At 48.3% G+C, this 60,948-nt stretch overlaps 1 protein-coding gene across 1 annotated transcript; it reads right to left on the bottom strand.

The window, feature by feature from the left end:
- Window positions 1-2,673: 2,673 nt before the first annotated feature.
- Window positions 2,674-51,636, bottom strand: SETD7 (SET domain containing 7, histone lysine methyltransferase). The gene is made up of 9 exons (XM_017347335.4): window positions 51,527-51,636; window positions 50,798-50,929; window positions 42,191-42,320; window positions 29,864-30,065; window positions 24,829-25,018; window positions 20,277-20,358; window positions 16,770-16,887; window positions 13,048-13,205; window positions 2,674-8,392 (listed from the first exon to the last, which is right to left on the bottom strand). Exons 2-9 carry the CDS (start codon window positions 50,835-50,837, stop codon window positions 8,212-8,214), a joined length of 1,101 nt encoding a protein of 366 aa, XP_017202824.2. The 5' UTR covers window positions 50,838-50,929; window positions 51,527-51,636; the 3' UTR covers window positions 2,674-8,211.
- Window positions 51,637-60,948: the final 9,312 nt, after the last annotated feature.

Genomic DNA, 60,948 nt, shown 5'->3' with positions numbered 1-60,948 from the left:
GGGACAGCGCAAAGCTTTCCATGGCCACTCAGCCCACCTGGGTCCCCACGGAGAGCCAAGAACGAGGCTCCATCATTAAGGAGGTTGTGTGTGCTGCAGTCCGGGCAGGAGAAACAGCCAGGGTGAAGCAGCCATGGCTGACACCAGGCAGCAGGTGGATAGGGACTGGACTGGGACAGAAGTAGCTGAACAGTAACATGCTGGGCAGCTGGTCTGCGTGTCACAGCGACAGGCACAAGAATGGACGGCAGTTAGGGGATCCACAGACCGCCTGGCTGCGAGACTGAACGAGGCAAAGGAAACCTGAGAGAGTAAAGGAGGCCTGAGCTCCATGAAGGGGTGAGGGCACCCGTGAGAATGGCAAGGCGAGCAGCCTGGAGCCCCCTGGGCTGCACACCCTGCCTCTACACTCTCCAGCTCTGTGGCCCTGCTGCTGAATGGCAAGCTACTCTGTAGGTCTGTGCCTCTGTTTTCCTTTCTGTAAAATGGGTGTGAGTTAGTGTGCATTCTGTTGCTATCCAGTACTGGAGACTGGGTCATTTACAAGGAGAGAGGTTTCCTTTGGCTGCCAGCTCTGGAGGCTGGGAAGGCCAGGGCAGCGGCTGGTGCTGACTTCACGCTGCTTCAGCTCAGGGCCTGCAGGTGTGCTGGGAGACAGAGTGTGAGGACAGCCTGGCTTTATAACAACCCACCCGAGGTGTGGGCACTAGGGTACAGCAGGCTCGACAGCTACGTGGGACTCCCACATTCCTTATCGGAATGCTTGGGATCTAGTGCCTCCACTTCTGATCCAGCATCTTGCTAATGTGCCTGGGTGGCAGCAGGTGATGGCTCAAATACCCGGGCCCTGCCACCCTGTGAGAGATGCAGATGGGGTTCTAGGCTCCTGAGTTTGGCCTGGCCCAGCGCTGGCCATTCCAAGCATTTGAGGAGTGGACCAGTAGATGCAAGATCTCCCTCTGTCTCTCCCTCTCTCTCTGTCACTCTGCCTTTCAAATAAATAAAAATGAATAAATAAAATTTAAAAAAGAACTAAACAGGGGCTGATGTGGTAGCACAGTGGGTTCAGCTGCCGCTTGCTTTGCCAACATCTCATACTGGGGCACCAATTCAAGTTCTAGCTTCTCCATTTCCAATCCAGCTCCCTGCTAATGTGCCTGGGATGGCAGCCACAGAAGGCTGGAATACTTGGGCACCCACGTGAGAGACCTGGGTGGAGTTCTAGGCTCCTGGCTTCAGCCTGGCCCAGCCCAGGGCATTGCAGCCATTTAAGGGAGTGAACCAGCAGTCTCTCCTTGCTCTCTGTCGCTCCTACTTTTCAACGAAGTAATTAACAAAATTGTCTCTTTAAAATTAAAGAACCTAAACAATGTGCTCTATTCATAAGGGAGAGGCAGTGCTGGGAGGATCAGTATGGAATTCTGCCAGAAAGGCCGGTGTCCCTCACAACCGAAATCACCTCTTCACCGCCCCTCCCAACAAGAATGCAGTGACAAGCACACGGCCACAGGAGTATGGAGACAAACCAAACTCCCACTGTCGCACGGTGCTAGCAGTGCCCGGACCCTGGAGCGGCTGAGGAGATGACACGGATATTCTAAATCACTTCAAGTTGCCTGGGGAACCCCAGGTAATTGTGTCTTTGAAGAATGCCCTTCACAAATCACTCTGGGAATTTCTGTAAATTGGTTTTTGAATTTTAAAAATCATTAATTTATTTGAAGACACTAAACTTCCTTCTTCTGTGAAGAAAATAAGCAAAACAAAATCCTTGGCCTGGTGCAGCACAGTGCGGCAAGACTCGGCCTGTGGTGCTGGCATCCCCTGAGGGTACCAGCTCGAGCGAGTCCCGGTTGCTCCACTTCTGATCCAGATCCCTGCTAATGTGCCCGGGAAAAGCAGAACAAGATGGCCCAGGTGCTTGGACTCCCGCACCCACGTGGGAGACCCGGATGGAGTTCCAGGCTCTTGGCTTTGGCCTGGTCTAGCCCCTGGCCATTGCAAACAGAAAGAAAAATCTCTTTTTCTCTGTAGACATTTGGGGAGTAAACCAGTGGATGGAAGATATCCTTCTGTCACTTCTTCTCTCTCTGTAATCTGTAACTCAAATAAATAAATCATATTTTGTTTGTTTGTTTTTAAATAAAGGAGTGAACAGCTTGGGGCCTTTAGCAGAAGGTCCCTGTGACAGGGAAGCATTGTTGGCCTCCCTTTGACTTGGGCTTTTATGCCTTGGGAATGTGGCAGAGTGGGCTTTGGGAACACTGACGGTGATTTGGGCAGAAATGGGAGGCTCCTGGCCCCTGAGCCCAGTTTCATCGCAGGGTGCCTCACAAGCTGCCTCTATCTCCTCCAAGCCCAGGGAGTGTCCCTGACCATCCCCTTCACACGCAACACCCTTAACGTGTGTATGAATTCTATCAGACACCTAGGGTGGCCAATCGCTCTGGATAGATGGCTGTATGCGGAGTCACGCCAAATATACAGCAAGCTCCAAACAGTCCTCTCTCCTCCTCACTCTTACTAGACTGCACTGAATGTGGTAGATGGCCAATATTTTTAAATTATTGCAATGTGAAGTTTGCTTAATAATTTAAATGTATGAGGGGACATATGACCAGAAAACTATTACTGCTTTTCTGCCCTAGATGACCAAAGGAAGACAACGACAGATGATTGTATATTTTGTTTAATACTTGCATTGTTTCTATAGCGCAATTATAGCAATCTTTAAATTTACTTTTCATTACAAATATTTGTCAAGTTTTGTTTCAGAAACATTTTTCCTACTCTCTTGCACATGCACCCAGACACACTACAAAAAACTCATTCATAACACAGTAAGGGCAAACAGTATTCATGTAAACATCTTCCATTAATTTCCCATAATTTAAAAAAATCATAAAATTATAGATATTGAATAAGGCTCATAGATTTAGTTCAAATTCCACAAAAGACCAAAAATGCTCCTTAACTGTCGTGGGGTTAACTTTGGGTTGCAATAATGCTGAAAGCATCCCCTGGCTGCCACTCCTTAACCACACCTCACAACCTTGTAAGTGCATTTCCAGATAGAAAGAGAACATAGAAAACCCAGGAGGAGAAACTTCTGAAGTAGGGAGCTCAGAATCACAGACATGACATTCTCCTGTAAGCAGGCATGACGGGGTCCCTGTGGTTTCCCAAAACAGGAATCAAGGTGAAGTACAGTGACCCAAAATGTAACCCAGTCGATATGTTAAGATACACTGGTGTGTGTGTTCATATTGCTAGTATACACAGTGAAAATTTGTCATAATATTTATCATTTCATTATATCTAGGACCAAAGTGGGAAAAAAAAAAAAAAAAAACAACCACGCAAGTTGACATCCTTGAAAGGAGTTTTTTTTTTTTTTTTTTTTTCCCCTGTAACCTAAGAGTTAGGAGAGTCGGGAGGTATGTCCTAGGGATGTGAATGGTTTTGCTCCTGAAACGACTTCTAAGAGCTGTGTGTGAAGTCACAGAGGAAGCGAGGGTGCGCAGGACCAAGGCCGTCTCTCTGTCTGGTTGGAAGTCGGGTGCTCAGGTGCATAGTCTTCCAGAGCCCAGACAGGGAGTGAGTGGGCTGTGCTGAGAAACCGGCCCCCAGCCGGCGCCTGCCGCTGCCTCGCCTCTCGGGCAGGCAGCCAGCGCTGGCAAAGCCGCGAAGTCCCACCCTGGGGTCTGAGCCCCAGCTCCACTGAGGGCAGCCTCCCTGACGTGTGTGGCTAGGCAGTGAGGGTGGCCGCCGGGAACCCCAGCTCCAAGGCTCCCACGGCCGAGTCTGGCTTCTGATTCTGCTGCCCTGAAAAGAAATTGTGCTCCGGGGAACTGCACCAGCGTCTCTAATGCCTCTGACTCACTCTGGGGCCCCTCGGGGGCCCGCAGGGATGTCACTAAAAGGTGAACACACCTCCGTTAGCACCTAACTTACCACCAGGAAGCGGCGGAGGCACTGGGGAAGCCCACGAGCTCGCTCCACACCTCGGGGCAACCGCCTGGGGGCGCTGCCTCGGGTCGGAGTGATTTGTAGGCTTTTGATTTCTAAAAGTCAAAATTGATCTGCATTGTATCTCAATAGACTCCTAGAATTCTCACCAAAATTTGTGTAATCTGTTTAAATAGCACTGGAGTAATTCAGCTTCATTTAAATATAGTCATTCTACCAAGAAAATATTTCATACAAACATCTATTTACATACAAACACATTAAAATTTGCGAAAAGGGCTTCCACCCCTGTGGTCATATGGCTTGAGAGAGTTTCATTGCTTTGAGTATGTATGCACACATTTGGCAAAAGGAAATTATTGAAATTTAGTATTTTTAAAGTAAAAAAGCCTCCAAATTCCTGAAACTTCAAAGAAAAAAACAAACAAACAAAAAACTATCGAGGTACCTCAAGTGGTTGCAATTTTAATAGATTTTGTGAACCTTTGATCTGTGGCAAATAAACATTACAACTATCAGTCTTGCAACGTAGTTTTGCTTGTTTTTCTAAAACAAAAGATGTCACGAGTCTATTAAATCACTACTCTTAAGACAGAAACTCGAGGCAACTGTTTTAAACCCAAAAAATGGAAAACTGTACCTCTACCCTCTTGGAAGATTTTAAATGCATTTCGAGATGAGCGATTGAAATTTCTGTATATTCCATGAAAGTTACTAAAAGCGTCAGTACTGTCTCCCCAAGATAACCCTGTAGCTCGCTGTTCACAATGAAGGAGATTTGGATCGTCACTTTTCCACGCTGTGCATGGCGACGTGTGGTCTTCTTGGTCTTTTTGGGTTGTTGGAGAGAAGGAAATCGATTTTCAAGAATGAAGAACCCCAGGGCCAATAGCTTTAACTACAGTCCCAGGCAGGTTCAGAGAGGTCGTGAAAACAAATTTCCTTCCTGGTCGCTCAGGTTGGGCTGTGGGGGTGAAGCGGATTGAAACAAGAGTAGGTCCTACAAAACCCAAGTCCTCCTCCTCTGTGGCCTTTGCATCTCGTCCTTCCTGTGAGTTGGACATTCAGTCCTCCTGTGGCGTTTGTGAGTCCATTCAATGTCCAGCTGGGACATGCTCCTCCAGGCTACGTCCTAGTCCTAACTCTACCATGAGATAGTAGTTCGTTCTAGAAAAGATGCTACGGGAAGATCTAGTCATGCAGGATTGGACTGAGACAGCTCTGAGTGAATCTCCAGGACAATGCTGTTGTTTAGGAGTGCATAGACTCACGTCTCCACTCCCCGCCACGTGGGCTCCTGCACATCCCTGCGGTGACCCGGATGCAGAGTCAGCTGCTTCCTGACACAGCTCCTGCTACAGTGGGTGAAAAGCACGTCATTCTGAGGCTGTTCCACTCACACTTTGGTTCAAACAAGGACTACACTGGTCTTTCCCCAGCAGTCAACTCCTTCTGAAACCCTGGCCCTCTCCACTTCTTTCCCTACTTGCACAACACAGCGGATCTCAGGGCCCCTCAATTCCCACCTGTGCAAAGCGGAGTGTGTGTGCATGAAGGGAGGTGTGGTGGGGGACAGCAGGTGTGACAGCATCACTCAGGGGTAGAGAGCAACTGGAGGAAGGTTCGCACAGAAGGGTCTGGAAGAGAGAGGAAGAGAGAGAGAGAACGAGCGAGTGCTGGAGACACAGACCACAAGAGAGGAGAGCAACTTGCCTGGAGAGTTGGGAATGGGGGAGTCTGGCTGGGCTGGGGTTCCACCTAGAAACTTAGGCTTCCTTGTGTGGGAGGAGAGAGAAGAAGAAAGAGCCGGGGCTGGGAAAAGGCGAGCAGGAAGTGTGGAGAATCAGGCAGAAAGTCAGAGAGAGGCTCAGCGTGGGTGTCCTCTTGCCTCCAAATTACCTGGAGGTCATAGACACATGGCCTGGTTGTAAGCTGAGTGTTTTCACTCAATATGTAATTGGAAGAATTGATCAGTTTACTTCGGGACTCCTAACCATCTTCAATCCCTTTGATCCAAAAATTTTGTTCTAATTGCATTTCAAGGGGATCACTAGAGTACCCTTCTGGGACAGAAATTATATCCCAGCATGGCCGTGACCATGGGAGACCACAGACAGCTGTGTCACAGGTCTAACCTGCACCCCGCTCTCTCCGACCTCTCTCCCTGGCCTGGCTCTGAGGCCCCCCTGACTGGGCCTACTTCCCTCCTGTCACTCACTTTGGGATACCTTTAAATAAAAACACCTATCAGAATCCAAGTCCAGAGACTCCGTCCGTCTGCCACAGATTACAGAACAATCTCTTTCTACAGAATAGAAGCGATCCTACCCTGCTGCCTTTGAGCTAAAAACCCCATGCAGTTCCTTTTGCAGGAGCCCTTCCTGGAAGCCATGAAGACTCCCTCTTGTACTGTGAACCATCAGCTTAAGCATCCAAACAGGAATCCAGCTGGATCTCCCCGAATCCCCCACCACCTAGCTCCAAAGCACACAGCCGGGCGTCCAGGAAGCCTGGCCTTGAAAAGACCAGATGGACCGCTCGGTCACTGCCTTGAGGGGTGAACCCTGCAGGCCGCAACCCTTTTCCCCACCCCTGGGATACCTGAACTCCAAGTTGCCGGCTGCCCTGGATCACGCTCTTCTATTAAAGGCTTCCTAAGAGCACTGTCTTACCGACAAGAGCTAGCAAACTCTTTTCCCTGTCTCCTGATTCCTCCACTGCTCCCAGCCATATTTCTCCCATCAGCAGGAGCTCACTGTGGGCTACAGCTTGGAAGGCTTCTGCTTTCAAGGCCAAACCGACTGGGGGCGACAGATGGCCACTGCTGACGGCTGCAGGTCAGAGCAAGCCCTTCCTGCGACCTCATCGCAGCATCTAAAGAAGACGCAGTTCCAAATCGGTGGCATGTGGTGCACTGCTTATTGAAAACCAAGTGTTCCGGATTCATTCAGAGCCATCCCAGCTATGTTATCAATCTAATGTGCTAAACTAAAAAACAAGGGTTTTCTCCTTATTTCTGCAGTTGTGATTACACATGGCTTGCAAAGATGGCTGAAAGGCTATTGATACTGCTGCTGTCAACTACACAGGTGCTAACTCTCAGTTTATAATGCTTTGAAGCAAGTCAGTTTTGAAATTACAATGAGCAAGAGTAAGGTTTGATTTGTACCTAGAGATCAGTATGTCTGCCTTAACAGTATTGATTTAAAACTTGTTGTTTGAATTCTGTGTTAGAACTCAAGTTTGCTATTTGACTTTTGAGTTCAATGCACTGTGCCACAAGCCAGACTGCGCTATGTTATGTACATTTAATGTGTCCCCAAGGAGAAAAAAAATGACTAACACTATTGAAGATATTGCAAAATTGCCACAGTTACTGCTTAGAAATACTAATAGTCCTCTCTTCTTTCTTAAAGTATATATTACAACTCTCCCATAACTTAATGCAAACAAAGTAAATTCATTTCTTCCCACATCTTAAAGCAAAGATATCTTTGTTTACATGCGAGAATAATAATTCTATAATAACAACTCCCGGCTCTATGAGCCAGTACTTTATATTAGGGTGTAATAATGAAACAAAGAGCCAGAAAGACCTACGCACTCCCAGTGACACAAAATCTGTTTGGAAGGTTTCTCTCATCATCCATCCGGGAGGATAGCTAAGACAGGGAACAGGACTGAGAATTGAAATGACCCAAAAAGAGGGCTTCTGTGTACTAGGAAAAAAACAAAGCCAGTCTATTGCAAGATACAGATCAAAGGTTAGAAGGCAAATTATACTACATTTAGAGAATACAGATGTAATCATTCTCTATTTCCCACACGGCGCAGATGCAAGTGTGAGAATGCAATCTGCATTGGCCGGAGGGAAAAAAAAAAAAAAAACCACTGATGACACATGACCGAAAAGCCCCATCTCCCGTTTTCAGTCTGATCATTTGGCATCTCTGAATTTGGGACAGATTTAGACCCGAACCACCACCGAACGTCACGCCGTCGTAGGTCGAGTGCTCCACGAAACCTCTCAGTAGGATGTTGCTGCAAGGCTAGCTAATTTTAAATCTGGTATGAGTAATGCAGTCAGACCTAGTTAGTGTGCGAGAGCGTCGCTGCTAACGCAGCCCGAGAGGATGTGATGGTGCAGCACGAGCAGTCCCTGGCTGTCCCATTGTCGGAGAATCGTAGTGCATAGATCCAAGTTTCTTGTGCCAGGTCTCTGGACCCCCGGGACCAGGCCTTTCACTTTTGCTGGGTGGCCTGGAAGGCTTTTAGCTCCACCTGGTACCACTCGGGGGCTTCAGGCCCACTCTTGCCAGGGGGACTGTGGTCATAGCCGTAGGCGACCGTGAGCTCCTCGTCAGCCTCCACCGCTCGCAGGGTGCGGATGCATTTGATGGGCCCAAAGCGGGGGTGGACAAACCTGAGCAGGAAGAGGCACATGATCATTCCTGGGGCCAGGCTGGGGCAGAAGGCAATCACCTACGTGCTCCTCCCTGGCCGCCACAGGTGTGGATGCAAAGTGCGGTCCGCAGGGCAGCTAGCTTCCGCTCCCCCGGGACCTGGTGGGACGCAGAGCCCCCCAGCCCTACTCTAGGCCCACGGGGTTGCAGCCTGCATTGTAACCACACTCCCAGGTGATGCACTGGCATGTTCAAGTTTGAAAAGCACTGCTCTATGTTTTTGAGCACACACGGCACTCTGTATTTTGTAAAACCAGCAACCAGGGTCAACCACAAACATCTCTCCTTAATTAGAAAATCAGAGCCAGTGATCCCATCAACATTTCAGCTCTTCTGGCTGGCAGCAGATGCTAACATGGCTGGTAGCATCAGCTTACCTGGCTGTACCTTGGGGTGAAGGCTTTGCTGGTGTCTTAGGACTGAAACAACCCTGCTTCTTCCTAAAATCCCAGCTTTTGGATCTTCAAAACAAAAAATCCCATCTTTCCCCCCATCTACATAGAGGATGCATAAAAGCAGATGATTTCTTTCCAAGAGGCAGGTCTGCACTTCTCTGCCAATCTGCTTTTTTAGCATTTCCCCGGGAAGCACCCTGCAAAGGGAGCAGTGTCTCATCCCTGTAACAAACCCTCTCGCAGAAACAGAAGTGGGGTCAAGGCCATGACCAATGTCAGCTGCTGCCAAAGGCTCCCAGCCAGCCCCAGTCCCCAGCACAGCCCCCCACAGGAGAGGCTGGTAAAAATAGACTGAGCTCACCCGCAGATGCTGAGATGGAAAGGAACCAGCTTGGCTTTGTATGCATCTGGTCAAATACATCTCTTTCATTTCCAATCACCTTTTGAACCAGAAGGTCAGTTCCGGGCCCTGACGTGGAGCGGCAGGGAGTGTGTCTGTGGCTCCCAGACACGTTTTACCATACAGTATGCAAAGGAACAGCCTCTACTCAGTGCCACACGGGGTGCTCTGTCCATCTTACTTTGGTTTCATGTTTCCTGGAAAGTCACTTAACTTGGGGTCAGATGACTGTGGGGTGAGTGCTGGTTCTACACATGAGAACTGTGTGCTCTTGGGCAGCCTGCCTTGTATCTGAATCACACTGTTGTCACCTGCAAGATCCTGGTAATACTTACTGTACAGCATCTCTGGGGTGAAAGATGGGGTCACAAATGGCAAGCACTTCATATGGCGCCCAGTACAAAGTGAGGACTTAGCTAGCGCTCATCACTATGTGTGTGAGCATGTGTATGAGTGTGAGTGTGCATGTGTGTAAGCTTACATGCGTGTGAGCATGCATGTGTCAACATGTTTGCATGAGTATGTGAATATGCACATATGTGAGCATGTCTGTGTGTAGACGTCTGTGAGAGTGTGAGCATGCAAGTGTGTGAACACATACATGTGTCAGAATGTGTGCGTATGCATGAGTGTGTGAACATGCATGTGTGTGAGCACACAAGTGTGTGTGTGAGAGTGTGCAAGTGTACAGAATGACCAGGCTGTGCTCCATTGCAAAGGAGATGCCTGACCCAGGGACTCAGGAATTCCTCATTAAAATTACAACTCTTTGTCTTTAAATTAAAATATCTCATCACAATTTACACCATATTTTTAGTGCAGTATAAAAAATAGCACTCCTGAAACAGAGCTCTGGGTAGCCTTCCAAAACATTGAAAATAGTCCTGTGTTGAATTTCTGGGCCTAAGTCTTCTCTGAGGATTCCCTCATATTTTCATTTTCTTGCTCATTGTCATTATTTTCGGAGGGTAGATAATGGGCAGGCTGAAAAGAGCGAACTCAGTTTCAAGTGCTGGTTCTTGAAGAAGGCACCAAGGCACAGCAATGGCTAAGAGCACTTAGGCAGAGTGCTTAGGAGGCCAGTGTTTTCTCGCCTGGGATCTGGGAAGATGGGGCAGTGGCCTCAGGAGGGGTAGGGAGGAGTGAATGAGGCAACGCAGGACTCACAGTGGGCAGGGCACCTGCTAGCGGTGCTCAGTGAATGCGAGCTGCACGGTCAGCCGCAGAGTCAAACCTCCGTGCCAAGGGGCTTGGCTCCTTGCCAGCCCCTCACCCACACGCACAGCTGGGAAATTAGCTCCCGGATGTCCCATGTGACATTTTGCACAAGACCACAGTTTTGAGGGTATTTCAAAAAGTTCATGGAAAATAGAATTGAAGATATGTTTATTTTGGTGCAAAATATTTTGAAACTCATGAATACGAAGTGGTCTGGAAGAGCGCATAGAAAATGTATATTGGGGGCTGGTGCTGTGGCATAGCAGGTTAAAGCTCCAGCCTGCAGTGCCGGCATCCCATGTGGGTGCCAGTTTGAGTCCCGGCTGCTCCACTCCCAATCTAGCTCCCTGCTAATGTGCCTGGCAAAGCAGTAGAAGATGGCCCAATCTCCCTGGCACCTATGTGGGAGATATGGGGGAAGCTACTGGCTTCAGATGAGCTCAGCTCTGGCTGTTGTGGCCACATGGAGAGTGAACCAGCGGATGGAAGACCTCTCTCTCTCTGTCTCTACCTCTCTCATAACCCTGTCTTTCAAATAAATAAAATAAATCTTTTAAAAAAAATTTAAAAAATGTATATTAGGAAAAAAACTACACATAGATTTCAAAATTGTTTGGACAAAACAAGCTTATCTTTTAATCCTGTGAACATTTTGAAGTAGCCTCATAAAACAGCTTACAGAGTATTGCTTTAGGTTAAAGCACATATAACAATGCCAATGATTTCAGAAGCGAATGTCATGAATTGGTATTTGGCTGTTGTTCATGTAGTCTTTCCATGATCTCAAATGACTAATATTTGGTCACACTGAACTTGCAAACAAAGAAAGCAACAAAATCAAGACCTCCTGAGTACAGGGATGTAATTTTGCATAATGGGACCTTCTCTTGGGTCCCATGGTCTTTTTCTTTTGGTGAGAAAGATCGTGTCCTTGCAATGAAATCACAGAACTGGCTGGAGCAGCGTAAGCAGCAATAATGCTGTTTAGTTACTACTGCTTTAAAAAGGTTGCTGTTAAGCTGAGCACAGCTTGGAATGATGCTCTGGCCTTATCCACATTGGCCATGGGCGCCTTGGGGTTAGTAACCGTGTCAGTTTCACTCCACATGACACATGTCCTTTGCCCTTTAAACAGAAGATGCAGCTCCAGTGCTCGTTACTGGCTGCCAAGCAGAGCAAGGCGCTGCCAGATGATTTTTTCAGCCATCTCAGAGACGCGAGAAGCAACATTCTTGAGGAACCTCCAAATCCTGGCAATTTTCCTCCAGATGAGGTGCACACGATCTGCTCTTGCCTATGCTAACAAGTGGGATGACTGAGGGCCGCAAGCTATAGCTGCACAGAGAGGGTTGCGCACAGCTCATCAGCTCCCAGGCATTATTGGCATCCTCCGGCCAAGCTAAGGAGAAAGATGGCGATGGTACAAAGTCCCAGCTGTATGCTTTCGAGAACAGCCAGAGATGCTTGGCTTTGGAATGAGAACATCCAGGGAGCACATGAAAACTACTCAACTACTTGGAGGGCTACCTTGTAGAAGACAGGTTGACACAGGGGACAGGAGAGAAAGGGACACAATCAGTGTTGAGAGCTGGATGTCATTTGGGCTTACTATAAAGAACTTGCTAGTCCTCTGAGCCAACGCTAATTTCATATCTGTTTCATTTGCTGGGACAGCTGCCTCTGCAGATAATAACAATCCCCCCTAACCTGTGGAGGTTTCCAAGCAGAGATTCAATGAGCAGATGGAAGAGAAGGCTCAAACTCCAACAGAGGGTAGGAGTCAGATTATTAATATTTTTAACGACCACCTTAAGACATAAGTCACACATCATACATTCACCTTTGTGAAATGGACAAGAGTATGGTGCTTAAATATTCAACAGTTGTGCCACCATCCCCATGATCTAATCTTACAACAGTCTAATCCCCCCAAAGTGAAACCCTCTACCCATCAACAGACACCTCTCATCGCCCCCCTTCCAGTGCTAGGAAAGCACGAATCTACACTCTCTTTAGATGTCCTATGTGGACATTTCCTGTAAACGGAGTCACACAACAAGTCCCCTCTGCAGCTGGATCCTTTTGCCATGTGTAATGTTTTCAGGTCTCATCTATACTGCGGCATGTGCCATTCTGTTTGGTTACCAACTATAGGGACTCGGATTTGACCAGTCTCTTCCAACACTGAGACCTCATGCCCTGGGCTTAGGTTTGATTTTCCTCCCTGCTTTCACATCATGAAAGAGTTCTGTAATTGTCTCCAGGAGCAGAATAACTTTGAGCTTTACCATTATTCCCAATAACACTATGCTTAATTTTCCAGAATGAGAAAGTTGATGGACAAAGAAGGCAGCCAAAAAGACAGCAGCCACTCAGTATGGAATTTCCATAGCATTTCTCCCCTTTGAAGCCCTTTGCATTTCTTAGCTTGCCAAGGCTGCGAAATGGGGCTGTTTGGGTTCTGAGCTTCGAGTCAGCACCCTGTGGCATGAGGCGGAGGACGCTCAGTGGTTCTGATGGGGCAGGAGACATCTTTTCCACACCCCCCACCCCTCAGGGCCCTGTGGCCCCAGAGCTACCCTAGCACTGGTGTCATACTTACATATCATAGACGCAGTTTGGAGTGAAGGAGTGATTCGCCTTGTGTCCCAAGGAGGCACAGTACTTGGATACGTGGTTATAGGGCTCAGGCACATCAATGACCGTTTCTTCATCGAGGGAGAGGGTGTTCCCATTAAGGGCCCAGTCCCTGCTGTCAACCTGCAGAGAAGAAGACAGCAAGTGTCCGAGAGGTCCCTCCTCCCAGGGGCTCAAAAACATTGGAGACACTAACTCGTATGTCCTTCAACTTCATAATCTTAGTGTCAAAGACATGGAAAACTTAATATGGGCTGGCATTGTGGAGCAGCAGGTAAAGCCTCCGCCTGTGGTGCCCGCATCCCACATGGGCTCCGGTTCAAATCCTAGCTGCTCCACTTCTGATCCAGCTCCCTGCTACTGCACATGGGAAAGCAGTGGAAGATGGCCTAACTGCTTGAGCTCATGCCACCTACACGGGAGACCTGGACAGAGTTTGGCTCCCGGCTTCCGTTTGGCCCAGCCTGGACAATTGCATCCATTTGGGGAATGAGCCAGTGGATGGAAGATCCCTCTTTTTCTGTCTCTCCCTCTCTTTTTCTAACTCTGCCTTTCAAATAAATAAATAAAATAAATTTAAAAAAATTAATGTGGTTCTCCACATACTGATGGTGCAAATGACATATATGGGCAGTTCAGTTTACTATTGATTGACGTTTTATGTCCCTTATAAAGACAGACAAAAGTATTACCAGATAAGCTGACTTAAAAGTAGACAAGGGACCGACCAGTGCTATGGCATAACGGGTAAAGCCACCACCTGCAGTGCCAGCATCCCCATATGAGTGCCAGTTTGAGTCCCAGCTGTTCCACTTTTGATCCAGCTCTCTGCTATGGCCTGGAAAAGCAGTAAAAGATGGTTCAAGTCCTTGGGTGGGCCTCTGCACCCATGTGGGAGACCGCAAAGAAGCTCCTGGCTCCTGGCTTCAGATCTGCACAGCTCCAGTCGTTGCAGCCAATGGGGAGTGAACCAATGGATGGAAGACCCCCCTCCCCCCACCTCTCTGTAACTCTGCCTTTCAAATAAATAAATAAATAAATAAAATCTTAAAAAGCAGACAAAGGCCACTTGTTCTTTTCCTGAATGCCTGGCCGAGGAGCCATTGTGGTGATGTCCCTCACCAGCAGGGACCTTGCTACAACTCTGCCCCCCTCCAGCCCTGACACTGAATTTGCCTTCGTGATCAACCAGGCTGCATCCTGCAGCTCTCCAGGGCCCCTCTGGCGTGCTGGGAGCATCTATGCTGTGCCCAGCCATGCCCAGGAATGCCCCAGGCCCCAGGTTGGAGTGGCTGAAGAAGCTATGAGCAACTCCATGGATATAGAGGAGGCCCCTCCCTGCGGGGGGGGGGGGAGGCAGCAAAAATGTGCAAACAAAAAAGCGGGAAAAGAAAATGAGGCAAAAGAAGAGGCAAAGAGCGAGCATCCGGTGGAACCAGGAACAAAGGGGCTGCAAGACGTCCTGCATCTGTGCCCCAGGTGGGCCATCAGCATGACTATCAGACAGTCCCCGATGAGGACCAGTGTACTCTCCTACCTACAACAGGATTCGCCACCCGCAGGGCAACCATGAGGCTTTCTCTCTCCAAAGTACTCCCAGCCAGCACCCCCAGGACCTGGGCATGCCGGCCCAACAGCCTCCTGGTGCCAACAGGACTGCATGTTCGTACAGAACTGCTCACTCTTGGAGGTGGACCATCCCTCCTGCCTCTCCATCACAACCATGCCTTTATCTGTATGTGACAGTTACTCAGTGGGCACTCACTGAGTGATGATCACGTGTCAGATGTTGTTCTAGGTACCAGGGTCCAACCCAGCAGTTGTCAAGAGTGAACAGAATCCTCACGGATCTTACGATTCCAGCCCGGCCACGTCATGTCAGGATGGGACCCTTGGTCTCATGCACCTTACACTGTTAATGGCTGTTGCTTTGGTCTGGATGTGTTGGTTCCCCGGAGGGTTCAGGGTGGCGGTGCTGAGGTGTTGGGAACTTTAAGAGGTAAGGCCTAAACGGGCCCTGCGGTGGTTTGCTCTTGGAGGACACGCAGGCCCAGGCTAGTTCTGGAGAGAACGGTTGTTAAAGGGAGACTCCTTTTGTATGTGGCTGGTTCTCTTTCCATTTCTCTGTCATGAGTGGTGCAGCCCACAGTCTATCACCAGGATGTAGGTACCACGTTGTTCAGCCCCCTATAGCCACCAGAGTCATAAGCCTCTTTGCTTTGTAAATTACTGAGCCTCAGTGGTTTTTTATTTGTTGTTGTTGTTGCTAGCAATGCAAAATGGCTCAAGACAGTTAATGAATTTTTCCTATCTCCTCAATAGAATCTAAATTTCATGAGGGCCAGGAGGGAGTTTCATTCATCTTTATAATACCACACAGGGAGCGCCTGCACTGTTTGTTACTGGATTTGTGACCTTGGCCAAGTTGCTTAACCTCTTTAAGCTTCTGTTTCCTTTCTGTAAAATATTTAAATAAATAAACTCAGGCTAAGCATCCCTAACCTGAAATCTGAAATGCTCCCAAATGCTAAACTGTTTAGTGCTAACACAATGCCACAAATGGAAAATTCCACACCTCACCGCATGTGACAGGTTGCAGAGTGGGTGCACTGAAGATGTTCTATAAAACACCTTCAGGCAAGTGTGTAAGGTGTATATGAAGCATACATGAATTTGCTGTTTGGACCTGGGCCCTACCCCAAGACACCTCATATGTATATGGGAATATTCTGAAACCCAGAACACTTCTGGTCCCAGGCATTTCAGGTAAGGGACACTAATCCTGTAACATAGCATTATCTCAGAGTTACTCACTTTGTTTTTTGTTTTCCCAGCCAAAAGCAAATTTATTCAAAGGGAATAAGTGTGCAGAGGTGGCTGATTGCCAGCATGCACACAGAACTCCCAGAACTACTTTCAAAGGTTGAACTTCCGGGACTTTCTGGACTGTTCTATAGGGACCCCAGCTACCTGGCCACAGCCCAGTTTGAGCAAAGCACCATCTTTTGCTGTGCAATTGCTCTGAATGTAGAATAATGTGACTATCTCAGGGCATTTCCCCTGCTGGTGCAAAAGCGGGGGCATCAATGTGGGTGCCAGACACAAGCTTAAGTCCCAAACTCCTCCAAGTGAGATAAGGGTGAGGCTCCCCAGCTGAACTTTGCCTTTAAGCAGACTCTTAGGAGGCGAAGAAACAAAACCAAAACACATATATGTTGGACATAGTATCAAGGCTTGTGTCACTTTAATTTTCTGATTTTAGTCTTTTTTTTTTTTTTTTTTTTTGCACTAGAACCCCTTACTCCTGACAAGATGTAGGCTAGTGGATGGACTCACACAATCAGAAGCAGGGGCTTCCCCTACACAGCACCCTGCCCGAGCTCATAGATTAATTATCACACAGTCTGACTGGAGCTTGATTCTTTTCGGACACTGGGTATGGTCCAGCACAAAGCAATTATTGCCTGATTTATGGCATCATCACACTTTCTATAAAACAGCAATGGAACTTGTAAAAAAATATTAAGCCTCAAAAAGAAAAAAATAAAAGAGGAAACTATCCAATCAATTTTATAGAAATGCCAACCCATTTGTTCCTTAATATTTCTGGTGAATATGAAAGTAAAGGGTGCTATCTGGCACAAAGCCCTCAGCCAATCTCGTCAGCTTCCTCTCCCACCCTCTCACCTCTTGGTGTGTAATTCGGACTCCATTATAAAAAGACATGGCGGTATTGGGGCCCACTGCCACTTTCGAAAACAGTCCTTCTCCGGCGCTGGAAATGAGAGATTCTGCAACATAAACCCTACAGAGAAAAAGAGGGTTGAATAATGACTTTCTTGTCTGATAAGTCACTTTTTACATCAACCAACAAAGGGCGTTGTGGCTACCAAAGCCAAAATCTCAGCTTATAATAATCCAACAAAGAAGGAAGGAAAGTAAAATTATAAAGTTTTAGCACTGGGAATGGAAGAAGTGGCAGTTATGTCTCTTTTAAGAGTGGTGTTCAACATTTGCCAATAAGATTATTGCATATTCATAAAGCTGCCTGGCGCTTGACACGAGGGGGTCTCTTTTTTCTTGGTTGAATTTTATCTTTTTAGTTACTGACAATTTTCATGGTCTTACTGGACAAGTAAAAGAACGTTCCAATATTCATTAAAACTATATTCAAGTTTGTCAGTGCCAGCTAGCAGGGAAAGATTGTTCTAATTAAACCTCAAGATGAATCTTTGACATGAAAGAATGACAGTTATTAAGATAAATGAAAATTTGCATCGAATTGAGAAGTTTCTGTACTGCAAAAGACACAGGAAAGTAAAGAGGCAACTGACAGAATGGGAAAAAATATTTGCAAACTTTGCAACAGATAAAGGTTAATAACAAGAATCTACAAAGAGATCAAGAAACTCCACAACATCAAAACAAACAACCCACTTAAGAGATGGGCCAAGGACTCAATAGACATTTTTCAAGAGGAAATCCAAATGGCCAACAGACACATGAAAAAATGTTCAAGATCACTAGCAATCAGGGAAATGCAAATCAAAACCACAATGAGGTTTCACCTCACCCCAGTTAGAATGGCTCACATTCAGAAATCTACCAACAACAGATGCTGGTGAGGATGTGGGGAAAAAGGGACCAAAAAAAAAAAAAAAAAGATAAATGAAACGAATACTTCCCAATAAAAGGCTATATAATGGGCCTCAGCTATTTATAACCCGAGGTCAAATGCAGCTGTTGCTTCTTTTTGTAAATAAAGTTTTATTAGAACACAGCCACACCATTTTGTTTAGCATTGTATACGACTACTTTAGCGCTACAAAGGCAGAGTGGAGTAATTACAACAGAAATCAGATGGCCTAAAACACCCAAAATATTTAGTGTGTGGCCTTGTCCAGGAAAACCACTGATTTCTAACAGAAAACAGCATTCATGATTATGGAACTGAATTTATTAAGACAGTAGATGTCCCGGCACCTGGCAGGAACTGGACATATAATTTTTGTTACATGGACCTTAGGCTTATTTTGTGAAATGAAAGACTGAATTATTGCTTCCAGCGCTCTACTTTCCCTGTGACAGAAGTACAGGAAGGAACTTCAAAACATTAGTGGAAAAATAGCATTAAAAGATAAGTTTATTTTGGTGGAAAACATTTTTGAGCCCCATGCATAGCTTTTTCACAATACGAATTCTTCATGAACTTTTGGGAGATCCTAGGACATCCTGCCCCTGCACCATGCAATCTTGGTGGTGGTGGTGGGGCGGGGGTTGCATCCCTGCCCTTCTGACTTCCTGCCTGCTCCCCAGTGGAGCCCAGCGGAAGTCACTGCATGCTGTGTGTCTGGTGTTGAGAGGCGAGGCAGGTCTCTGCCAGCCCCACTACGCCCACCCCCAGAGTTCCCACTGTTTCCAGGAGGAGAACATGCCCAAGGGGACAGCGGCTCCTGTAGCCGGAATCTTGGAATGAAGACATGTGAAACAGACCTGAACCCGACTTGAAGCCTGGAGTCCAGCCCAATCCAGCTGAGCCTAGTTGGTCCCAGTCAAAAGAGGCTGAACTCCAGCCAACCCATAGGACCAGGAGCATAAAAGAAAATGTTTGCTTTTGTAAAGCAGCAGTGGTTAGCAAGATACCGTTAGGCAGCGTCATCACAACAATGCTAACAGGAAAGACGGACACATGCAACTATGGACTGTGTTGTTTGAGGCTAACAAAGAGACCAGACATCCCTCTGTAACTGGGCCAGAGTCTCATGTCCAGAAAAGAGGCCACTTATTCATTGTGACATTGTAGAGTCAGCCCTGTTAGTCAAACAAGGGAAGAGCCCTATTTCTGAGATGGTAATAGAAATAGAAATGGAATGGGAGGCAATACATGCTTATTACAAAGAGCAAAGTCGACAGAAAACCCACCTTGGAGAGTTCTTTACTATAAACAGACCCAGTGCTACCCAGGCAGGGTAGCAGAAAAAAGCCATGGGGAGCGGGACCTCAGCTGTGCCGTAGGCACGAGAGGAAATGGCACAGGCTGGACACTCTGGGAGTGAGCTTCCAGAATCGGAAACGTGTCCCTTACAAGCTGGAATCTTTATGTGTCTCACACCTCCTTTGTTTCACTCCTGTCCTTTCTTAAGTGGATAAAGAAATTATCTTGGGTTCCAGACCCCTCTGCTGGGCATGGAAGATAAGGAGGGCTCTGGATGTGTAGGGGACAGCTTTAGCGAGTGTGACGTGCTCCCCAGGGGACAGAGGGACTGCTGCATAAACTGCAGCCCTGGAGCCCTAAGAAGGGTGACGCAGGGTAGGCAGGAAGTTCATTTAGGTCTGCTGAGCTGGAAGTCACAAGCCCCCATTTGTAATACTATCCTCCAACTTGTGAAACAAAATGCCCCCTTTCCAGGGTTGCATCTGCTTCATCCGGGCCCTAAAGGGAGGATACCATAAAAATATGGACATCAAGCTCCCAGGTGGAACTTGGGGAGGAGGTGCCATATAATTCCTAAGTGGCTTCATGCCTGTAGAGGCACCATCCCCTCCCTCTTAAAAGAGGCCGTCAACTGACAGGGTCTGTCTCTGTCTCTGTCTCTGTCTCTGTCTCTCTCTCTCTTTCCACAGACCAGGGCTGGAGGTGCTGCCAGATGTCCTCTGTCTCCCCTCCCTCCACCCTACCTCCCTTCTGGCAATCCTCTGGCCCAGCACCCAGTCACGATGGGTCTATCTCTATGGGCGGTAACCCACGCTTACATGTGTGTTCACTTTCTCACCTTTGGAATACATTTTGCTCCTATTTTTTGTATCTTATACGTGTCTGTACTTGCAATGCTTGTCTCTGGGAAGCAAGGACCTGGAGGGAAAAATTAAAGCACCCTAACCCACATCAAAGGCGCACGTGGACAGGGCGTGGCAGGCCCATGTTTCTTCCCAGCCAGACTTCCATCCCGGGACTGCCACTGGGCTGGGCTGTGCTGGACAGGTGGAGAAATCCTGCTACAGGGACAGATTCTGCATGGAAGCAAAACGGCTCTGCTCAGACTATGTGCGTATTTACTTGGAGGACTTGCAGAGGAAAAAGGCACATTTGCAAGGAGCTTGGTCTGGGCAGGAGAGCCCCAGAGGTAGGCTAGTTCCCCCGACTGGGGCGGTTTCGCCTCACACAAATGGTGAAAACCACAAGGAGGAAAGTACCTCTCTGATTCATAAGGGTCTGGAAGCAGAGCGTTGCTGGAGATGCAGGAAGAAGTCGACTTGTCGAAGTGGTACACGGAGCCTGAAAACAAACAACAATGTCAGTCCAAGTGCACGGGGCAGTGAAAGCGTTTTCTCTATCCCTGAGAGAAAAAAGAGCTAAGTAGCGAAAAATGCCATTCAAGTTACACCAAGCAGAATGAAATTCTTCAACTTAAGCGACTAGCTTTCAGAGTCACTCTTGGGTTTTATTTTTAGGTCTTAACCAATAGCCATCAGCCATATCTCTTAAAATCTCCATTTGCTTTTGGGTTTTCTTGAGTCAACTGATTTGAAAGATGCTTGGGTACTTAACATTTTTAATCAAGAAAAGGCTTTATCATGAAATTTTGAGATCTCTTTGGTCAGATCAAATTGGGTAATGCATTTAATTTTTTTTTTTTTTATGGTCTGCAGAATTCAACAACTGAGCCCAGGCAGGAGTCCCTAGCGCTCAGAACAGATGTTCAGCCTTGCTAGAACTAAGGGCAGCACTGCCTTTGCTAACGCATTAACGAAGTCGTCACACTCCTCTGAAAGTAGTGCCGGAGCCAGTGAGTAATTTATTCCCGAAACTGAGGTACACAACTGTCTTAGAATAACCATTGGCTCTCCTCAAAGAATCAGCCCTAGAGAATCCTCACCGAGCACCACCAAGACATCCAGTGCTCTGAAGGCTAACAAAGAGGGAGCTGAGATCGGCAATTAGAGGGCTCGCTCCTGCAAAGTCAAGCATTGGGAGCGCTAAGGCATCACTGATAACTCTACTAATCAATCCCTCAGGGGTCTCCAGTTCCTGTTTCTGGGTTTTTTGTTTGTTTGTTTGTTTGTTTTTTTACAACCCAAACCCAAATTAATGCTTCAAATTGAAAGTTAGAAAACAACCCTAGGGTCTAACTAGGTAACAGTCCATGCATTTCAAAAGACAGGATTTGATGGGGTTGTACAGGGAATGGAAGAACCGAGGAGTTGGACGGAAACAGGCAGGAACTCAAAGGTGCCACCTAAGCCAAAGACCAAAGGAGGAAGCATGTGCCCACGCCTCCAGAGCTGGCGCGGTTGGAGCTACGGTGCACCTTCCTGGTGGGAGATGGAACCAGGAGGCGACAAGGCTACTGTGGAAGGCACTACCCGACACAATGAGGGCTTCACGCTACTCCCTTCCCTCTCTTTGTGCGAGACCACAGGACTCTTTGTGGTCCAATCCAGACAGAAGCCTGCAGGGGGCAGACACCGCTGCACTAAAGGCAGGGCAGAGACTAGAGGAGGCACAATTCTAAGAGCAAATTGGTGACAGACATGCACACAGTCCAGGTATGGAATTTCGTGTGAATGTGTGTGCTTTAAGATTTACTTATTTATTATTTGAAAGGCAGAGTTACAGAGAGGTAGAGAGGTAGAGAGGTAGAGAGGTAGAGAGAGAGAGAGAGAGAGAGAGAAAGAGAAAGGTCTTCCATCCACTGATTCACTACCCAAATGGCCACAATGGCCAAAGCTGGGCTGATTGGAAGCCAGGAACCAGGAGCTCCCTCCGGGTTTCCCATGTGGGTGCAGGGGTTCAAGGACTTGGGCCATCTTCTACTGCTTTCCCAGACCATAGCAGAGAGCTGGATTGGAAGAGGAGCAGCCGGGACTCAAACCAGTGCCCATATGGGATGCTGGCTCCACAGGCCATGGCTTTAACCTGCTATGCCACAGTGCCAGTCCTGTGAATTTGTTTCTAAAAACCTTTTTAACAACTCAACTGTTGTGTGGACTCTCTGTTCCACCATGTGGAAACTCTCCTAGGAACCCCATGTACTTCCTGAGATGAACACTCTCATCAGAGCCGGGCTGCGTGCCCCAGGGCTGTCAGGGACCAAGCAAGGACGCACAGGAGCCGTGGATGGGTACCCTCTTTCCAGTGTGTGCTGACCCCCACTCTACCCCCTGGCACGTGCACAGGGCACATCCTTTGCTTCTGCTCCTTTCCTGTGTCCAGGACTTTATCCTGGGCTTTTGACTAGATCCATTCCTTCTCTTGGCCAACGCCAAGTCTTGGAGGGGAGCTCAGCCTTCAAGATGGAGCGGGGTGGGCCAGCGAAAGGAGTTCCTGCCTAGGCGAATGAAGAGGTGAGAAGAAATTCCACCCTGAAGCTTAAGTGAGAAAATCTGCTGACGTAAGCAGAGAACTAGATGCAATTTGCCGCTCCACAAGCACCAAGAGAAAGGGCTGGCAGAAGCCGGGGTGGAGGTGGGGCGTGCTTTAGATGAGCTATTTACATAGTCTCTTTCCTCTCCCAGCCATCAGTCCTCATGGCCACATGACTCCTGTGGGACCCTCATTCTTTGGCTGATCAGTGGGAGGAAGGACTGGGACAGAACTAGGCCTACACCATGCTTCTTCAGGGTTACCCAAAACAGCAAGGCTCCTGACCCTTTCAATTCCAAGTTGTGTGAAGTTTCCTTAAAATTACCAAGACCTGCTAGAGTCCTGCCAAGAAATCCTTTTTTTTTTTTTTCTTTTTGGTCTTATATGACAGTGAACAAGGTGTTTTCTATTTGCAACCAGGAGTTAAAGAAAAGTAATTGGAGGGGCCGGTACTGTGGCACAGTGGGTTAACGCCTTGGCCTGAAGCGCCGTCATCCCATATGGGCGCCAGTTCTAGTCCCAGCTGCTCCTCTTCCAATCCAGCTCTCTGCTATGGCTTGGGATAGCAGTAGAAGATGGCACAAGTCCTTGGGCCCCTGCACCTACGTGGGAGACCTGGAGGAAGCCCCTGGCTCCTGGCTCCTGGCTTCAGATTGGCGCAGCTCTGGCCGTTGTGGCCATCTGGGGAATGAACCAGTAGATGGAAGACTTTTCTCTCTGTCTCTGCTTCTCTCTGTAACTGTCTTTCAAATAAATAAAATAAATCTTTTTTAAAAAAAGAATAAATAACTTGCTCAAGACCATAACACAGTAAATGTTAGAGAGCTGGGACTCTGATTAGGCAACTCTTAGGTTCAGGCTCTTGGCACCAAACATGCTGTCACTTTTGAAGTTTTAAAATTGGCATCACCAGCTGGGTTCCTCCCCATCCCAAGTCACCTTGTTTCTAAACACTGTAACGCTGTCTCCTTTCACAGCAGATGTCAAGAGCACAGGCATTAGAATCTGTAGTTCAAAGATTACTGCTTCCTTTTTAAAAATACACTTTTCATCTTGGAATAATTTAAAATATACAGAAAAGTTGCAAGGATAGTACAGAGAGTCCTTGCTGTTTCTCCCAGTGTTAAGTTCGTACATTCCCATGATACATTTGTCAAAATTAAGAAACCAACAGAGACATTACTATGAACCAAACTCCAGACTTTATTCAGATTTCACCACTTTTTCCACTAACGTCCTTTTTCTGTTCCAGGATCCAATCCAGAAACCCACATTGCATTTGGACTGCCTCAATTTCTAACTTGGAAAAAAGAAAAAAACCTGAGACATTTAAAGCAACTGAAATTGGACCTAAATACAATGCTAGCTTTCCCATTTTTGGACACTCTTCCTTTGGAGACTCTCCTTCAGATTCCAAGTTGCTAAATATTCCTTAAGCCTAGAAGATGATAGATTTGTTACCTTTTCCACTTCTTTCTCCTTGTAATCTAATTTGGGTCATAAATGGTTTGCAATGACTCAGACCAAGTCATACAGCTTTCTTATGCTGTGCCACTTGGAATGCAAAATTTTCATTTTTTAAAAAATTTTCCTGATTTTCTACAGTAAGCAATTGTAGACTCAGGAAAATGTTTCACTGTGGCATGTTGTGCCCCTAAGAGGAAACAGGATTTTCCCCCACTATGGATTCAGCTGGGTTCGTGCATGTGTGGAGTATGCGCTCCAAGCAAGACCTGGGCTCCAAGGAGGGCATGGGTATGAGCATGCATTTATTTTTTTCCAGGTAGAGCTCAGGTTGAGTCAACTTTGCAGTTTGTACCAATCTGGCTTGATTCTTTAGTATCATCAAATCATAGTTCAGGTCTTTTAGGGAAATAGCCATTTGCAATTGACTGAATTGTTGTGGTTCTTTCTTTACTCCTTCCCATTGCTAGAATCATGTATCTGTGCCCCTTGTCACGTGACTTTTCAACATCTACTGAAGTGCATGGAGGACTTGCCCTGCCTCACCAGTGTTCGGCTTGGTCGGCCACTGGACTTGCTCAGACCCACGGGAAGGGGTAAAAGTGACATAGTGTCAGTTCCCAGGGGAGGCTTTAAAAGGCATCACAGGCGCCTGCGTTAGCTCCGACACTGCTGTGATCCACCCTGAGAAGCCCTGCCCCAGACTGCCACTGGCCCTTCAGAGCAGACACAAACCTGCCCAGGAGTTCCGAGTTCGGCCAAGGCTGTGTTTGCTGCAGGAAGCCTGTTGAGGAGCCTGCTCTGCAGCCAAAGCTGACTCCCCCCTCCGACAGCGCTAAAGCGAACTATCCCGAGAAGAAACGGAACGTCTGTCAAGTGCTGGCAGCCTGCTTTGGAATCAGAGCCCCGCGGACTTACTTCCAGGCATGAGCTCGAAGTGAGGTCTGCCTTCTTCAGTGGACACAAGCGTGGCCAGTTTTCCTTCTATCATCTCTCCGTCAATGAACTTCCCGTAGAGTGCGGTCCTCTCATCAGGGTACACGTAGGCTATCTTCTCGCCCGTCATTTCCCCATCTTCGTTTACTTCTCCCACAAGGCTGCCTCCATCCTGGTGGGAGAAGCCAAAAACCAGACAATATTACGTATAGTATTCATCTCCAGACACGAGCCCAGGAGCATTCTCTTCTGCACTCCCACTGTTAATGTGACCACTGTTACAGCTGTTGACAACCTTGAGCTTTTCACATGCAAAATCCGAAGTAACTTGGAGAAGTGAGAGCAAATGATGGTGGGTTGAGTCTTGCTACAGATCCAACCACATGAAACATATCTTCTCAACCAACGCCCCCAACCCCGGCCCCAACCTGACACACACTGCTAGAAAGTTCTAGACACAGGGGCATGTGCGCCTGATTTGGAGAATAAGAGACAGGCTGTGCTTTGTGATCCTGGATAAGCTCTCTAGTTGGTTTGTTTGGCAAGAAACAGTAACTGTTATTCTCAGTTCCCGTATTCATTTGCTCCCACTCTGCAACGTTATTTTGGATTTGCAATCTATTAAGGAAATCTTTTAGGTCAATTTGAACTGAAGAGTTTTTTGTGTACATGAGTAAAGATAGCATTGTCTGCATTTTCTAAGAGATGGCCAAAAGGACTTGTGGACACTGCTTCTCTGAATCTTTATAGAGTTCAAAGGAAAGGTAGTTTTGAAAAAAAAAAAAAAAGTGCAACTAAACTGGACTCCCTTCCACATCACTTCTTTCTTCCCACTCTTTACTGCTCCCTTTTGCCCCTTCCAGGAGAGGGGTCAGGTTTGCTTCAGAGTTTAACTCTTTTGTGTGTTTCATTCCCAAGGCTCTGAGTACGGTAGGGCAGAGGCCATCAGTTGCTTCTGCATCCTGGTCAGTGCCAGGGATACATTTGGCACTCCATTCATACTTTTTTTTTTTTTTTGACAGGCAGAGTGGACAGTGAGAGAGAGAGACAGAGAGAAAGGTCTTCCTTTTGCCGTTGGTTCACCCCCCCCCCCCAAATGGCTGCTGTAGCTGGTGCACCGCACTGATCCAAAGCCAGGAGCCAGGTACTTATCCTGGTCTCCCATGGGGTGCGGGGCCCAAGGACTTGGGCCATCCTCCACTGCACTCCCGGGCCCCAGCAGAGAGCTGGACTGGAAAAGGAGCAACTGAGACAGAATCCGGTGCCCCGACTGGGACTAGAACCCGGTGTGTGGGCGCCGCAAGGCAGAGGATTAGCCTGTTGAGCCACAGCGCCGGCCCATACTTTTTGAATTGAACTGGGATGCCAAAAAAAGGTATTGAATAATTTAATTTGGGATGCCAGCGATGTTTCCTCCCTCCAGCCCCACCCCTATTCAGAAGGTCCTTACAGCATAGCTTTGAAAATCTAAAACATCGTGGGTTTGGTCTAACAATAGTAATGCCACGATGTCCTCTCAAAAGCTCGATTGATTTCCCAAGCTCAAGGATCTAGGATCAGTTAGCTAGTCAAAGTCCTGTAGGATTACTTTGGAGGGGTCTCAAAGGCAGCTAATTGAGAGAGAGCAGGAATAAGTAACATCAAGTTCATGATTCCTATAGCTTCCCATAGTCTAATTGCTTTTTGAAGGAAAAAGATCATACATGTTGAAAAACGCATCACCACACTTCTATAGAAAGGAAGACGTTTGGAAGAATTTTTCACGGACTGAAAGGGCATCAGGGATATATTTATGGCTTTCTCCTCCCTGAGTTAATTGTGAGCAACCCCGCATAAATGAGGATGATGCTCCCTGCACGATCTGCCTTCAGGTTCTTAGTGTTGTTTATTGAGCTGAAGCGAGCTGGAAGTGTGTGCTTCTTTTACGCTGTAATTAATGTAAGTGAGCCATCAATTCAAACTAGTTACTTCAAGCAGAAGTCTGTCTTCCTAGGGCCTCATACTCTGCTCCTTCACACTTCGGCTTTTGGAGGAAGTGCCTTCTTTGCCCAGAAAAATAAAGCCGAAACCCTTTTTCTTTCCAAAAGGAGTTATGAATTTTTAATTAAAAACTTTATATCATAGCTTCTTTTTGAAAGAAGTAAGCTATCCTTAGAGTGAGCTTATAAATTCTGTAGGGAGAGTCATTTTTTCCCCTTCTTCGTTCCTGCTTTGGCTCCACATCACAAAAACATGCACATTAGGGCTGGTGCCGTGGCTCACTTGGTTAATCCTCCGCCTGCGGCGCTGGCATCCCATATGGGCGCCGTGTTCTAGTCCTGGTTGCTCCTCTTCCAGTCCAGCTCTCTGCTATGGCCCGGGAGTGCAGTGGAGGATGGCCCAAGTGCTTGGGCCTCTGCACCCACATAGGAGACCAGGAGAAGCACCTGGCTCCTGGCTTCGGATCGGCGCAGTGCCCGCCATAGCGGCCATTTGGGGAGTGAACCAATGGAAGGAAAACCTTTCTCTCTGTCTCTCTCTCTCACTGTCTACAACTCTACTGTCAAATAAATAAATAAATAAATAAATCTTTAAAAACAAAAAAATGCACATCTGCAGTGCCCAGTAGCACTGGGGAGGCAGGACAGTCTCTGCTCGTTGGGTTCCTCTGGACCCCTCATCCTGAGAAGGAGGATCTGACACCCATTGCTCTGCCTGCTGCCACGTGTCCATTTCATTTCATGCTCACACTCTCGCAGGTCCTGGGAACCAGCAGTGCCTGCAGGCTATCCTTACAGCCACTCCATTCCTGCCCTCCTGCCTGAGGCAGGTCCCCTGCCCCTGGGGGGAACCCGCAGCTATCTAGGGACTCTGTGTGATGCTGGCTCATCTGGCATGGGTCCACGGGATGGCAGCCCATTCTGGTTTTGGGTCCACGCCATATCTCTCAAGCTAACACTACCACAATAAAACTGGCAACTTGCTCTCTGACACTAGTGTCTAGTGTTTCTCAACCTATTCAGAATCCAGAGTGTAGGGAGTGTGGTCATCTTCCCAAACTGCCAACGGACACCAGCCATGAAGCAGGTGCTATCAACCAAAACAAGCTGGAAAGCTTGCAACCCCCCAGTGCTTCCTTCCGAAAGCAGACTCCTCTCTTGGTAGTTAATAAAAGAAGCATGAAGCCCAACAGGAGTGGACAGTTGGTGCAGCAGTTAAGTGCTGCTTGTGCACCTGGCTCCTCTGTACTTCTTTTTAAAAAATTTTTAAAAAGATTTATTTATTTGAAAGACAGAATTACAGAGAGAGGTACAGCCAGAGAGAGAAAGGTCTTCCATCCACTGGTTCACTCCCCAGTTGGCCGCAATGACCAAAGCTGAGCTGATCTGAATCCAGGAGCCAGGAGCTTCTTTCCAGTCTCCCACATAGGTGCAGGGGCCCAAGGACTTGGGCCATCTTCTACTGCTTTCCTAGGCCACAGCAGAGAGTTAGATTGGAAGTGAAGCAGCCAGGACTCAAACCGGCGCCCATAAGGGATGCTGGCACTGCAGGCCAGGGCTTTAACCTGCTGCGCCACTGTGCTGCCCCTACTCGGTACTTCTGATCTAATTTCCTGCCCATGTGCACCCTGGGAGGCAGCAGGTGATGACTCAAGTACTTGGGTCCCTGCCCCCCACACGGGAGACCCTCACTGAGTTGCCAGCTCCTGGTTTCAGCCTGGCCAAGCCAGTGAACCACAGATGGAAGATCTCTCTCCCTACTCCCCACCCCCAGCCCGCCTTTCAAATAAACTTCAAATAAATAAAGATTTTTTTTTTTTTAAAGAAGGCTAGTGGCTAAAATGGAGCTGCATGTTCAGCGAGGTGAACTTGCTCACCAATCTTATTGTATCTTGGATCTCATCCAAGGACTTCACTGGCCACCTGCAGTTTGCCTCTTTCCCTGCCATATCGGTTGCCCCCAGCACCTGGCAGCAAGGTGTTCACGGTGCAGTCTCGGGCTTCCACGAGAACCTGCAGCTTCCTGACCTCCTGTTTGCTAGTTCCTTCTGGGTAGGAACTCCAACGACTTTTGATCCATCCCAGATCCTACCAAGACCATATGGAAATGCTTCCCCAATTCTTAGAAAAAGTTTTACAGTGTTCTTTTCCTAGAGTATGATTTATTTAAGAAAAATTATGTGTGAGTAAATTTAGCTAGGGCTGCTATTCTTGTAAACCATATTACAAATAATTTGTTTTTTATGAACATTTTAAAATCATGAGCAGATAGGTTTCAGAATAAGCAAAAAAATATATTTTGACTTAACTTCTAGCTGAAATAAAATATTAAATAAAATATTTCCTCAGGTCTATTTTTCTGAAACATTTTCTGGAAATTCACTAGCAACAGATGGGATATTTGAAATGCAAACAAAAATGAGTGCATTAGTTCCCACCCATGAGTTTTACCGTATCTTTTCGCTCTAATAAACTCCATAAATATCATAAAGTGCTATCAAACACTCAGAGGCAAGTTCATTTTAATCACCACAATTTAAGCTCTATAAACCTTAAAATGTACTGAGCGGGATTGTAAAAACCAAGCAACAACACTGTAATGATGCCAAAAAGATTGTAAGTTGCAGGATTCAATTTTACATATAAGAAACAGAATAAAATTCATAGCAACAATGAAATATTCTAGCATCTCTTTCTGCAGGCTAGGGAATTAAAAGCAATGCATTTTTTTTTTTTTTACTTTATTCATGGTATAAAAAAACCAATTTGTCCCAATCATGACTAAATCATTCTAGAAACAATACTGAAAAAGAATCAAGAGTAGACCCAAGGACCAGGGATCCAAGTGGACAGTGGATGCCAGCAGCAGCGCTAGCCTCATCAGTTCCCGGCCTCAGCCCTCAGCTTTGGGGACTCTTAGCTTTCAAGCGTCCCCAGCTCTAACAGGGAGAATGCATCTTACTCTTTACTGTCAGGAATCAATGTATTGTCTCAAAGCGTGCCACTTTGTAGCAAAGCTGAACTGTCCCGAGGCTTACTGGGTAATAGATCCAGCATACTCCATGCCGAATGTTGTCCTTGTATTGCCCCTTGAAGATGAGCCTCCCGTCTGTGTCGTACTCCTGGGCTGGACCGTTCAGCTCTCCATCCACGTAGGTGCCCTGCAGAACGCCTCCGTCCTCGTATGTGTAAACTCCCTGGCCCTGCAGGGCGTCGTCCACGTAATACCCTTCCAGGGTGCTGTGAGAGAAGGGAGAACAAAAAGGCGAGTGGGACCGTGGACTCAACGCGCTGAAAAGGGAGGCTCGCACGCACAGCTGAGTGTCAATCCTGGCGTCTATTCGGCGAAGCCTCTCTGGTTCTCACAGATCGCTAGGAAGATGACTTTAGACATAAGGGTAAGATTAGGAAGAGAGAGGAGAGTTAACCTCTGATTCCTGATTCCTATGAACTCTCTCTCCGCTGGAGGAAACGGAAGCACTGGTGGAAACTGGGAACACACTTTCCCTAACCGTGCCCAAAGCTAGATGACAATCAAGACTGGGGATAGGGGTTGCCGCTGCCTGCAATGCTGGCATCCCATATGAGTGTGGGTTTGAGTCCTGGCAGCTCCACTTCTGATCCAGCTCCCTGCTACTGGCCTGGGAAAAGCAGCCAAAGATGGCTCAAGTGCGTGGGCCCCTGCAGCCATGAGAGACATGGATGAAGTTTCTGGTTCGTGGCTTCAAGCCTGACCCAACCCCGGCTGTTGTGACCATTTGAGGAATGAACCAGTGGATGGGAGCTCTCTCTCTCTGTGTCTCTCCCTCTCTCTCTGTAACTCTTTCAAATAAATAAATCTTAAAAAAAAAAAGAAAATGGATGATAGAAATTCTGGCATTTCCCTTTCTGCATTGGAACCACTCACACTTAATTTTCCTCAGGGTGTTCCCGAATTCACTGGCAGTTCTTAAGGATCTTTGAGATGCTTGCATATAGTGATCTCTAACAATACAAATGTGGTTTCAAAGATGTAAACTTGTTGCAAGTCAATAATGTCTTCTTTATTTCTGATACTTGTATGCAGTCAAAAGAATCTCCTTCCATCTCTTTGAAAGATATTTAGGTTTCAATTTCAGCTTATGTATGTGTGCATGTGTGTGTGTGTGTGTGTGTATACATGTACAGTCATGCATCACTTAATGCTAAGGGATACCTTCTGAGAAAACTGTTGTTAGGTGATTTTGTCATTGCGTGAAAATCATAGTGTGTGTTCCTACACAAACCTACATGGTCTAGCCTCCTGCACAGCAAGGCTGTGTTATATTCCTATGGGACTATGACAGGATATGTGGTCTGTTGTTGATGGGGCCATTAGGTGGCACATGCTTGTACATGCATGTGCCAGTGTGCACACATGCACACACACACACAAATGAGCATGGCCAGTAGGGGCTGGGAAGGGAGACTGCAGGCTCAACCTGCTCATCTCCCTGGCTGCTGGATGCTGTTGAGACCTGTGGTCCCACACTAGGAGGGGGGGCAGCTCACAGCAGGGGCTCATGGTATAATTTTACCAGAACCCTCTCCCCCTTTCCTCAGAAAACACACTTGCCAGTTGAGAAACACATTTTCAGTGTTAGCCTCTTAATGGCTGTTGTGCAAGAAAACTAACTTTAGCAAAAATTCCCTTTTAATACTAAAACTTGGAACAAGGGAGAGAACCAGCTCAAATTATTTTTAAAATTAAGGATGTGAGAAATGTAGAAACAAAGACAGCTTGATTATTTTAACATATGCAGATAGCATTCATTAATTCAACTAGTAAACATTTAGAGGGCGCCTTCTAAATGGTGAGCATTATGTGGTTAACACAACAAACACCACGGAACAGGAGAGACTGGCAGGTGCACACTGTCCACCGCCTGTGCAGGTGGGACAGGCATGCACTGTGTCATGCCACGTACTGGGCAGGTGGGACACAAAGAGGGCATGGGAACTGAGGTGGTTGTCCCTGACTCTGCCTGGTAGAGTCTTGTCTTATTTGAATGAATGGTTGAGAAATGATCTGTAATTATTAGATGAAAAGCACAGCCTCAATAACGATTGCCTCTGATTACATTGTAATTACACTACTTGTAGTCTCCCAAGGAGATAAATAGTTCTCTTTCAGCTTTGTTTTTCTTATCAATGACAAATAGGCTTACTGCATTCATGATGAGAATAAAGTGCACTTTAGCATGGTCCTTGCATAAATAATCAAAATTCTAAATCGGAGAGGCTGGGATTAATGAGATTGAACTGTTATTAGATTCCTACAATTTTTTCTTAAACGACAACCTTGGTGAAGGATAACTAATCAGCTGACATAATGATGCAATATACAGTGTGAAAAATGAAATCATTCGTCTTCATTCTCAGCACTGCCACAGAAAATGCAGGATGCTCAGCTAAGCCTGAATTTCAGACAAACAACAAATAATTTTTAGTAGGGTTTGTCTCAAAGATTCAATGGCACCTAATTATACTAATGTTTTAAAAAGAATTTTTAAAAATTTATTTGGAAGTCAGACTTATGGGGGTGGGGAGAGACAGAGAGATAGACAGAGAGATATCTTCCATCTGTGGGTTCACTCTCCAAGTGGCTGCAAGGGCCAGGGCTGAGCCAGGCCATGGCTGGCAGCCTGGGACGTCATTCGGATCTCCCACATGAGTGGCAGGGGCCCAAAAACTTGGACCATCTTCTGTTGCTTTTCCCAGACCATTAGCAGGAAGCTGGATGGAGCAGCCGGGACATGAACTGGTGCCCATATGGGGTGCCGGTGTCACAAGTGGTGGCTTTACTTGCTACACCACAACGCTGGCCCCTAATTTTTTTGTTGCTGTTATCTGAAATGTCAATTTAATTGAGTGCCCTCGATTTTTATTTGCTAGTTTTGGCAACTTATGGACCTTGGATTCTCAACAGCATTCAAAATGTCCCCGTGTGTGTTAGGGAAGAACTACCCCCTATGGACTAGTCTGCCAGTATTTCTCAGGTTTATGATCCCATCTATAAGGCATAGGTCTTACAAATGAAGTTTAGCAGAATCTCCGGGACTTACACGTATTTCCTCCAGCCATGCTATCCTGGCTTGTCCTACCTTACCAGCGGAACCCACCTGCGTCATGACACTATTTCTTCCTACGTGCAGAAGCTGCTATTTCCCTCCCCTCTACTGACTTAAGGCACAGAAATGCAGATTCCTAGGGCACTTCTCACTGCATTATTCTTTCAGCATCTGCCTGAGGACACTGCTTAGTTTTCTAGGCAACATTTAATGATGACTTGGATGGAATGTGATGGCAAGAGGGGCATGTTATACACTTGAACTAGGTTCTCCAGGGAAATAGCAATGTAAGTCTTTGCAATCCTCCCGTCTCTGAGGCCATAAAACAAAAGCTTCTTCAGAGTGGCATTCAAGATGCTACCTTTATTTTTTATATTTTCTTCCAGAAGAGGCTGGCAAAGCACAGCCTCCTGCCTAGTTTTGTAAATAAAGTTTTATTGGGACATGGCTGTGTGCACTGCTTGCATTCATGCGACTACAGAGAGGTGACTGGTTGCAGCAGATACCATATGTGCCCTGCAAAGCCTAATTTCCACTCTCTGACCCTGGACACAAAGAGTGTGCCGAGTCCTGCTTCGGAATCCTCTGCTCATGTGTGTGTCCTCGGTGACTTCTCTCTACTTGAGCCTCCACACTGTGTTCTTCCTTGCTCACCATCTTAAAACACATTCAAATCCCTGAGGGCACATTCAGGCAAAAAGTGAAGGGTCACGTTCCCTCCCCTGCTTCCCCCTCCCATCTTCCCCTGGCTTCCTCCCTCTCTCTCTCTTCTTTCCAAACAAAAACAACCTTCAGATTTCTGCCATCTTTTATTCCAGAAAACAAGCAACTATGAGCACATGGCACTAGTGACTGGCTGTTAAAATGCCCACATCTGGCCACACTGGGAAAGCAGGTACACAGCAGGTGTTTTCCGATCTGTCTTGTTAAAGGTGGATCCAGGGTTGTGTTTTGGAGCAAGTCTGTTCCTCAGCCTCCTAAGCAGGGGTCTGCTCATCCTTCCAAGGCAGACCTGCTTCCCCACAAAGTCCACCCTGACCCCATCCAGCCCACATCACACACAGGAGCCAGTCATGCTACGACAGAACACGACATGTCTTTATGGACGTGACATTTCTGGGTCTTGTTTCTCTACCAGAGTGCAAGTCCTTCCTAGGAACAAATCAGAAGTAGACATCCACGCATTCCTTCCCCAACATATAAACACAGCAGATATGCAGCTGGTGCTTCTGCTGGGAGCCGAGAACAGTTACTCAAGGGCAGATAGTATTCCTTATATGAATCAGACAGGAACAGTCTGCGAGTTAGGAAAGTATGAAAAGACTTCCTTAGCTGGTTAAGAAACCACAAAACAGTCTTTCACTTGTTGGATTTTTCTGGCACCAGCATCTGAATTAAACAACTAGAAAACAGGGAGGAAATTAAAATATCAATTTTAATTAAATTTCTTCCTCTGCACAAGTACAGATCATTTTTCACCATTTTATCAAAGCTCTTGGCTTAGTGTTAAATTTCCAGTCATAAAAACAAATTAGGAAAGCTAACTCACAAAGAAATGGAGAAGTTTTACAATTGTTTATCTGCACTGGCACATGTGCATTTTATTCAAATAGTACTGTATTTTCATTTAAAAATTCCTTTTAGTATCAGTTCTTAGGGATGGAGCAGTCTTCCCCATGGTGCTGCCCTTAGGATAAGACAGCAGAGACCCTGCCTTCTGTCTCCCACTCTTCCTCTCCCCCTCTCTCCTCTCTGCATGTGAGCAAGCAAGGAGGAGCTGCCCAGAAACTGCACCTGCTGGTGCCTTGCTCCTGGACTTCCAACCTCCAAACCATTGGTCTGGCCACCCAGACCATGGGGTTTGCTATGGCAGGGTTCACACTGACTAAGACACTCACCTCTCCATTGTTCCCAACAAATAAGCATAGTCGCAATGATAATGGAAACAGACTACCATCATCCTTGCTTCTTCCCCCGGAGCACCTACTAGATGCCCTACAAACAAGAAAACAGAAAAGGGGAGGCCAACTAGCTGGCCTGACCCTGCTGAGCTGCGTGCTAAGGAAAACCTTCCGTCTACAGGTCAAACTCCTGCCAAGTTGCTGAGACCCCTACAAGATACTGAGTTCCACCTAGGGCTCCTTTGAACTTTTCACAGTTACAGCTAAGGAAGGACCTCAGGTAAAGTTAAAGCATGGCCCAGAAGGAAGGCAGCGAGGACCACAGCTCTCCTTGCCTCTGGACAGCAGAGGCAGGAGATGGAGTGAAAAGAGGACTGGAATCGACATCAGGCTGATTCTCGGCTCCACGCCTTACTCTCTAGGTGGCTTTGGGCAAGTTTCTCAGTCACTCTGTGCCTTAGTTTCTTCATAAATAAAACGGGATTATGAAACCTATGAGGGTTCTCAGAAAAGTACACAGAAAATGGAATTAGAAAGGGCTGGCGTTGTGGGATAGCTGGTAAAGAGGCCACCTGTAATGTCGTTATCCCACATGGGTGCCAGTTCGTGTACCAGCTGTTCCACTTCTGATACAGTTTCCTGCTAATGTGCCTGGGAAAGCAGCAGAAGATGGCCCAAGTGCTTGGTCCCTGCTACTCACATGGGAGACCTGGATGAAGCTCCTGGCTCCTGGCTTTGGCCTGGCTCAACCCTGGTTTTTGCGGCCACTTGGGGAGTAAACCAATAGATGGAATCTCTCTCTCTCTCTCTTTGTCCCTCCATCCTCACTGACTTTCAAATAAATAAATTTTTTAAAGGAACTGGGTGGGGGCAATGCTGTGACATAGCAGGTAAAGCCGCCATCTGCAGTGCCGCCATCCTATATGAGTGCTGGTTCGAGTCCTGGCTGTTCCATTTCTGATCCAGTTCTCTGCTAATGTGCCTGGGAAAGCAGCAGAAGATGGGCCAAATGCTTGGGCCCCTGCATCATGTGGGAGACTTGGAAGAAGCTACCAGCTCAGTTTCAGCATGGCTCAGCCCCAGCTATTGTGGCCATTTGGGGACTGAACCATTGGATGGAAGATTCATTCTCCCCCCACCCACCCTATAATTCTGTCAAATAAATAAATAAATCTTTAAAAAAAAGAGTTAGAAGATAAGCTCATTTTGGTGCAAAAGAATGTTGAAATCCATGCATAGCTTGTTCATAGGATACATTTTCTGCAAACTTTTTGAAGACTCTTTGTGTGTATCACTTCAAATTTTTGGTACCAGAATAAATTTATCTTTTAATCCCATTTTCATGGACTTTTTGAAGTACTCTTGTACTTCATAGATTGTTTTGAAGGCAATGTGTCCAGCATTGCACAAATACTAGATATTTAAAGTTTTCCACTACCATTCTTCTTGCATGTCACAGAATCCTTTGCCTCAATTAAGACTGCAAAAAAAAGCTGGATTACTGTCAGGAATATGGAAGGGCCCTTTGCCTTGTGTGGGCGGTTGGAATACATGACGTCACAAGTCCATTCCGATGCTCGTGTCTCCACAACGTGAGCAAGCTCTTTCTAAATCCGGGCACAAGAAGTCTTGTGTGGACTTGTCAACAGCTCAGCCACGGGTGCCCTTGCTTGGGTGACTTGGCCAGTGATGATCCACAGGGAACCCCCCCCCCCCAAAGTGGGCACATCAGTGTGGCAGAGCAACCTCAGAAACAGATTTGGGCACAAGAGAATGAAGTCACATAGCAGAAACTGCCTTGAACCTAATCAGCATGTCAATGAGAGCATCAACAATACACGCAAGTATGATTTTTGAAAGTGACTAAATGAGCTCATTTTGATCTCAGGCTAAGAGCTGCCCGGCTCTCTGATACTCCACAGTCCCCACACTTGAAGAAAGTCAAACTGCACTGGGAAATACCTCTTTCTTGTTACCATTCTAGGATCTTGAGAAGTTCTGCCTTTGGGGTCCATAAATCCTAGTTGAAATGAAAACTAAGGAAACATACATTAAAATTAATATCCTGACGGGGGGTTGCTAGGAAAATTAGAGCTGTGTACACCAAATCATTTGGAATGCTAAATATTTTCATAATACTCCACAGTACCCCAGCCAACTCACTCGTGCCAGACCCACTCAGATCCCACTAACAAAGGATTCCTTTTGCCTTGCTCCAAAAACACCTTTATCTCAGGATCTCAGAGATGCTAAGAAGCCCCAGTTAGTTCATCTTAGGGGAGTTTCCTTTAAAAGGGGGGCGGATGGTGGTGCTGTGGCACGGTGGGTTAAGCCACCATTGCGTGGGGCGTCCCCTGCGTCCCATATCGGAAAGCCTGGGTCTAAGTGCTGCCTCCACTTCACGCTAATGTGCACTCTTGGAGGCAGCAGTACGTGGGTCCCTGCCACCCACCGAGAGACCTGATCCTGGCTCCTGGTTTCAGCCTGACCCAGCCCTAGCTGTTGCAGGTATCTGAGGAGTGAACTCATGGGTGGAAGATATCTGTCTCTTTTTCTCTCTCAAATAAAAATAAACATCAAAAATTTAAATGTTGTTTTAAAAAGTGGAGGAGCGGACAGGCATTTGGTTTGGCAGTTACGATACCCGTTTCCCATCTCAGAGTGCCTGGGTTCCATCCCTGGCTCCGGCTCCTGATGCCAGCTTCCTCCTAAAGCAGCAGTGTTGGCTCAAGTAGCTGGATCTCTGCTAACCACACAGGACACCTGGATTGAGTTCCTGGCTTCCAGCTTCTGCCCCTACTGGTGGGGCCATCTGGGGGGAGTGAACCAGCAAATAGGAGCTCTCTCTGTCTCTCTGCATCTCAAATCAGTCAATAAATTTTCAAAAAAGAGGGGGAGGAAAACAAGATCTACTTGAAAAGCTAATTTTAAAGAACAGGTTAGTTTTCCCATTATTTGTAGGATGAACGGTTTCATGCAGTAAGAGATGAGTGTTCTGACTCAGGCTTCTGCCCTATAAGCCGGTTGTAATCAGTTGCCTGATCTGCTTTCGACTCTGCCATATAATAAAGGAAAGACTAGATCCTGATGACTGTTTCACAACGAGCAATACTCTAAGGCTGAGACAGGTAAGCAGTGCATATTTTGGCTACTGAAGCTGGTTTAGAAATAGATAGCTATTTCAGTTTTTATCTTGAATATATTTAATTGAGATATTCATATTGGCTGCCAACAATGCTGACTTCTGTAGCATAGGGTGCGAGTTGCAAAAAAAATAACTTTCTCTTTTTACATTTTTGTATTTAAAAAAAAAGACTTATTTATTTATTTGAAATGCAGAGTTACAGAGAGGCAGAGGCAGAGAGACAGAGGCAGAGAGAGAGAGAGAGAGGTCTTCCATCCGATGGTTCACTCCCCAGATGGCCGCAATGGCCAGAGCTGTGCCGATCCGAAGCCAGGAGCTGGAGCTTCTTCTGGGTCTCCCATGCAGCTGCAGGGGCCCAAGGACTTGGGCCATCTTCCACTGCTTTCCCAGGCCATACCAGAGAGATGGATTGGAAGTGGAGCAGCCAAGACTCGAACTGGGGCCCATATGGGATGCCGGCACTGCAGATGGTGGCTTTACCCACTATGTCACATTGCCAGCCTCTGTACTTTTTAAAATTTTCTATTCTACCAAGCATTTGCTATATTTGCAATAATATAAAATACTCTGCTTCTATCTAGGAACTTGATTAAAAATTTTAATTTGGCTATTACTCCCAGTAATCTGAATATTTAAAATTCTTATTCAGGTGTATCATAGTTTATGTTAAGGGAAAGACTGACTCTAGAATTTTCTTGACATCAATTTACATTTGTTGGAGCCTTCCTCATAAATCTGCTCTGGTATTAGATTAGAATGTACTGGGCCAAATCTTCTGTTACTACACTTTGTGCTTTTCTTCTCTCTTTCTAAACAGGAGTTCCTACAGCAAAGCCTCTCAGGGGACATACACCAGCACTACAGCTTAAAACAGCTTTTTCTTCACAAAGAAATGTGTTTATTTCCTCACCTTTGTCTTTCAACCTTGATTTCAGCCAAAGGCTTGAAGTAAGGACGTTAGATTTCGCTTAATTTTACCCAACGCATCGGACTCCAGAAATCAGGAGAGCTCACAGAGAGGAAAAACGAATAGACAAATGCAAATGTCCCAAGGACTGGCTCCATTAGGAATATCCACTCCTCCAGTCCCACCCCCAGGAAGACCTGGTAAACCTCACAGCCTTCGTGCTGTCACGGGACCAAATCCCAGATGTCTTCCCTTCACCACATGTAGGAGCAGACGATCAGTCTCAGACTTAAGAGAGATGATGGAGATCTTCTGAGATCCTGTCACCATGGTGCTTCATCGCAGGCAATAAAGGAAGGGCACGGAACTTCTTCCCTCCGTGCCTCTAAAGATGGACCAGGAGAGGCCCCCGAGGTGCTCACTAACGCTATCCTACTTCCGTTCTACTATCTGAGCTACGTCTCTACAAGTGGGTTGAGTAGATTGGTGTCTCAAAAAGAAAAAAGTCAAGGAATCTGTTTCCAGGCCATAGACAGTTATTGAGCGACTGCTTCCACCTGACCCAGTGCCCTTGCACAATACTCTGGAGGAAGTGGAGGAAGCTGCCTGGGGCCAGAAGTGACCCACTTGACAGGAGAAGGGCGGGGCTCAGAATTCCCCAGGCCCCACTTGGCTACCCACTGGGCTGTGCAATCAGCCCCTGGGGGCGAACATGGATCTCATTCCCGGCACCCTGGTTCAGAAACTCAGTCTAGCGTATCATCAGGTCTGTGAGGCAAGCAGGTAGCCACTACCACACAAATCTGCAACAATGTCTCCCCAAGAGCCCCTCCATTATTGGCCATCTTCATCCGACTATCAGATTTAAATCGTGAGTATGTGTGTGTGAGAGGGACAGTGTGTTGGGTAAATTCTTCCCTGTACTGTCCAGCAAAGACTTTTTACTTTAGTGTCAAGTTAAAGGAAAGTGCTCTGAGGCATACACAAGGTCACAGCCACAGATCCTGCCATCAAGAAGGCCTCTCTCCTTGGGTACAGAGGGAACTAAAATATTTGTGTGAGTATATACTATTGAATGAATGAAAGAATCATTGCCAGAAGGGGTAAAAGAAACACAACACTTCCAAGAAAAAGAGCTATAAACAAACTGACATGGAAACGGGGCAGGAAAAAGTTTCCGTCTGAGCAAGCTAAAGGGATCATGGGAGAAGAAAGTGCTGCCATCAGCATCTTGAAAGGAGCCTCTTCGGGTATTCACAGCAGGGCAAAAGAAAGGAAGAAAAATGCTGACAAGCTAAAACCCATAGTTTGTTAACAAAGCTCTGATTAAAAAAGGGAAGGGGCAGGTGTTTGGTGCAGCAGTTAAGATGCTGCTTGGGATGCTCACAGCCCATATCAGAGTGCCTGGGTTCAAGACTCACCTCCGCTTCCAATCCAGCTTCCTGCTAATGTGCACCCCGGGAGGCCGCTCAAGTACTTGGGTCCCTGCCACCCCCATGGGGGACCTGGATGGAGTTCTGGGATCCTGGCTTCTGCCTGGCCAGCCCTGGCTGTTGTGGGCATTTGGGGAGTGAACCAGCAGACTGAAGCAATTTGTTTCTGTCTTTATCTCTCTGCTTTTCAAATAAAAATGAAAAATATTTTTAAAAAGATGAGATGAAAAGTCGGGGGTCAATGGGATAGAGAAGGTTGGAACCAGTCATTAAAATGCAATTTTACAAAGCTTCTATAATGGGCTTTTATTTTTGCCCTTCTTTCTTTATATCAATTGAAAACCTGAGGAACAATACCATTCCTCTTCTTCTAATTTTTTTTTTTTAAGTTTTATTTATTTGAAAGAGTTACAGAGAGAGAGAAGAAGAGGCAGAGAGAGAGAGAGACCTTTCCATCTTTTGGTTCACTCTTCAATTGGCCACAATAGCCTGGGCTGGGCCGGGCTGCAGCCAGGAGCCCAGAACTCCATCCGGATCTCTATGTGGGTGCGGGGGCCCAAGTACTTGGGCTATCTTCCATTGCTTTCCAAGGCACATCAGCAGGAAGGCGAATCAGCAGTGGAGCAGCTGGAACTCGAACCAGCACCCCTATGGGATGCTGGTGTTGCAGGTGGCAGCTTAACCCGCTGCACCAGCTAGCATCTTTAAAAACAGTGCACACGCCAGTGCTAAGGGCAACCTTCAGTGTCAGCGTAGATGTTTCCTTTCCCACAGAAATTCTCAGGTTTGGGAAGCTTTGGCCACTTGTCAATGGTAGGAGTAGTAAGTGGGGCAGTGTCAAACAGGATCCTGTAACCTCTCTGGCTCAGTCTGTTCCTGGATTACCCAACCAACTGGCCTGAGCACAGCGGGCCCTTCCAGGCCTCTGAGCCCCTCCAAAGGCTCGAGGAATTCACATGGACACTCTATGCTTCTGAAGCTCCCAGGCTTTAAAGGTCATTGCCAAACAGCTGGACCAGCGCAAGGCCATCGCCTCCAGTCATTGCCCCCTGCCCCCAACACAAGAGGGCAAAGGGCCTCTGCCACACATGGTGTCCCCATACAGCGGGTGAAGGCACAGTGAAAGCAAATCTGCTGTGACAAAAGATCTGAACAAGAGGTGAGCCACGGGAAACGCCTGTCCCGGCATCAGCTGGGAGTGCCACACACCAAACCCGATTACCCTGTCGACAAACACAAAGGCCTGAGTTTGCTGCTGTGCCCTCCAACGTCTACCTATCTGTGTTCTGCCACTGGGACTGCACTGAGTGGGCTTTGAGGAGCTTGGCTAAGTCTTTTCTTCAGCAATCACCTAAGGAGAGGGAACACGCTGGGGTGTGGGCGGAGACACCTTCCTTCAGGCCGCCAAGAGACTAGATCGTGACCGGGGTGGGGGGTGGGGGTGGGGCGCACGGCCTGGGTGCAGCGCAGTATGCAGTATGCTTGGCATGGGCCCGTCATGGTTAAAACTGTGCCAGCTGCCTGCTGACAAAACGACCCCTGTTGTGTGACTGCATCGAGACACCTCACTTGAATGAGCGGTCAGTCCCTCCAAGTACGGGGCAGCCATGCAATCAGCTGATGTGGGATGGGGGTCCCTGGATCTGGCATGGCAGAAGACCCCTTTGATAAACACACCCCTCCAGACCAGAGAGAAGCCTCAGGCTGCGTCCCCACAGCCGCCACTGCAGCACCGACACGTTGGGGTGACTTTCACCTTTCCTATGCGTCGTGTGAACACTTTTACTTGAATTCTTACATCCGAGCAAGCATCATCCCTAACAGTGAAACAATTTTGGTACCCCTCCCACCCCCAAGCAAGGCAAAGCAATGCAAAACAGAGAGTGCTACCTGCCATCAAAGAAGAAGAACTTCCCTCGGCCGTTCTTTTCTCCGTGGACAAAGTTCCCCTCAAATCTGTCTGTGGAGGAGTAGGTGACGGTGCAGAACCCGTGCGGTAATCCATCATCATCCAGGTGCCCTGGCAGAAAGAGAACCACAAGGCAAACCTTAACATCACCAGCCTCCCCTGCCGGTGGCAGCCCCGCCCCCACAGTCCTAGGCACCCTCGGGTCCCTTCCCTGGTGTGAGGGTGCAGTGCCCACCTAAAGGTTTCTCAGTTCACCTGCGTCTGCAACATGGGCTTGATTGTTTCGGGCACTTTATGAATGGACAGGTCCGCATCAGAGGGACCAACAACTTGAACTTTATTTATTTAATTAATTAATTAATTTTTTGACAGGCAGAGTGGACAGTGAGAGAGAGAGAGAGAGAGAGGTCTTCCTTTTGCCGTTGGTTCACCCTCCAATGGCCGCCGCAGCCGGTGCGCTGAGGCCTGTGCATCGCACTGATCCGAAGGCAGGAGCCAGGTGCTTCTCCTGGTCTCCCATGGGGTGCAGGGCCCTAGCACTTGGGCCATCCTCCACTGCACTCCTGGGCCACAGCAGAGCTGGCCTGGAAGAGGGGCAACCGGGACAGAATCCGGCGCCCCGACCGGGACTAGAACCCGGTGTGCCAGCGCCGCTAGGTGGAGGATTAGCCTATTGGGCTGCGGCGCCGGCCCAACTTGAACTTTAAGTGTGCATTTGACATGGAACTGGGCATTGTGATTGGTAATAACATCCACAGGGCATGTTACAATTTTCCAAGCACTTTCCTATCCAATACTTTGCATATTTGAAATTCACGTTGCCTATCTCTTGTGCTCAACTGAAATGTGGTTGAGATCATGCTGTGATGGTCTACTACCAGATACACTGACTTTGAAATAAATGATCCAATTCTGGAACCCTAGGCAAACTGATTTTATGTATCGTTCTATGGCATGAAGTGGAGAACTGTTCACCAGCCTGGAAATGCTAGGGTGACATGTGACGCTCCACCAATGAGGGCCAGAGCTCAAAAATGGACCTAATATTTATACACCTCCTCTTGCAAGCACATACACTTAAGTTAGGCCTTGAACTTATGGCTTTGCCTTACAAAATTGATCAGCCTTGAATGCCTAGTAACTACACTCTCACCATACACCGCCTCCCACCGAGTAGCAGCAGCCACTACACTGGTCTTTAAACCTCTGGTTCTTTCAGATCATAGGCCACTATTTTCTAATATTCCTAATATAAACAGTCACTGCTTAGATTCTTTATTGCTATCTGCGTATTTCACAAAACCCAGGAGTCACCTCACTGGTGTTGGCCAATTATTCTGGAGAGTTAGTTTTGCAGAGGTGGGTAAAAGGCGGTTGGTTGCTCTACTGACATTTTGCTGAATTAACAACCTGGGTCATGGACGAAAAAGGTATGCAAACATTAAATACTGTGTACAATGCAGGGACATTAAACACTTTAATGTGGCTTCCAGATGGTTCACAGACATAAAAGAAAACAAACCAAATGAATGCAACAGTTTCCTAAAATGATTTTTTTTGTAGTATGATAAAAGAATATTATACCCTGGAAAGATGATAAGTAAACACTCTTATAAAGAATAACACACTGGGGCTGGTGCTGTGGCATAGCGGGTAAAGCTGCAGCCTGCAGTGCCAGCATTTCATATGGGCACGGCTGCTCCAATTCTGACCTAGCTCTCCTATGGCCTGGGAAAGCAGTGGAAGATGACCCAAGTCCTTGGGCCCCTGCACCCGCATGGGAGACCTGGAAGAAGCTCTTGGCTCCTGGCTTTGGATCAGCTCAGCTCTGGTCATTGCTGCCACTGGAAGAGTGAACCAGTGGATGGAAGACGACATTTCTCTCTCTTTCTCTCTGCCTCTGCCTCTCTGTAACTCTGCCTTTCAAGTAAATAAATCAATCTTTTAAAAAAAGAATCAATTTTTTAAAAGTTACTGTTTAATCAACTTTGTGATTCTTTAGATCAAGAGAAATTATTATGATAAACACAAACATGGACATAAATGTACAAGGAAAAGTTCTAAAATTCTAATATACCTTCATTGCCACCTTCTAGCCATGCTGTCCTATTTCTGAATAAAACACTGCAAGCACACTCAAAGCAACGGGACTTAGACACTGGAGAAAACCGACAGTGTCGCCTAATGCACTAAAAGCACTTAGAGGACAGTGCTGATCCCAACCGAGATGACAACAAAAATATCAACTGCACTACAAGAAGGATATTTGTTTCAATAGCTCTGCCAACAGGATAATGAAGGGAACCTTAAGCTCTTGTGGGACAGGGAGAAATGGAGGAGAGGGGGAAGGAGAGAGAGTGGGAGAGGGAGAGGAAGGGAGAGGGATGTGGTCAATCAAAGGAACCAGAAATTAGACTGTGATCACTCAAGACTTCCACCTTGAATACTGACTAGCCCAAAGCAGTTTTCCCAGCTGTAGAACTTTATATTTAAAACAGTGGTCACAAGCCAAACAGTACATACAAAGGGACTAGACAAAACCAAAGAGAGAGGCCAGCGCCGCGGCTCACTAGGCTAATCCTTCGCCTGTGGTGCCGGCACACCAGGTTCTGTCCCAGTTGCTCCTCTTCCAGGCCAGCTCTCTGCTGTGGCCCAGGAGCGCAGTGGAGGATGGCCCAAGTGATTGGGCCCTGCACCCGCATGGGAGACCAGGAGAAGCACCTGGCTCCTGGCTGCGGATCAGCGTGGTGTGCCGGCCGCAGCACATCACTGGAGCGGCCATTGGGGGGGGTGAACCAATGGAAAAGGGAAGCCCTTTCTCTCTGTCTCTCTCTCTTACTGCCCTCTCTGCCTGTCAAAAACAAAAACAAAAACAAAAACAAAAAAACAACAACAAAACAAAAAACAAAAAACAACAACAACAACAAAAACAGAGAGAGAGATACCGGGTTACTGTACCCTCACCTCTCCTTCCAACATCAGTGCTACAAGTGAATCTGATAAAACTCTTTTTCAACTGCCGTAGGGACAATAAGATCATGTAATATTTTGTCACATCAGGAATAGTTGATTTAATTTTTAAAATCATTTACTTATTTATTCATATTTGAGATGGGGCAGAGGGGAAGAGAGATCTTTTCTAATGATTCACTTCCCAAATGCCTACAATACTTGTACATGTTTATGGGATGAAGTGTAACATTTCAAAACATGTACACAGTATGAACTGATCAAATCAGGTACTTAATATTTTTATCTCATTAATTTTTTTTTTATATTTGGAGTTATGAGCTCATCTCTCCTCTGTATAGTCAGTGTCATGGGGAGGAATACTGGGAGACGGAGAAGGAACTCTTGTGCACCTGTCAGGCATTTTGGCAGTGGCTTATATGCTTGCCTGTTCTCAAATTCAGACCTCACAACAGTCTCACAAATTTCCACCTTATAGATGAGGATGCCGAGACTACCTGCCTTGTCCAAGAGACACAGTAACCACTCCTGAGCGTGCTGATGAAAACTGCAAACCCCTCCCCCAAATCCTTCAATTCCCATTCTCTCCAGACAAGGGCAAAGTAGCTGAACACCCTTTTTTCCTTGCTGATGTCCTGATGGAAGAAAGTACCTCTTAAAAAGCTGGGACTCCCCAGGCCTCTGGTAGCAAAGCAGATGGCTTTAGGACTAAGATCATTGTGACAGGACTAGCAGGATTTCCACAGCATATCCTGGTTGCAAATTCCTGTCCCTCCCAAGTGTTCCCTGACTCAAAGACAAACACTGGTCCTCCCAGCGCTGGTTGAGATCAATTCAGAAAATGCGCCAAGTCAGCCAACAGCCTTCCGGGCCAGTTCCTGCTAAACAGAGGGCCAGCACCAGGCCCAAACAACAGGGAAAATTAACTTGAATGACTGCCCTGTGTTTATAATGCTGTCCCAGCTACTGTACAGTGTATCTTAAATGTTTATAGAAGTTAAAGACAGGGAGGAGAAAAGTAACAGTTCCTAACGCTACTTTATTTTTTTTTTTTTTGCTTTGTTCTATAGAACAGATAGAAAGTTAAAATTTTCCCTGTCACTTACTTCTAAGCAAGCATTTTTCCTTCCCCGGACAAAAGCCAGGCCTGTATTCTGTGCAGGGAATGGATTCTCAGTAAAAGAAACTCCCTCCACATCAGACACAGCTGCTGATCGCCTCGGGCTTACGCACAGATCTGAGCATGCACGCCGTGCACACTTCTGCGTGTGTGTGTGTGTGTGTGTGTGTGTGTTCCGCAGAATAGGAGACTGTCTCACACACTGTTGGTTTTGTGGACTAGAACACTGCTTTGAAAAAAAAAAAAGAATCACAAAAGGCAAGCTTATTCTGTAACGCAAAGGACATGCACTTGTGCTCATGCATTTTCAAGGGCTGTTAAAGATATAACTGTACAATGTTAAAAATATAATTCTGTAAGCTTAGGAGAATTCTTTTGAAAATGCTCCACCATTCATGGTGAGGGGCATAGCTTTAACACGTAGTCCACATGGACAAGCTCGGTATACTTGGCATGCATTTTCCACAGGTACAGAGCATGAGCAGGCTTGTTAGAACATGATTTTTGGAGCGCTTGGTAAGAAAATATTCTTAATATTTTGCCGATGCTGGGGCAGTGCAATGCCGAGCTACTTGTTTACACTCCAGCTCCTTGTTCAGCGATTCTGATAGTTCCCTCAGCATCTCTGACAGGTTTCTAGGCCTTTCTGTTTTTCCAGACACTCACAACTGCACACCTAGACTCTTGCAAGAGCCCCCGAGGGGACACCCTCACCTGCTACTTCAGCCTCTCCACCTGCCCTGCTCACCCCTCCTGGCCATCTGCCTGGAGCAGAGAGCTCCAATGCTGTCACTCCCAGCTCTCGAGAGCCCCACCACTTCCGGCAGCTTCTGTGGCTTCCTGCACAGCCCCTGCTCTCAGCCCACCCCCCGGCCTCCTTTCCTTGCCTTACCCTGCACTTTTCTCCTCCCAGTTCCCACTCCACAGCAGAACTGGATGCTTTTGCTTTGGGCATTAGCTACATAACTCCCTGCCTCTGTGTCTTCACTAAGGTTCCCTCTCCACTCAACCCTATGCCTCCTCTCCTGAGAGCCTTCCCTTACCTCCTTCCCTAAGCTGGAAGTCACTATCCCTTCCTCTCTCTCAACCATGTCAATGCATCTATAGAGACATGACACAATTCTTTAAAATGATATTAGGGACGACACTGCATTCCTCTATCTTTCTATGGGGTGACAAAGAAATAAACACAGTGACAAATATTTGTTTCCAAAGGCCCCAAAGAAAACAGTGGAAAACTAAACATCATTCTCTGCGGAGCCAAGGAGCCTCGAAGTGTTTTTTAAGCAGCTGGTCAGGTGGAGTTCTCAGGCTCTTTGGGGCCCAGGGCTTGCTGCCTTCCCAGGGGAGCCAGGGAGCACAGCAGAAGCAGGTACACAGAGTTTTCCCTTGGGACACACCCTCCATCGCCCACCTGCCCCAGGGGAGTCATCCACACCAAGTCTAGAACTTCTCCCTAGCTACAACCTGCCCAGCAGAGAGCCAAAATATATGGGCTATGGAAGACATTTGTTAACACTATTTATTTGAGAGGCAGAGCAACAGAGAAAGAGAGAGACTGAGGAAGAGGGGCGGGGTGGGGAGGGGAGAGGGAGAGCCCCCTCATCCACTGGTTCACTCCCCAAATGCCTGCATTAGCCAGGCTGGGCTTCAGTTGAAGCCAGGAGACAGGCACACAATCCAGGTCTCCCGCATGGGTGGCAGGAGCCCAACTGCTTGAGTCACCACTTCTGTCTCCAGGATCTGCATTAGCAAGGAAACTGGAACCGAGAGCCAAAGCTGAGCCGTGTATCTAGGCACTCACTCCAATGCAGGAAGGCTCAACTCCCGCACTAGGCTGAACACTTGCCTCACAAGACATCGAAATTCAAGTCCTGAAGAGATCAACTTTCTCCTCCCACCTAAGTTTTTCATGAGGAAGAGAAAGTTTTCCTATTGCAAAGACTGTAAGTTCAGTTATCTTTCTCCAAAAATATGCTTCCTGAAAGACACTCAACTGGATCAGAAACAACCCTCCAAAACGTTTAACCAATAAAGAATGGTACCGAGATAATACTTAACTGTTGATTCTAATATGAAGTACCTTTTAGATACTTCACTGACTCATCAAAATTTAAAAAACAGAGGAGTATGGAGACAGCGTGGTATGGCAGAGGCGCACCCTGGGAGTCCACACCTGTGACGCCCCTCACTGAGAGTCCTTGGTTTTGTGCTTCCATGTATCTCAGTTCCCTCCTCTGTAAAACTGGGCTAATATTAGTTCCCATTTCATAAGACTGAATGGATAATGTCTGCAAAACACTTAGCACAGAGCCTGTACTTAATGAGAACTAAACAATTATAGCAATGGTAATAATAGCTGTGACAATGAAACTACTGTTTATGGAGAGAGATGGGTTAGTTGGCACTTCAATACCGAGAAGATGTCCAGGCTGGCTTCTCTTTGGGAAGATGGGAAGTGGTTTATGCCAGTCCCTCAGGCCTGTGTGGGACAGAAGCGAAGACCATCACAAACGGGCCAACCCTGGCTGGAGGAAAGCTGACGGGTGCAGCTCCTGCCATGCCCCAGGCACCGTGCAAGTCTGAGCCTGAGATGTGGTTAACAGCTATTTTTAAAAAAATTCTGTGTCACTCTTCTGACTTGTTGGTACAACTGAGTGACCATGTGTCTGGGATTCCCCAGGACATTCCTTAGGGTTGAGGCCAGTGGTCCTCACATAATTCTTAATGACACCCTGTCTCCTCTCCAAGAGTCTTCTGATTTAGGACAATAACATATATGATCACTCTGCATAACAGAACCTCTCCTGCTTGGATAAAGAAACCTTCCTCTTTCTAACCCAGGGGACAGTCACAAAAATAAGACAAAACAAAAAAATGAAAAACAAAACAAAAAAACATTGACCAGTTTCCAAAGCTCTTGTTCCCACCAGAAAGGAGTCCGAGGACCGTGGCTAACTTTTTGCTTCTCAGTGGCCTTAAAGGGAAAGGTGACTTAACCTGGGCAGTGACCTGGGGTTTGTGTTACGCTTTTACACAGAAAAGTAACCTTGGAGGAGCACTCCTCTTTAGTAATATGGAGGCACAAGAAGTCCACAACTGAAAGTGGGTGACTGTCTCTGGGTCCCAGGCAGCCCAAGGCTGTCTTTCTTCATTAGAGAGGAAAACAGCTCTGGGAGTTTCACAACATTGTGATTTATTTTTTTTTTTTCCTGAAGATAAACAGGCACACCTTTTGTTAAGTTTGAATGTTTACATCCAAATGCATACCTAACTCAGAAATCCCGCTCCACTTAAATCTCATCCTGAAACTTCGGGAGCTCTGCCAGCGCAGTTAATGAAAACATAAAAATTGATTCCTCCCCGAATAGCAATAACTATGTATCCTTATGCATTTGTACAGCATTGCCACTTTATTTTTCGTTATCTTTTGTGAGAACTTTTTAACACTAATTAGAAAATAAAAGTCAACCAGCAGCTAAACATTATTTACTTAGACGCACGGTTTAACATATTCTGGCGCAATACCACACGGCATCCGAACACATCACGACACGCTGTCTGGGGTAGAACCGAATAAAAGAGACAGGAGAGAATTTCCCCCCCGGTATTCCCTGTTACAAAATTATAACCTCTCGCTGCACAAACAGCGAGATTGTATAACGTCCCCTTCATCGTTTTTTGGAACTAGCAAGAAAGAGGAGGGGAAACTCAGCAAACCAGGGGCCAGAGAAGTGCGGGGTGGGGGGGATGGGGGCGAACAGGAGGGGCGCAGGGCGCAACGCCGCGGCGGTGATGTCACCCACGGCCAGCAGCATGGAATTCGCAAAGTTCAGTGTCACCCAGCAATGTGGGTCCGGCTCTCGGCGCGGCGCGGCGGGAGGGGGAGGGGCGGCGGGGCGGCGGCGCGGCGGGCTCCAGCCTCCCGGACGGCGCGCGTTCGAGCCCCGGGTCGGGAGTGTCGTCCCGGGCCCTGCCATGATTTCACCCTCTTGGAGGAGCGGCCCAGGCTGCCACGTGCCTGGCCCGGCCGCGTGCGCCGCGCGGGGACACGGACCCAGCCGCGGGCCGCGGTGGTCTCGGGACGCAGCTAGCGTGCGGAAGGAAAGGGCCGCCTGCCAAGGCGGGGGCTGGAGGATCACTCCGCGGAGCCTGTCCGCCTCAGGGAGCAGCCCTTCTGAGCACCCCCACCCTCCATGCCCGAATCGGGGTGACCAGTGCCGGTCAGGGTTCGCAACTCCGAGGGCGGATGCGGGCTGTGGCTGGACATTCCAGGCGCCCCCGGCCCGGCAGAGCCCCGGATCCCGGCCTGCGCCCCGCCGCGCGGCGCTCGTTCCCGGCGGCGTGGCTGAGGCAGTCGGGCCCCCGCCCGAGCCGGGCAGCCGGCCACTCGCGTAAGGGACAGCGGCGGCCTTGGGGCCCCGGGCGCAGCCCGCCCGCTCCGGCCTCGCTCCCGGGCCCCGGCCGCCGCCTCCCCGGTCCCAGAGAATCACTGTACCTTCTACTGCCTCCTCCACCATCTCGTCGTCGCTGTCCATGGCGGCTGGGGACTCTTCCCAGCCCGGGGCCGCGCGGCAGCCTCCCGTCCCTCCGGGTGCTCCGGCGGCTGAGCGAGCGCTGGGGCTGAGCCCTGCGAGTTTGGAGGAGGAGGAGGAAGAGGAGGAGCAGTCGGGGCTGGCTCGCACTGCCTCCCCCTACAGCCCTTTCATTCCTTGGCCTTCAGCTGCTGCCGCAGCCGCCGTCCCCCTCCCTTCGCCCCCGAGCCTCCGGGGTGCCGCCGCCGCCGTGCAACTTTCTCCTGCGGTTCCCCCTTTGTTGTCGAGCAGCTGATCCGCTGACATCACCCCGCACCGGTGCGCTCCCTCCCTCGCTGATTGACAGCTCCCTGTCCCTTCCCAGAAGTGAGGCTCCGGAAAACCAGAAGCGCTCGCCCTGGGGAGGTCGTCTTCCCTCCGCGCCCCGGGCCAGCTGCCCGGGGTCCGCGCTGGTCCTGGGCTTACGCGCGCCCTGGCACGCTCCGAGCACGCCACGCGGTCCCGGCCGCCTCGGACTGCTGCTGGCGGACGCTCGGGACCACCGGGGTACTCGCCTTCTGGGGGCCTCCTGATCTCCGGCGACGACCGGGACAACTAGGAAGGGCGCCGTGTGATGCCCTCTGGCCCCCCTCGGGACGGCCTCCCAAGCTCAAGGGAAGCCCCGACCGCCTCTCCCCTCGCCCCCGTCTCACCCGGTGCGCCCCCGGAGCTGCACCGGCGCTGCACGCACGCGAGCGCAGGTGTCCCTGCGGCCTCCGTCCCACATACGCGAACTAGGTTCGCAGACTCGGCGGGTACACCAGACCCTCAGGCGGCCTGCGGGAGCCACCCCAGCGCCCCTGTCTCCACCCTCCGTCGGATCGCCAAGTCCTCGAGCGAGCCCGAAATTCATCTCGTCTAAATGGCTGCGGACTCTCCGTTGCGCTCGGCAGGGCGGGTCCCGGAACAGGGACCCTCCGTGCCGCGCGCCTCGCGTCCCGCGCGCGCGTGCTGTGCCCTGTGTGTCCCGGTTTCTCCGAGGGCCATCCGCTCCGCACAGTCAGGCGTCCTCCAGCAGAGGAAACCGCCGGGCACGCGGTTGCGGGCCCAGCCTCTTCTTGCCGTGATGGCGCTGCGGCGCACAGGTGGCGGCGGTGGGGAGCGGGCGAAACGGTCGCAGCTGCACGCGGTCGGCCGCGGGATGGCCGGGGACAGCCCTTCGCGTCTGCACCGGGGAGAGGGGCGCAGTAGGGAGCGAAGAAAGTTGCTCCATTTTATATTTTCGGAACGATGAATGAGACTGGGGGTTTCAAAGTACTCCCAGTACTCCGGGGGGACCACTCTTGGTGTTTTGCAATGTGCTAAAATGCTAGGTGTTTTGTTTTATAGTCGAGTGTTGCCCGCTTGTGGTTTTTAAATTATTATTATTATTATTCAGTTTTCCCTGTGAAAATGAGGACAATGTTACTGGCACTCCACTGCATTCTTTTTGCCTCTTTTGGAAAGGCAGGGCAGGATCCTGGTCCAGGAGCTGGGAGACTTGGGTCCTGGGGCCACACACCTGCTAAGGTGCCTGCGAGGCCACCCTTGACGACCTGAATTCCTCTGCCTGGAGATTAGAGACTTAAGCTACACTGGCATAAGGTCCCTCCGGCTCAGGCTGGGGACGCTCGGAGATTCTCTGGCTCAGATCTGACCTCCTTAAAGCCCTCCAATGGGGATACCTGGGCCCTTAGGCTATAGGGGAGCAGGTGTTACTGCAGTGGAAGATGAAAGAACCATTTCGGATTACATCATCTTCAAACGTGAACCACAGAGACTTTCTGTTTTTTTTTTTTTTTTAAATCATTTGCTAAACATGTTACACAGTGATTTTAAATTATTATTTTTTTTCTTATTTTCCTTTTCCACATATTATGACTTCTGTTATGTATTCTAGTGATGCAACAAAACACACCGGATACCCATTTCCCCCTCAGTTTCCAGTTTATTTTCAAGGGCCTAAAAAAAAAAAAAAGACACTGAAAGCTGAAGGAAGCAGCAATAATTTATATTTTTTCCTTTCCTTACAGGAGGTGAGATGGGGCGGGGAGGGTGGTTGGCACAAATCTTTTGTCAAAACACACCGGTTCCTGGTGGGTGAGCAGGTGCGTGGGGTAGGGGGTGGAAAATATGTCACAAGTGTCCTGCCCCTATCTTTAGGCTCAGAGGAGGATGGCCAGCTGTCCCTTGGGTGCTGTGAGGTTTTCTCAGCCACTACTGCACCACCCAATCTGTCAAGTGCTCCCTTCCCACCCACTGCTTCGAGAACACCTGGAACGCTGCACACAGCCCCATTGCTGAAGCCAGCTTCCTGTCGACCTGTTGGGGGCCGGGGCGGGGGCAGCCAGGGTCTTCCTGGCAGAGTCAGCGGTGCTGGGAGCGATAGCTACATGGGGAACCTTCACCAGGTCTGCATGTGAGGCAGGGAGCAGCTGGGACCCCAGCCCATCTCTCCCCCACCATCCATTCCTCCTGGCTCTGAGCCCAAAGTTTAAGCAAGGTGTTTCATGGCTCCCTTAAGCTACACTTGTGTGTTAACAAGCCGTTTTGTGGATCTTCTAAGAGTCCTTCTCTAGACGGACAGATTCTTATTTATTTCCCCAGTACCCAATACAGAGCCTGGTACGGGGGCCGATCTGCAGGTTAGGAGGGCTCTGAAGGAAACTGCCGAGTCTCTCTTACGGACAGCATCGACTTCCCGTGATTTGGCAAAGCACTTTGTTTCTGCCCAAGTCCGAAGAGCGACTTGGAGGTGCTCTGCTTTCCCGCACGGACTGGCCCCCGGTCTGTCGACGCCATCACATTCTTTCCCACGGTTTTCTTCATTGAGAGCTCGTTTCATAAACCCACTTTGCACTTGGCTTCCCACCAGCTCCCCCTGTCGTACTCTGTCTCCACCGATGTGGTCATGGGCTAGAAAATCAATACAGCTCTGAATCACAGCAGCAGTGCGAGCGACGGCCACGTGGCTCCTCAGCTTCTTACACAGCAGATCTGCATGTGCCAGTCAAGGCCTGGCGGGGAGGAGTAGCACCGCACAGGACAGCTATGTCCCGGCCCTGGCACAGGACTTGTTCCCCTGCTCACACTGAGGAGCCACTTTTCTTCTTCATCATCTTCTTTTTCGAAGACTTATTTGTTTATTTGAAAGACAGCGTTGCAGAAAGAGAGGGAGGGAGAGACAGTGAGAGTTCTTCCATCGCTGGTTCGCTCCAGGAGCCTGGAACCCTGGCTGGGTCTCCCACATGGGTGCAGGGGCCCAAATACTTGGACCGTCTTCTGCCTCAGGAAGTGGATAGAGCAGCTGGGACTTGAGCCGGTGCCTATATGGAATGCTGGCATCGCAGGCAGTGGCTTAACCCACTGCTCCACAACGCCAGCCCAGAAGAATGATTTTTCTAAGCACCTCTGGTCCAGCCTCCATTGTATCCAAGGATATATGCTCTGGTTGGGAACCAGGAGTCCCACTTCCACTGCAACAAGTCAGCAAGTCAAAATACTGGGTGAGTTTTGTTCTTTTTGCTGCCCATGTGTTTCTCCAGAGAAAGCTAGTGCTTATTTACAAGATGAATATAATTTCTGCAATAAATATACTTTCCCAAGTTTCTTGTAATTTGTGCACCTTCCTATATTTAAGGGAAACAGTTCTGTCATTCCTCCGCAGTGCATGCTGAATGACTGTGCAAAGCCGAGCGTGTAGAACTTGTGAGAATTCACTCGTGTTGGTTGTTACTCACTGCTAGTTCTGTGCTGCTGTAGGGGCTCTGGACCCGAGCCGTCTTCCCACTTTCCTTGTTCCTGGGAGACAGAAACCTCTAAGACACAGCTTTAGGGAGTCTTATCAGGGAGTCCCCAGGTGCACGGGTGGGTTATGGGTGCTCTTCAGGCTCCACTTGCCTATAGGGTAGGTAAGAAGACTATGATAGGGCGTGGGGGTTTGTCTGAGCAATTTAGACACCCATGTCCCACACTGGAATGCCTGTGTGTGATTCCTGGCCCTGGGTCCCGACCCTAGCTTCCCTTCTCATGGAGTCTGGGGGGGTAGCAGTGATGACTTGAGTAATTGGGTTCCTGCTATCCACCTGGGAGATCTGGATTGAGTTCCACATGGGGGTTCTCTTTTTGTCTCTCTGCTTCTAGAAGGAGAGAGGGGGAGAGAATGAGGGAAGGAACTCTTACATAGCCTTTATGTCTCATTGTGGCACTGCTCATTCCTTTGTAAGACTTTTACCCATCAAATCTGACCGTTTGATTGAATTTTCACTTCATCTGTTTTGGTTCTGCCAAGAGCTAGCCAAGCAAGTGGGCAGTGACGCTCTCTGAGACTTAGTTTTCTCATCTGTGAATGAGGTGATTGGGCTACGCAAATTCTAAGCTCAGGGGCAGGCATTTGGCATGGTGGTTAAATTGCCACTCTAGATACCCACATCCCCTTGCAGAGCACCTGGTTCGAATCCTGGCCACTCCTCTTCTTATTTTTTTTTTTAAAAAAACGTTTATTTACTTATTTGAAAGTCAGAGTTACTCAGAGAGAGGAGAGGCAGAGAGAGAGGTCCTCCATCTGCTGGTTCACTCCCCAACTGGCCACAATGGCCAGAGCTACACCGATCCGAAGCCAGAAGCCAGGAGCCTTTTCCAGGTCTCCCACGTGGATGCAAGGACCCAAGGACCTGGGCCATCTTCTACTGCTTTCCCAGGCTATAGCAGAGAGCTGGATTGGAAGTGGAGCAGCCAGGACTTGAACCAGCACCCACACGGGATGCCAGAACTGCAGCTGGTAGCTCCACCCACTAGGCCATAGCGCTGGCCCCCACCACTCCACTTCTGAGCCGGCTTTCTGTTAGTGGGCATCCTTGGAAGCAGCAAGTGATTGATTGGCTCAAGTAATTGACTTCCTATCACCATGAGGGAGACCTGGCTGGAGTTCCTGCTGGCTGTTCAGGCATTTGGGGAGTGAACCAGCAGATGGAAAAATCTATTTTTGTGTCTGTCCCTATCTCTCTGCCTTTCAAATAATAAAATGAAGATAAATAAACTAAAATCTTTTTCAAATGCCAAGCACAGACCTTCTGTGTCCAGCTTTTCTAGGGAAAATCTTAGTAGAGCGCACAGGACCAAGGGACAGGCAGAGGAAAAGGGGCAGAAGTCAGAGCAATGGCACGTCTATCTTGAGTGGTCAAGTCCGCTCCCCCCGCCCTCCCCCACCCCTGCCTCTTGGCACTGAGATATGGGGGCGGGGTGGTCCTGATCTTGACTCCAGGGAGAGAGGCAGGACTGTTTCAGAATCAAGGTTCTTGGGGCCTGAGTCACTGAGCCACTAATCAAGTGGCTAACTGTGTTAGTGACAACTGCAGAAGCTGAAGGGAGGGGCAGGGAGCAGAGCAGCTAGCAGAAGGGGGTGGGGAGGGATGAAAGGCAAGTCTGTAGCAAGTGGAACACAGAGGTCCAGGAGCCGAGAGAGTGATGGAGAGAATTCGTCCTGCTAGAAATAGACTTGACTGCCCTCAGAGAGAGGACTCACTCGGCAGACTCGGGCCGATCTGGTGTGGTTACGACAACAGGAAGTGCAGCAGAGAGAGAGGGCAGAATAACCTGACCCGAGGAAGTGAATGAAATAACCGAGAAGACACCACAGTTGCCATGGCATTAAAATATCTCATGCCACGTGAAGCTTTTTTCTCCCCCTCTTTTGCTTGATTCTTGCAACATGTTACTGTCATTGCAGTCTATCCAGTAAACTAAATTTAGACCTCCTGGGGCAGGCAGGAAGGGAACAGGCAGCCTGGATCTCCCCGGCTGGGTCGGCTTTAGGCCAGTGTTCCTCCTTCTTCCTCCATGGTGTGCTTGGTTCTTGTGTTCTTTGAAACTTTGTGTTAGGCTGGGGTCTCATGGAGCTGCCACAAGTATCAATTTGGGGGACAAAATTTAGTAAGAGTTTTCAAAGAGGCAACTGCTCTAAAAATGACTTCAGAAAAAATCAAGAGGATGCTTGGAAAACAAATACAATTACTATCAGAACCAAATGTGTTTTCGTAAATAGTATTTTACTTTGTTGTTTTTAAAAATGTGTTTTTCTGGGCCATAATTAAGATGATTGGGTCCTGCAGGGGGACCCTATACAAGGGTAGGTGTTGCAGAAGGTGGGCACCCGTGTACTGCTTCCACATTAACATGAAGATCACAAATGTCACAGTGTCACCCAGGCCTGGATCCTGACCTTCTTCCAGTGGACTCATTAACCAGGCCCTGGAAACCCCATGTTTGCACCTCAAATAAGACCAACAGACAAGAATACTCACGTTACCATGGCAAGAACAGACAAAGGCACTTGGGAAGACACGCTTCCTTCAGAAGTCTGCTTGCTTAGCCTGGAATCAGTTGTGTGATCCACAAGAGTAAAGGGGCTGTCCATCCACCCCACCAGATGCTACTCAGACCACACTTAAGCCGCCTACTTAAGCCATCTCTGAGACTGAGTTGGACTTCTCCCTTTGCCAGCTCTTCAGGAATGGTTTTTCCACACACGTGTCTTCTGCAGGCAACCCATAGATCTGCGCTCACAAGGTGATCATCATGGGCCCGCATTCAGGCACAGCAGGTGAACTTGCTGCCTCTGACACGGGCATCCCATATGAGCGCTGGTTTGTGTCCCCACTGCACCCATCCCATCCAGCTCCCTGCTAATGTGCCTGGGAAAGCAGCACAAGATGGGCCCCTGGCACCCATGTGGGAGACCATGGCTGTTGTGGCCATGTTGGGAGTGAACGAGCTGATGGAAGATCTCTGTTTTTCTCTGTGTGTGTGTGTGTGTGTAACTCTGCCTTTCAAACGAATGCATCTTTATAAGAAAAGTCATAATCACATTCTCTTGCCATACTCCTGATAGTGCAATCAAGTCATTTCAATGGGAATTTGAGGTTTCACCAAATTCATCAGTAATAAGTTCCATCACCATTCTGGTTCACTCCCCGTGAATTCTAGCTAAATCCACTCTGGGTGCAAATTTTGCTAGTTAGCTTTCTGAGGACAACCTGGTTGCCAAGTTCTTGGGGGAAGCATCTCATTTTTGCTTCTTGTGCAACCAAGAGTGGTCTAACCTTCTTCAGGCTACCCTGGAGTTTAGGTAAATAGAACCACCATTAAGACCCATGAAACTGGCCGTGTGTTAGTTATCCAGGTTTTCCTGGGTACTAGTGCAAGGGTATTTGTCCTCTTTGGGTGGGAGTGGGGAGGCTGGCCATCTGCCACCATGCCTTAATGAAGTGTCACCTTGAAGACACTATCACATAGATGGGGGGGTGGGGTGGAAGTGTTCTTTACATTGTCCAGATTAGACTCTGACTCTGAACTCAGTATCCAGACAGGAAAATATGCATGGTCCTGTTAAGGAAGACAGAAACAAACACAGGTTGATGAGCTGCTTGCGGCACTGAATCGGATGCCCTAGACCCCAGGCAGTCCCACAGTCACAGGGTCTTGATGCCAAGCCGTCCTCTCCTGTGGCACACTCTGCTGAAGACCTGCCTTGCAGGCTCTCTGAGCCCAGAGTGTCCTTTCAGGTCACTTAAGGTCCTATTGATCCTCACTGCTGAGACCATAGATCAATTCCCAGGGACGGAGGCTGTGGCCAGTCTTCTGGAATGTAGTGCTCCTGTACTCAGGACGGGAGAACCCAAGGAGAGCAGCCCTGTGCAGGCCTTGCACTGTCTCCTTGGAGCAAAGCACCCGCTGAGCAGCCCTGTGGTGGGCAGGGACCTTCTGCATCTCTTCCCAACCTGGCACCTGGGACAGCCTCAGCCCTGGAGTATACATGAGTTCCCCAGCAAAGCAGGAGCCTGGCCATCCCCGGGCTGTGACCCTGGGCATCTCCTCCACACTGCCTCTGCTCATCCCTGGGAGTGTCCACTCACGCAGGTGCGGCAGAAGATTGAACTCCGAACCAGGCTGGGTTTATTTGCAGGCGTAGATAAGGCGAGACAGAGGGGCAGGTCAGTTACCTGTCCCCTCCTCGTGCTCTTGGAAGAGTTGGGGTATCTGCAACTAGCTTTCCTGAACACTTAAAGTAGTCCCACTAGGAGTGAGCGTTTCCCCTAGTGGTTAAAACACGTGAGCCCTGCGTCGGAGTGCCTGGGTTCGAGTCTTGGCTCCAGCTCCTGATTCCAGTTTCCTACTAATGTTGGTCCTAGGAGGCAACAGTAATGGAAAAAGTAACTGAGTTCCTACCATCCACATGGGAGACCAGGATTAGGTTCCGAGCTCACCTGGGCTTATGTAGGAATTTAGGGAGTGAACCAACAGATAGGAAAGATTCTCTCTCTCTCTCTCTCTCTCTCTCTGCCTCTCAAATAAATATATATTTTGAAAAGCAGTCCCCCTGAAAATCTATGTTGGAAATTTTGAGATTATACAGTGGACTTGTCTTCAGAGGCTCATTTTAATCCAAAGGACCATTCTTAGCCAGCGCCGCAGCTCACTAGGCTAATCCTCTGCCTTGCGGCGCCGGCACACGGGGTTCTAGTCCCAGTCGGGGCACCAGATTCTGTCCTGGTTGCCCCTCTTCCAGGCCAGCTCTCTGCTGTGGCCAGGGAGTGCAGTGGAGGATGGCCCAAGTGCTTGGGCCCTGCACCCCATGGGAGACCAGGAGAAGTACCTGGCTCCTGCCATTGGATCAGCACGGTGCGCCGGTCGCAGCACGCCAGCCGTGGCTGCCATTGGAGGGTGAACCAGCGGCAAAGGAAAACCTTTCTCTCTCTCTCTCTCACTGTCCACTCTGCGTGTCAAAAAATAAAAACAAAACAAAACAAAAAACAAAAACAAAGGACCATTCTTGTTCCACCTTCCTCTTTTCAGGGATAGAAAATAACCAACATCATTGGCTTCACTCCTACTCTCTCAGTCATCGCCAGTCCCAGAGAGGTGCAAGGCCTTGCCCAGGACACCACAGCTGCAGCTTGGCCACATGAGACTGCGGGGCCATGGGTTCTCACACCTCATGCACAGCAGCGACACCCTTCTGAGGGTGGGCCTGGGGCAGGCACTGTGGTGTTGTGGGACACCTGCATCCCCTATCAGAGTGCCTGGCTTGAGTCCTGCCTCTGCTTCTGACCCAGCTGCCTACTAACTTGCACTCTGGGAGGCAGCAGGTGATGGCTCAAGGTCTCTGCCAAGCTCACGGGAGACCAAGATGGAATTCTTGGCTCTTGGCTTTGGCCTGGCCCAGCTCTGTTCTGTTGCAAGCATTTGGGGATGAAAGATCTCTCTCTCTCTCTCTCTCTTTCTACTTTACACATAAATAAAAATAAAAAAAATTTTTTAAAGGAGAGAAAATGAGCACAGGAGAGGAGGTGAGAAAGAAGAGAATGACATTTGGAGACTTTACTGAGTCCCAGGAGCCAGACTCATTTAACACAGAAAACGACTTACCAAGAATTAGCTCCATTTATAGATAAGGAAACCTGAGGCTTCGAGTTTCAATCACTTCTCTGGGGTTATGTAACTACTGAGAATGCGAGTGGAGCCGCAGCTGTGCACGCTATAAGGAGGCACACGGAGAAGAAAGGGGAGCCACAGGACACTTGTAGAAAGATCATTCTAGAAGATGGCTGAGTGAAGGTTATTGGAGAAGCTCTAGCTTAGGTCTCGTTTTCCAGCTCTGGAGGCTGAGTGGAGGGAAGGCATTCTGTCCCCTGGGGACGTATTATGCTTCAGAGTGCCCAGCAAGGTGCTGTACATGTGGGTGCCCAGGAGGTTTGAACAAGCCTATTGCCAGGAGCAACCATTCTGCCACTGTGAGGCCCAGTCCAGATGAGCTCACATGAGCCACTGCTTGGCCATGCTAAGCATGTGTGGAGTGTGGAGTGCAGCAGTCCCTTAGCAGAGCGGCTGGGTTCAAGTCCCAGCTTTGCTCCTTAGTCCAGCTTTCTGCTCATGTGCTCCTGGAAAGGCCCTGGTGTAGTAGGTTAAGCCACAGCCTGCAGCACTGGCATTCCATAGGGGCACCAGTTCAAGTCCTGGCTGCTCCACTTCCAATCCAGCTCCCTGCTAATGCTCCTGGGAAACCAGTAGAAGATGGCTCCTGCACCAATGTGGGAGA

Source organism: Oryctolagus cuniculus, chromosome 8 (assembly GCF_051225735.1).
Source record: "Oryctolagus cuniculus isolate XC-2025 breed Fujian yellow rabbit chromosome 8, ASM5122573v1, whole genome shotgun sequence".
Taxonomy (NCBI): Eukaryota; Metazoa; Chordata; class Mammalia; order Lagomorpha; family Leporidae; genus Oryctolagus; species Oryctolagus cuniculus.
The sequence above is the reverse complement of the archived record's forward strand: the minus strand, read 5'-3'. Positions and strand labels throughout refer to the sequence as shown.

Coding starts and splice junctions, on each gene's coding strand:
- SETD7 (XM_017347335.4), bottom strand. CDS start 50,837: ATGGACAGCGACGACGAGATGGTGGAGGAGGCAGTAGAAG. Junction 42,321..50,797: donor GGTGGAGGAGGCAGTAGAAG/GTACAGTGATTC, acceptor TCTTTCTGCCAG/GGCACCTGGATGATGATGGA. Junction 20,359..24,828: donor CTTCGAGCTCATGCCTGGAA/GTAAGTCCGCGG, acceptor GTTTGTTTTCAG/GCTCCGTGTACCACTTCGAC.